This window comes from Mustela lutreola, chromosome 10 (genome assembly GCF_030435805.1).
Source record: "Mustela lutreola isolate mMusLut2 chromosome 10, mMusLut2.pri, whole genome shotgun sequence".
In the NCBI taxonomy this organism is placed as follows: Eukaryota; Metazoa; Chordata; class Mammalia; order Carnivora; family Mustelidae; genus Mustela; species Mustela lutreola.
In genome coordinates this window covers 103972074-104044162 of record NC_081299.1, presented here as the reverse complement: position 1 = coordinate 104044162, position 72089 = coordinate 103972074, and the positions used below count along the sequence as shown (strand labels likewise).

Genomic DNA, 72089 nt, shown 5'->3' with positions numbered 1-72089 from the left:
GTGATGGGCTAAATGGATGATGGGTGTTAAGGAGAGCATTTGTTGTGATGAACACTGGGTGTTATATATAAGTGATGGATCATTAAATTCTACACCTGAAACCAATTTTACCATATGTGTTAACTAACTTGAATTTAAATAAGAACTTGAAAAAATTAAAAAAAAGAACATTTTTAAGATTTGTAAGAAAGGTATAAAAATGGACTCAAATTGGATCATATTCTTAAATGTAAGAGCTAAAACTGTACAACTCTTAGGGGAAAAAAAAAGGAGTATGTCTTTGTAACCCTGGTTTAGGCAATAGTTTTATAGATGTGACATCAAAAGTACATGCAAGAAAAGAACAAATAGATGCATTGAGACATTGGACTTAATTAAATTAAAACTTTGTGCTTCAAAGAACATAATTGAGAATGTGAAAGACAATCCACAGAATGGGGAAATATTTGCAAACATATATCTAATAAGGAAACTGTAGTAGAATATACAAAGAATTTTTACAACTCACTGATAAAAAGTCAAATAACTCTATTAAAAGATGAGCAAAGTTTCTGAATAGACTCCAAAAGAAGATACACGAATGGCCAATAAGCACATGTAAAGATGCTCCTCATCTTTAGCCATCAGAGAAATGCAAAACAAAACTACAATGAGATACCACTTTTACTCACTAGAATAGTTACAATCAAAAAGAGTGATATGGGGATGCATGGGTGGCTCAGTTGGTTGGACGACTGCTTTCGGCTCAGGTCATGATTCCGGAGTTCTGGGATTGAGTCCCACATCGGGCTCCCAGCTCCACGGGGAGTCTGCTTCTCCCTTGGACCTTCTCCTCGCTCATACTCTCTCTCACTGCCTCTCTCTCAAATAAATATAAAAAATCTTAAAAAAAAAAAGAGTGATATGATTATATGTTAATAATAAAAAAAGAGTGACATGTGTTAATGATGATGTGCAGAAATTTGAACCCTCATGCATTGCTGGTGGAAATGTAAAATGGTATAGCTGCTTTGTTACCTATATTTAAATGATTTTATTTATTTGATAGAGTACAAGTTGGGGGAGTAGCAGAGAGATAAGCAGACTCCCTACTGAGTCAGGGTTCAGTCGCAGGAGCCTGAGATCTTGACCTGAGCTAAAGTCAGATGCTTAACTGACTAAGCCATCGAGGTGCTCCATGGTATAGTTGCTTTAGACAACAGCCTGGGAGTTCTTCAAAAGGACCCAGATATCTCACTCCTAGATAAGTGTCCCAAAGAAATGAAACCATGTCCAAGAAAAAGTTTGTACATGAATGTTAATAGAGGTATTATTCATACTATTCTCCAAGTAGAAGCAGTCCAAACATTCAAATGCTGAATGGATAAATAAAATGTGGTATATCCTTACAATGGAATATTATTCAGCATTAAGAAGGAATAAAGTACTGTTATATGCTACAGCATGTATGAACCCTGCAAACATTATGCTCAATGAAAGAAGCCAGACACAAGAGACCATATAGTATGATTCTGTTTATGTGAAATATCCAGAATAGACAAATCCATATATACAGAGGGTGGATTAATGGTTGCTTGCGGCTGAATATGAGAAAAGGAACTGACTGCAAATGATGGATAATTTAGGAGTGAATAAAGTGTTGGTAAAATGAGATTTTGTTGATGGTTTCCTAAAAAATGTGTTTGTGCCTAAAATCATAGTTTCAGACTATGTGAAGCAAAATTAGAACTATGGGGAGTGAATGAAGAGGGTGAATGGGGTCAAATGTATACCAACAAATGGCAACTAGACTTATTATGGTGATCACATTGTAGTGTATACAAATATACAATTATTATTTGTTTTTAGAGAGACAGAATGCATGTTGGGGGGAGTGGGGAGGTAGAGGGAGAGGGAGAGAGAATCATTTTTTCTATTTTTTAATTAATTTTTTATTAACATTTAATGTATTATTTGCCCCAAGGGTGCAGGTCTGTGAATCGTTAGGCTTACACACTTCACAGCACTCACCATAGCACATACTTTCCCCAATGTTCATAACCCAACCACCCTCTCCATACCCCTTCCTTCCAAAAACCCTCAGATTGTTTTGTGAGATTAAGAGTCTCTTATGGTTTGTCTGAGAGAGAGAGAGTCTTAAGCGGGCTCAGGGCTCAATCTCATGCCCTGAGATCATGACCTGAGTTAAATCAACAGCCAGATGCTCAACTGACTGAGCTACCCAGGCATCCCAAATATCAAATTATTGTTGTACACCTGAAACCAATATAATGCTATATACCAATTTTACTTCAATTAAGAAATATAGCAAAAAAAATCTTAATGTGAGTGCTATGAAGTGTGTAAACCTGGCAATTCACAGACCTGTACCCCTGGGGCTAATAATACATTATATGTTAATAAAAACAAACTAAAAAAAAATTAAAAGAAACTCAGCAGGAAAAAATATCTACTTTGGAAACAAAACTACCAGTATGAAAAAGAGAATAGACAAGTTAATAATTTAGTTAAAGATTTGAACAATGCAATTAATTAACTTCATCTCATTGATATTTATAGAACACTACACCCAACAACTGCAGAAAGAACATTCTTTTTTTTTTTTTTTTAAATTTTTTATCTATAAAGAACTTAGCAAACTCAACACCCAAAGAACAAATAATCCAATCAAGAAATGGGCAGAAGACATGAACAGACATTTCTGCAAAGAAGACATCCAGATGGCGAACAGACACATGAAAAAGTGCTCCATATCACTCGGCATCAGGGAAATACAAATCAAAACCACAATGAGATATCACCTCACACCAGTCAGAATGGCTAAAAGAACATTCTTTTTGAGTGTACATAAAATCCTAGGATACTTCCATTGGATCTAAAAAATTCAAAGAAAATCACAAAAAAACATTGAATACAAAACATTTTCAAAGAACAAACTTCTGGCTTTTTTGGTCTGGTTTCTATTTCATTGATTTCTGCCAAAATAAACCATATAATTGGGATTTAAAATAAGTCTTAATAATTTTCAAATTTTTGTTTAAATTCTAGTTAGCTAACGTATAGTGTAATATTGGTTTCAGGAGAAGAGTTTACTGATTCATCACAAGTGCCTCCTTAATACCCATCATCTATTGAGCCCATCGCCCACCCACCTCCTTCCATCAACCCTCAGTATGCTCTCTATCATTAAGAGTCTCTTATGGTTTCCTTCCTTCTCTCTCTCTTTTTTTAAGTTATTGGAATTATATAAAATATATATGATCAAGATGAAAGTAAACTAGTACTCAATAACAAGAAAGGTAAATGGAAAATCACAAAATATTAGGAAATTAAACAACATATTTCTAAAAACCCAAGGATCAATAAAAAATCACAGTAGTGGTTCATATATACCATGGAATATTATGCCTCCATCAGAAAGGATGAATACCCAACTTTTGTATCAACATGGATGGGTCTGGAGGAGATTATGCTGAGTGAAATAAGTCAAGCAGAGAGAGTCAATTATCATATGGTTTCACTTACTTGTGGAGCATAAGGAATGGCATGGAGGACATTAGGGGAAGGAAAGGAAAAGTGACTTGGGAAATTGGAGGGGGAGATGAACCATGAGAGACTGTGGACTCTGGGAAACAAACTGAGGGTTTTGGAAGGGAGGGGGTGTGGGGGTCTGGGTGTGGGGGAGGTTGGGCATTAAGTACGGCACTTATTGCATGGAGCACTGGGGGTGGTGCATAAACAATGAATCTTGGAACACTGAAAAAATAAAATAATTTAAAAATAAATTGCATCATTAAAATGTTAAAGAAATTACAATAGAAATTTGTGATATTATAAACAGAATTTTCATGACTTCTCATAAATAATGGAGGCCAGAAGATGGTAAAACTACATTTTTATTTTATTTTTTCTTCTTTCTTCTGTATTTATTTATTATTGAATTATAATTGACATACACTATACTTTTAGTTTCAGGTGTATATCATAGTGTTTCAATATTTTTATACATTACAAAATGATTTCCACAATAATTCTAGTTACCATCTGTCACCTACAAAATTATTAGAATATTGATGACTATGTTCCCTATGCTGTACATTATATCCTTGTGACTCTTATTTTATAACTGGAAGTTTGTATCTCTTAATTCCCTTCACCTATTTTGCCACCCCCATCTTCTCCCTCATTTGGTAAACAAGAGTTTGTTATCTGTATCTATAGGTTTGTTTCTGTTGTGTTTTTCCTGTTCATTTGTTTTGCTCTTTATATTCCACATATAAATAAAATCATGATATTTGTCTTTCCTGTATGATTTATTTAACTTGACATATACCCTCTATTTCTATCCATGTTGTTGCAAATGGTAAGATTTCATTCTTTTTATGGCTAGGTAATATTCCAGTGTGTGTGTGTGTGTGTGTGTATCTCACATCTTCTTTTTCCATTTATCTATTGATGGACACTTAGACTGCTTACATATCATTGTCTATTATAAATAATGCTGCAATGCACATAGGGGCATATGTATCTCTTCAGACTGGTGTTTTGTTTTCTTTGGATAAACACCCAGAAGTGAAATTGCTATATTGTATGGTAGCTCTTTTTTTTTTTTTTTTTTTTTTAGGAACTTCCATATTTTTTTCTATAGTGGCTGCGCCAATTTACATTCCCACCAGCAGTGTACAAGTGTGCCTTTTCCTCCACATTATTACCAATACTTGTTATTTTTGTCTTTATGTAATAATCAATTTAACGTTGTGAAGTGATATATCTCATTGTGGTTTTGATCTGCAGTTCCCTGATGATTGGTGATGTTGAGCCTCTTTTCAGACACTTATCAGTCATCTGTATGTCTTTTTTAAAAATGTCTATTTAAGTTCTCAGCCCATTTTTTAAAAGCAGGCTCCATGTGCACTGTGGAGCCCAACATGGGCTTGCACTCATGACCCTGAAATCAAGACCTGATCTGAGATCAAGAGTCAGATATTTAACTGACTGAGCCACCCAGATATCCCTTGCCTGTTTTTAAATCAGGTTATTTTTTATATTAATTTGTGTAAATTCTTCATATGTTTTGGATATTAACTCTTTATTGAATGTATTATTTGCAGATATCTTCTTCATTTCAGTAGGTTTTCTTTTTGTTTTGTTGATAGTTTCCTTCACTGTGCAAAAAGTTGTTCAGCTTTATGTAATCCTATTTGTTTATTTTAGCTTTTGTTACTGTTTCCTGAGTAGACTGGTCCAAAAAACTATTGCTAAGACCAACGTCAAAAGCTTATTGTCTATATTTTCTTGTAGGAGTTTGATAGTAACAGGTCTAACATTCAAGCATTTAATCCATTTTGAATTTATTTTTGTATCTGGTGTAGGATAGTGGTCCAGGTTCATTCTTCTCCATGTAACTGTCCAGTTTTCCCAACACCATTTATTGAAGGGACTGTTTTTCCTCATTGTATAATCTTGCCTTCTTTGTCATAGATTAATTGGCTATCTATGAGTGGGCTTCTCCTGGGTTCTCTTTTCTATATCATTGATTATGTGTTTATTTTTGTGTCAATACTGTACTGCTTTGATTACTATAACTTTATAGCATAGTTTGGAATTTTGGATTGTGATACTTCCAGCTTTGTTCTTCTTTCTCAAGATTGCTTTGGCTATTTAGTGTCTTTTGTGGGTCTATACAAATTTTAGAATTCTTTGTTCTAGTTCCACAAAAAGTGTCATTGGTATTTTGATAAGGGTTGCGTAGAATCTGTAGATTGCTTTGGGTCATATGGGTATCTTAACAATATTAATTCTTCCAATCCACGGCCATGAAACATGTTTCAGTTTGTTTCATCAGTGCCTTATAATTTTCAGGGTAGGGGCCTTGGTTAAAGTGTACTAGATGAGCTCAACAGCAGAATGGAGCAGACACAGAAGAATTAATGAGCTTGAAGATAGACCAACAGAAGCAATTAAACCTCTAGATCCAACTGTCAACCTACAGGAAATACAGAAGACAGAGAAAAATGCTAAATTACACCTCAGAGATGCAACTGGTAAAATTCAGGCTGTAAGAAACTTTGCAAGACCATTCCATTTCCTCATTGAATAAATACCAGTGAAAAAAATCACACATGAGGGAAATTTAGAGACTTAGAAGACTATGGACTGGCAGAATGTGTGGATTATTAGCTCTGTTCTGATTGTAACAAATGTACAATAAGTAAAACACATGACATTTATTAGGAAAAACACTCTTACTGTTAGATTTTTTTGATGCATTTGTAAATGGAATTGTTTTCTTAATTTCTCTGATAGCTTATTAGTCTGTATAAAAATGCCAAAATTTCTGTATTTTAATTTTGTATCCTACAACTTTACTGAATTCATTTATTAGTTCTAACAGGTTTTTTTTTTTTTTTTTGCATAATCTGGTTTTCTATACATAACATTATGTTGTTTGCAAATAGTGACAGTTTTTAACTCCTTTTTTCCAATTTGAGTGTTTATTTATCTTTCTTGCCTAATTGCTGTGGCTAGAACATCCAATACTATGTTGAATAAAAATGGTGTGAGTGGACATACTTGTCCTGTTCCTGATCTTGAGGAAATGCTTTCAGCTTTAAAAAAATTTTTTAAAAAAGATTTTATTTATTTATTTGACAGAGACCACAAGTAGGCAGAGAGGCAGGCAGAGAGAGGGGGAAGCAGGCTCCCCGCTGAGCAGAGAGCCTGATGCGGGGCTCAATCCCAGCACCCTGGGATCATGACCTGAGCCAAAAGCAGAGGATTTAACCCACTGAGCCACCCAGGCATCCTGCTTTCAGCTTTTAAATCACGGAATTGGATGTTAGCTGTAGGTTTGTTTAGTTGGCAGAATGGCTAGAGCTATAATAGGTTTAGCTGTGAGGTACTGGGGCATTCTATACTGGGACCACCAGAGAGGGATGGCTGGAGATGGTGTGGGAAAGGGCATGAGCCAAGGTATCCTCAGGCACGCTGTACTGGGACTGCCTTGGCAAGATCAATGGAACTGGAAGTGGTCATGGGCTGGGGTTGCTAGAGAGCACTGCACCAGGCCACCTAGGTGTGATGGTTGGACCTGGGGTGGGTATAGATGGGGAGCCACCTTGGCTTGATGGCTACAGCTGGTGTAGGCTAGGGGTCTGGATCTTGCTGGGAAGCCCTTGCATGCTAGCTAGTGTCCTGGACCCTTCTCCCATTTATGCTATTGTGGTGGAGAAAGAATGTAAAGAATGGCATTTGCCAGCACCTCCAGTCTGAGAGAGAGTTCCAGCAGTTCCCTCCAAAGGTTGGTGAATTCTCTGAGGTTGGTAAATGAATTTCCTTCATTTATAGACTAGTTTCCCTTCAAATTGCTGGAGTTTGGGGAGGGGGCGTTGATCTGTTTGTTTGTTTGTTTTTGCTGTGCCCAGGGTGGGTGAACCTGCATAAGGGCCTCTCAGTGATATCCCTCCCTACTGCAGGTCATTACATTAGGAATAGGATTCCTATAAATAACATGTCTCTGTCCCTCCAACTCTTCTCTGTGTGGTTCCTGTAGACTTTGCTGTGCTGTCTTATTATCATTCAATTCTTCTTTGTGTGGAATTTCTCTATATGAAGATATAGCTTCTGTGTGTCTATGGAAGGAAGTGAGTTCAAGGTCTTCCTATGCTGCCATCCTGGATCACCTCCTGGAATTATATTTTTAAAGGTTTGAAAGAAAAAAACTGCCAACCCAGAATTCTGTATCGAGTGAAAACATTCTTCTAGAATCAAAGTGAAATAATGGCAATTTCAGGTAAAAGAAAACTGAGACTGTATTGCTAGAAGAGATGCATTATTGTAAATGTTAAGTAAGGTTCTTCATACTGAAGGGAAATGATATAGATGGAATCTTGATTCTTCAAGAAATAATGAAGAGTATCAGAAATAAATAAGTTTCTGAGTAAATATAAAAAGTGATCTATCAGCTAATTACTTTATTTGGTCCCCCTTTAACTTGATAAAAAACAACTAGGAGCTACTTAATATCAAGAAGAACACCATTCACCAGTTATCTATCCCAGGGAGCAGAACACCACATACAGGTTATCAATCCCAGCGAAAGACTCTAAACACTTCTTCCCATTGCATCTTGGTATTGCAGTTGCTAAGGACAACAAAAGGCAGCCAAGCACTGAAAGGAGCAACACTTACACAGAGAAGAAACAGAGTGAGATTAACATCAGAAGGGGGCATTAATCCTTCATAGTCAGTGGATCTTTCCCCACAACTGACACAGGGTAATTTACCTATACGTAACCCTTTCAATGCTTCAGGAAGGACCTCTTTCTCTCCTCCACTGGAATCCGAAATACTGAAAGCTGGGGGTATGTCTGAGAGCCATTAAGATACACATTTAAGCTTAACAAAAGAGCACACACTGAGTTTGAAATAGGGAAAAGTATTCACATATAGGGTGGTAAGCCCAGCTTAGGCTGAATGGGCTCAAGACCAGGCCCAAGACCCATTCTTAAGTGGCTGAACGAGAACAAAAGACTGCATGCATGAAGACGTCTCTCTCAATAATTAACTTCCTAAAAATTTAATTTAATTTTTTATTCAGTTATTTAATTTTTTAAATTATTGTTACCAAAGAGTCTAATTATTACACTTATTAGTATTCAGATATTATCACAGGAGCACCTGGGTGGCTCAGTCAGTAGAGCACATGACTCAACCTCAGGGTTGTATGTTTGAAACCCATGTTGGGTTTAGAAATTACTGAAAAATAAAATCTTAAGAAAAAAAAGAGGTTACTTTATCTTCTAGGTTGGATAAGCTGGTTTTAAATGACAAATACACTCTAATGTCCCAATCTCTATAAACCCTTGAATCTCTTTCTCTACATTAAACCAAGGCAGGTCTTGCATTTCTAACTTGTACAGTAGGTCACTTTTGGTTATGTTTTCAACAAGTAGTCAAACAGGGCCCTCTCTAATTCCTAAAGCTGCAACATTAAGCACAGAGTCTTTGCATATTGAACTCATATCAATAAATTTGGCCTGATCCAATTTTATATTCTTGCCACCATTATTCCACACACTTAGATTCTGTTCCCATACATATTCCTCAGATTTCTGTCTGTATAGGGTAGAAATCTAAAGTAGTTATTTTAGAATGTAGCACATGTCCACATGAGTCTCAGGATCCAAGCTATTATGGATCTTTGGGGGTTCTGTAAAAATTTTAGGATTGCTTGTTCTACCTCAGTGAAAAATGCTGTGGGTATTTGATAGGGATTGCATTTAATGTCTAGATTTCTTTGGGTACTATAGACATCGTAGCAACATTTCTTCTTCCAATGAGCATGGAATGTTTTTCCATTTCCTTGTGCCCTCTTCAATTTTTCTTGTAAGTGTCCTATAGTTCTCAGAGTACAGATCTTTTACCTCTTTGGTTAGATTATTCCTAGGTATTGTATTTTTTTTGCTGCAGTTGTGAATGGGATCTATTCTTCGATTAATTTCTCTTTCTGCTGCTTCATTATCAATGTATAGAGGTACAACAGATTTCGGCACGTTGATTTTATATCCTGTGACTTTAAGGGGGAGTCTTTCAGGTTTTCTCCATAGAGTATCATGCCATCTGCAAATAGTGAAAGTTTGACTTCTTTCTTGCTGATTTGGATTCCTCTTATTTCTTTTTGTTTTCTGATTGCTGAGGCTAAGGCTTCCAGGACTATGACAAATGGTATTGGGAAAACAGGACAACAACTTTCTTACTTACACCATACAAAAAAATAAATTCAAAATGGATGAAAGATCTAAAAGCAACAATCAAAATCCTAGAGCAAAACACAGGTGGCAACCTCTTTGACCTCGACCACAGCAACTTCTTACTAGACATCTTTCTGGAGGAAAGGAGAAAAAAAGTAAAAATGACTATTGGGACTTCATCAAGATAAAAAGCTTCTGTGCAGCAAAGGAAACAATCAACAAAACTAAAAGGAAAGCTATGGAATATGAAAGGACATTTGCAAATGACATATCTGATAAAGGGCTAATATCCAAAATCTATAAGGAACTCAATACCCCCAAAATAAACAATCTAGTCCAGAAATGGGAAGAAGACATGAACAGACATTTCTCCAAAGAAGACATACAAATGGCAAACAGACACATGAAAAAGTGCTCAACATCACTTGACATCAGGGAAATACAAATCAAAACCACAATGAGATACCATCTCACCTCTCTCAGAATGGCTAAAATTAACAACAAAGGAAACCACAGATGTTGGTGAGGATGTGAAGAAAAGGGAACCCTCTTACACTGTTGATGGGAATGCAAATTGGTGCGGCCACTTTTTGCGTTCCCCAAAAAGTTAAAAATAGAAATATGTTGTGACTCAGAAATTGCATTAGTAGGCATTTACACAATATAAACATATTGTGTAAAATATATTTTACACAATTGGATCAGGCCAAATTTATTTATATATAAAAATACAGATTCAAAGGGGCAATTTCATCCAATGTTTATAGCTGCATTATCAACCATAGCCATATTATGGAAAGAGCCCAAATGTCCATCAACTGAAAAATTGATAAAGAAGATGTGGTACAGATATATACAATGGAATAACACTCAGCCATCAAAAAGAATGAAATCTTTCCATCTGCAATGATGTGGATGGATCTGGGGTGTATTATGGTAAGCAAAATGTCAGTCAGAGAAAGACAGAGACCATATAATATCAATCATATGTGGAATTTAAGAAACAAAACCGATGAACATAGGGGAAAGAAAAGAAAGTCTCTTAACTATGGAGAACAGACAGAAGATTGATGGAGGGCAGGTAGGCAGGGATGGCTTAAATGGGTGATGAGTATTAAGGAGGGCAATTGTGTTGAGCACTGGGTGTTATATATAAGTGATGAATCATTAATTTCTACTCCTGAAACTAATATTACACTATATATTAACTAGAATTTAAATAAAAACTTGAAACATGAGTGAAAAAAATCTCTGCTCTCCATGTTGAAAATGGTTTAATATAGTTAATCTTTCACTATTGGGAATAGTGCTATATAGGGGCTCTGGGTTGATTTCAATTGTTGGCAAATTGAGCACTCAACATGGTAGTAGTCAGATAAGCCTTGATGAAGGGAAAGCCCATGTTCTTGAGCTAATGACATTATATCTGTCCTTGCTAATATGACTACTTTGTACATGAGTCTACTGAGCAAGCATGTAGGTGGGTTGGGAAAAAGATGACTCACCTCTACTGAGAATGTTATCCTCTCCATGTGATTAACAAGAGAAACAGTCTTTATATTAAGTGTCATTTCATGAGTATTCCCATAAAATGTATATGTCTTCACAGTTTACCTCATTCTGAGGGATTTGTTCATATGCTTCTTCCTCAGATCCTCTTTTTTTTTTTTTCATTCATACACCTCAGTTTTATTTGTAAAGACTTTTTGTCATTGAATGTTCCAAATATATACAGAAGTAGAGAGAATAAAAACAAAATAAAATACTTGTACTATGCCCCAGGTTCAACAATTACCAACTCATGGCCCATACTGTTTCATTTTATCCTACTATCCCAGCCCTTTTCTCAATTTTCCAGATTATTTTGAAACAACTTCAAGACATAGCATTCACTAGTAACATGTCAATTGAAAAAAGGAAAAAAAGAAACATGTTTTGATATAAAATAAAAAGGAGAAATTAATATGAAATATATAATAGTTCAAATACAGCTGGATTTTCCATTGTCTAGTGAATTTTTTTTAAAAGCAGTAATTGTCATACTTGGCTGATCACTGGAATTTTCTGGGAAACTTTTTTTTTCTCTCTCTTTTTTTTTTTTTAAATTTTAATAGGCTCTTTGCCAACATGAAGCTTGAACTCACAACCATGAGATCATGACTCACGTGTTCTACCTACTGAGCCAGCCAGGCACCCTACATGCCCTTGTTAGCAATATTCCAGCTTCATTTCCTCTAAGTTCCTTGACCATCAATTTAAATCATTGGCCACTGTGAAGTGGTATCACTTCATATTTCTGGTCATCTCTCTTTCTAGACAGAAGAGACAACCAGATTTGTGGCTCAGAATCCTGCCCACTAGGATTAATTTTCCTCAGTGTCCTTCAAGGCCAATCCTGAGTGGGGCTATAATGTAGTATCAATTTACCCTGGCTAGTGCCAGAGTTTCTTGTGGAACTATCTGTAAAGTAGTTTCTAATTTTTTCTTCTTCAGCAAATTGGCCTTGAAGAACATCATGTAAGGCCATTCATTTGTGTTGAGGAAGTAGTGTAGTAAAATAAGGTGTTTGAAAGTCTGAATCACTTGCTGATGTCACTAATTTGGGCCTTCAGGAGTATTTGGAGCCTGATATTGTATATATCACTTCCACTTGATTATCACTTCCACTTGATTATGAGGTGCTATTTCACCTACATTTGTAGCATGGTAGATCAGAGAACACATAGTTCATATAAATAGCTAAAATCATATTGTTTGTATCCCATTCTAATGATCAGTCTTATGGCAACCCAGAAATCGCCAGAAGCTATTTCTCAAAGGGATAAGAGTTATTATCTTCAGAAGAGAGCATGGCTTTGCTCTAAATTCTAGGGGATTGGCACTGTGATTCTCCTACTGGAGCCTCAAGGGTTTTATATGGCAGCCCATACATCACAGATCCTTCAAACCACATTAAATTGTTTTTTTTCAGAAGGTCTGAGAACTGACTGGGTGAGGCTAACTCTCCATTATAATGATGCTATTAACGATTTTAGTTACTGGACTTTGGATTTTTCATTATATTGAACAGTAAGATGCCCATTTCAGATCTAGAGACAATGTGATCATTTAATCATTGCCAAAGATCTCTATAGATTAAAATATTCTGATTTCTGTGAAACCACATGACCTCTACCACTTTAGAATCCCACTATCCCCACTGAAATAAGGGAGCCCATTTCAGTGATGCCCTTTCCTGGTGTCATTCCCAGGCTGCAGAGGACAGCCACTACAAGCTTTTATAAAGATGGTGGTGCTCTCTTTATCAATGCATTTTGCAGGAAATTTTGGTAAAGGGATTGTACTCTGCTGTCTCCTTGAGTACTTTGTGGGTCTAGGTTAAGATGGTCATATAAAATAAATCCATCCAACATTTTTATTTCCCTGAAGCTTTGAATCCCACCTTTTACATTTTGTCAGGAATATCTTGGCATCAGAATTTTATTGCATGTAGTCCATCAATGAGTGTAGGTTTCAGTCAACCAACCAAATAACCTGTTGAAGCCCCTCCCAGCTGCTCAAGATAATACACTGAATCCAAAATTTCTAGGAAATTGCACCCATGTAAATATATTCAAAATGATCCAGCAATATGTTCTATCCTTTTTGATCTAGCACCTTATGAATCCATAGTCATACATATTCTCAAGGCTTTTACCAATGAAAAAATGATAAAATCTTAACAGTTTATTTTGTGTGAGCATTATAACCTCCTGGGTTATATTTTGTGCTATTAACCTGGGGTATTCTAGAATTGGGCCTCAATTAAGAGTCTGTAGATAATGAAGGATGGTAGGTGAACACCTTAAAAGAGAATTGGCATTACTTGTAAGACAATCATCTTAGGTGAGATCATTATAGGGTTTCAACTAAGGGAAAGTTAGTCTCCTCAGATAGGGGAGGAGGGACTACTTCTGATGGCAGAGAAATTTAATAAAGATTTAGGTGTTCAAGTTCTAAGATTTGCCCAAATCCACTATATTTTTCCCATTCTAGTGATCAGAGTCCAAATCATTCCCAAGTCAGTGTCCTAACTGCTACGTGAGAGAAGTGGTGGATTTACAAATTACTTTGTAATTATGCAACCCACAAAATCAGATTTTTGTTCTGAATTAAGCCTCATCAGTTTTGAGAGATAAAAGATTTCCTGGTTGTTTGACCTTGCCTTGAGTGAGGAATTTAAATACTTGAGCCTGTCATTTTCTTCCTATAAACCTCCCATTGCAATCAGTAATGCAGTCAGTAAACAATTTTGTAGTCTTCATTCCCACCACAAAGGTCAATTGTAGTATTGTATCAGTAATTTGGTATTTCAATGTCTGGTTTCCAATAGACATTTTATTTCAGACAATGTTGATAATTTTAAGGAGTCATTTTGTCATTACACACTATGAATGATTGGATTTCCCATTTTCCCTTGGCTATGATGTCATCAAAATATTTAAACTCATCAGATCAGATATACAATCCAGACTTCCGCCTTTTTTTAATTTTAAGAAAGGGAGGTGGGGCAGACAGAATCATAAGCAGGTTCTATGGCTAGTACAGAGCCCAACACGGGGCTCAATCACACAACCCTGAGATCATGACCTGAGCCAAAATTTAGAGTCAGATGCTTAACCAACTGAGCCACACAGGCACCCCTTGACTTCCATCTCTGAGGGTCAGTTTCTTTGAATGACTTTGATGTAAAATGCTGTAGCTAACAGAGGAAATAAGGTTTTCACAGAAGAAATAAAAAACTAATGTAAATATTTTAACCTAGAGGGATTTAACACAAGAAATAGGTGATAAAAGTGTTGGAAAAGTTGGGAGAACAGAAAAGGGGAAGGAAGGTTGCACTACCCTTTTTATGAAAGTCTCTACCCTCCCTATAGAGAGACACTCATTTCATACCTGTGTGACCTTATGTTTCAAGAACAGCTGTTACAGGAGACTGTAAACACAAGCTAATGTCACCCAGAAATCTGTTTCTGCCAGTTCAGTACTAGTCTGCCACTGCTACCAGATCCAGAAGAAGAAAATTTCTTCTATATTCTCTTCCTAATCTCTTGTGTATAATTCTTATACTGGCAAAATTTGTAATGGAACCTGTGTTATCAAGGGAGCCCAGGAAATAACCTTTCCAGGATTTCAGCCCCTATGATGTGGAGAGAACGTAGAAGGACTGAGATGGTGCTGAGAACTAACACAAAATATCTGACCCAACATGACTTTGCAAAGTGGAAATAGAGTACTTGTGGAAAGAGAGGAGAGAAAGATGAATTTTAGGAGCTGGTATATAGGAATTGAGGATCTGGATATGAACTCTAAAACTATGATTTATAAATACCTTAGATGTCTATAACACCAAGTACTATATGCTGGCTAACTGAAGAGGAGGAGGAGGAGGAGGAGAGAAAGAAAGGAAGGAAGGAAGGAAAGAAGGAAGGAAGGAAGGAAGGAAGGAAGGAAGGAAGGAAGGAAGGAAAAGTAAAGAAGGAAAGGCAGAAGTTAAAAGGAAATCTTAGAAATTTTTCATACCTGTTTGGAAGACAGCTGATTTAGACACCAATATTGCCAGGAATCACATACCCTCCAGCCAGCTTCCTCAGGGCACTCTTGACCTCCTTGTTTCTCAGGCTATATATGATGGGGTTCAACATAGGGGTTATAACACAGAAAAGCACAGAGATGAGAATATCCATGTCTAGTGAGTAACCTTCTCTGGGTCTGTCATAGTTGAAGTTGGCCATTCCATAAAAGACCACAACCACGGTAAGGTGGGATGCACAGGTAGAGAAGGCCTTGCTCCTACCCTGAGCAGAGGGAATCCTAAGAATGGCAGAGATGATGAGTATGTAGGACACTCCAGTAAACAGGCAGGGACTCAGGCCAATGGTGGCACTGGCCACATGGAGCACAGATTCATTCAGAGAGGTGTCTGAGCAGGAGAGCTTCAGGAGCAGTGGAATGTCACAGAGAAAGTGGCTGATTTGGTTGGGTCCACAGAGTGTGAGTGTGGCTGCCAGTACTGTGTGTGTCACAGAATTCGCCAGTCCACACAGCCAGGACCCAGTCACCAAAAAAACACAGACCTTCACACTCATGAGTACTGGATATTGAAGAGGGTGGCAAATGGCTACATAGCGGTCATATGCCATAGCAGCCAATAAGACACATTCAGTGCCAGCACATGTCACGAGGAAGAAAATCTGGGAAAGGCAGCCCTCATATGAAATGGTCTTCTTCTCCCGGAAGAAGTTCACCAGCATGACTGGAATGGTGGTGGATGTATAGCAGATGTCTAAGAAACTCAGGTTGCTGAGGAAATAATACATTGGAGTGTGGAGAGCAAGACTGATTCTAGTGGCTGTTATTATGAGCATGTTCCCTGCAAGTGTTGTCAGGTAAATGACTGAGAAAACCAGGAAAAACAAACCCTGTAGTTTGGGGTGGTTGGAAAATCCCAAGAAGATGAATTCCGTCACGTCTGTTTGATTGTTCATTTCAAATGGTGTCATAGCTACAAAACAATGAGGAAAAAAAGAAAAGCCATAATGAGAATGTACAAAGAGTGCCCTAAATTGGCACGTTAACCTATAAGGTTACATCAAATAATGTTGGATATAGAATGGTCTGGACTGTGGATGGAGGTGTGTAGGAAAGTCTTCAGAGAAATGACAACTTCTCACTCAACAAATCCAGCCAATTCAGGCCCAGGGACTGCCCATGGATTTACATCACTGCTGGTGGGTGAAAAAAATAATGGAGATTTGGTCAAAACCTTCAATAAACTGATAATCCTTATCTTAAAGCTCATCTAGTTCTATATCTACTAAATCTGCCTCCTAACATTGCATGCTTCACTGCATTAAATTCTTTTTTTGTAAATACTTTATTTTTTAAGTAAGAAAATTTAATTGTGAGAAATTAAAAAAATGTAGAAAGAAATAAAGAATAGAACAACTCACAGAATCAATTTTTCAGTGTATTCCATTCTAGTCTCTTTTTCTATATATGAATCTTGATCTCTACTTATGGGCTTAAAATATTGGGAGCACAAACTCCTACAAATGCATTTTATTCTATCACACAAAATAAATTTAATATTTTCCTTATAATTAAATATTAGATTGCTTCCATTCCCTTTGCTAGTATAAACTCTAGAATGAAATTTTTCATACAGAATTATTTGTGAACATCTCTGATTTCTTCAGAATAAAATTATATTCATTTTGGGCGCCTGGGTGGCTCAGTGGGTTAAGCCGCTGCCTTCGGCTCAGGTCATGATCTCAGGGTCCTGGGATCGAGTCCCGCATCGGGCACTCTGCTCAGCAGGGAGCCTGCTTCCTCCTCTCTCTCTCTGCCTGCCTCTCTGCCTGCTTGTGATCTCTCTCTGTCAAGTAAATAAATAAAATCTTTAAAAAAAAAATTATATTCATTTGTTTTATGTAAATTGATCTCATTTTTCTCAATGAGAACATTTGCCTTTTAGGATTTATAAGACATAAGAAATTTTAAACAGTCATATATACTTAGGTAATTTTCCTCATTAAAGTAAACTTTAGTAATCCAAAATTTATCCTCAGTCAAATTTTACATATATTCTGAAAATATAATTAATATAAGTACCAATTTTCTGTTAAATTATCCATTCCAATGCAAGGCTAGTTCAATATTCAAGAGGCCAATCAATATAATTTACCACATTAACAGACTAAATAAGAAAGTACATTATTATCTTAATAAAGGCAGAAAAATCATTTGATAAAATTCAGTTTCCATTCATGATAGAAACTATCAGTAGAGTAGGGATAGACATGGACTTTCTAAACTGGTAAAGGGCATTGAGCACATATTATGTGCCTGGCACATGATTTGATTTATATTACTTTTTCCAACAACCATAACATGGGCACCATTAATATCAGACTACAATGAGGAAACTAAGGAACTGAACTCAGCTAATTTAACCATTGTCTCCATCTAGTAAGCAGCAGACATAACATACATCTAATTTGTTTGCTTTGAGTTTAACATACTCTTTTTTCCTACTTTCTCAAGGTGGAAGATTGGGTTAGGATTTTAGACATAAGCTTTTCTTTTCCTTCCTTTCTTTCTTTCTTTCTTTCTTTCTTTCTTTCTTTCTTTCTTTCTTTCTTTCTTTATATTTAAACTTTATTTTTTCAGTGTTCCAAGACTCATTGTTTATGCATCACACCCAGTGCTCCATGCAATGCATGCCCTCCATAATACCCACCACCAGGCTCACCCAACCTCCCTTCCAAAACCCTCAGTTTGTGTCTAGAGTCTCTCATGGTTCATCTCCCCCTTCAATTTCCCCCAGCTCCCTTCTCCTCTCCTTCACCCAAAGTCTTATGTGTTATTCCTTATGCTCCACAGTAAGTGAAACCATATGATAATTGACTCTCTCTGCTTGACTTATTTCACTCAGCATAATCTAAGTATTAAATGGTATAAGTTTCCCTCTAAACCGTATTTCAGTTGTATCCCACAAATTTTGATATACTGTGTTTTAATTTTTATTCAGTTCAAATACTTTTTCACTTAAGACTTTGTTTTTGTTCTATGAGTTATTTGAAAGTATATTGATAAAGGCTACATGTTATTTAATTCCACCAGTATGAAATGTCCAGAATAGGCAAATCTATAGGACAAAAAGATTACTAGCTTCTCAGGGCTGGGGGCAGGGAGTAGGGGGAGTGGCTGCTAACAGGTATAATTTTTAGGTGATGAAAATGTTCTGGAATTATGTAGTGGTTATGGGGAGAGTTGTACAACTGTGAATAGACTAAAAATCAATGGATCATACACTTTAAATTGGTGATTTCATGGTTTGTGAATTGTATTTCGATAAAGTTGTTATAAAAATTTTAAAAAGGTGAGCACCTGGGTGGCTCAGTCATTAAGCATCAGGCTCCCTGCTCAGCTGGTGGCTGGCTTCCCCCCTTCTCACTCCCCCTGTTGTGTTCCTTCTCTTGCTGTCTCTCTCTCTCTGTCAAATAAATAAATAAAATCTTTTAAAAAAAGAAAAAAAAGAATGTATATTGGTTAATATTTAAATATTTTGGGATTTTTCAAATTATCTGTTAGTGTTATTTCATTATGTTCAAAGAATATGTCTTGTATGACATTTATTATTATTTTTAAAAAATTTTTATTTATTTGACAGAGAGACAGAGAGAGTGCACACAAGCAGAGGGAGTGGCAGGGAAAGGGAGAAGCAGGCTCCCTACTGAGCAGGAGCCTGATCCATGGATCATAACCTGAGCTGAAGGCAGATGTTTAACCAACTGAGCAACCAGGTACCCCATTTATTATTTTAAATTTAAATTTTTTATAGTTTAGAATATTATCTATCTTAGTAAATGTTCCATGTACACTTGAGTAGAGTATATATTCTGGTTTTGTGAGGTGGTTATTATATAAATGTTAATTAAATTAAGTTAGTTGACTGTTTTCAGGTCATCTATATCCTTACTAATATTCTGCTTACTTGTTCTCTTAGTTAATGAGAAAGGAGAGTTGACGTCTCCAACTATAATTGTGCATTTATCTATTTATTTCTCCTTTCACATCTATCAGTTTTTGCCTCATGTAATTTGAAGCTCTTTTTCAGAAATAAACACATTACGGATTATTATATCTTCTTGGAGATTTGATTTCTATTTTTTCAAAGATCTTATTTATTTGAGAGAGAGAGAGAGCATGTGCATATGCAGGGGGCAGGGGCAGAAGAAGGGTCAGAGAGGGAGAATGTTATCTATTTGTTCCACTTACTCCTTGTTTCTTGTTCTCTCTCTTTCTGTCTCTGTATGCTTAAGTGAGCATTTTTTATGATTTTTTTAAAATCACATTTATATATTTCTTGTTTTACCATTCGGTAAACTTTTCTGAATGTCACCCTAGGAATGACAAAATACATAGCAAATAATATGAGTCTACCTTCATATTATATACCACTTCAGTGTGGTTGTAAGACCTTATATTTCTAATTTCTCCCTTGCTCCATTTTTTGCTATCATAGTCACATATTTTACTTTTACATATGTTATCAACATACACTACATTGTTGCAATTTTTCATTTAAAATGTCAACTTTGAGAATTAAAAATAAAAGTGAGTTTTTCTATTTTTCTATGGTTGTCATAAGTTACCACAAACCTGATGACTTGAAACAAACGAACCAAAATATTCACTCACAATTCTGGAGGCTTACAAGTCTGAAGTCAAGGGATCAGCAGGGTCATCCTCCCTCTGAAGGCTCTAGGGAAGAATCATTTTTTTCCCTTTCATAGTTTCCAGTGTCTACTGGAAATTCTTGGTGTTCCTTGGCTTGTAGCTACATGGCTTCAGTCTTCGCCTCTTATCACAGGGTTTTTCCCCTATGTGTATCTCTGTGTGTCCTTTCTTTTTCTTATAAGGACACCAGTCTTGGAATTTAGGGCCCACACTAAATCAGTATTACATTAATTTAAACAATTACATCTTCAAAGACTCTATTTCCAAATAAGGTCAAATTCTGATGTTCTCAACAGACATGAATTTTGGGGAGATTATACTCAACCTATTACATTTACCTTCACTTAATGCATTTTTAATTCTTAACTCCTTTTATAAAGATCCAGGTTTCTGACTGGATCATAATCCTTTTCTCTGAAGAGTTTTCATTAACATTTCTATTACAATATGTCTGCTGGCAAAGCACCCCTTCAGTTTTTGCTTGTCTGAAAAAAATGTATATTTCTTTTAATATTTGAAGGCTATCTTTTGAGTTGACAGGTTTTTCAAAGCACTTTAAAAATGCCACACTACTGTCTTCTTACTTGCATACTTTCTGATGAGAAGTCTGCTGTAATTCTTATTCATGGGTCTTTGTCAGGTTGGGTTTTTCCCCTCTAAGCTGCCTGCAAAATTTCCTTTCTGTATTGACTTATAGCAGTTTGGATATAATATGCCTAGGGTTTTGCTTTGTATTAATCCTGCTTAGTGTTCTTGAACTTCTAAATCTGTCATAAAATTTTGGAAAATTCACAACCATTGCTTCTTCAATACACACACACACACACACACACACACTCTCACACACTTATATATTCTGTTTATTCTCTCTCTTCCTTCCAGGATTCTAATAATGTATATGTTAAACAGTTTGATACTATGCCATAACTCTTGGATGCTTCATTCTTTTTCCCTTTTTTACCTTTTTTTTCCCCTTGTGTTTTTATGTGGGTATTTTCTATAGACCTCTCTTTAAGGTAATCAATTCTTTCTTCAGCTGTGTCAAGTCTACTGATAAAATTGTTAAAGGCAATTTTCATCTTTATTGTCATGTTTTTTATTTCTCACATTTCCACTTGATCATTACTTACAGATTCCTTCTCTTTTCTGAAATTAACTGTCTGTTCTTATATTTTGTTTACTTTTTCTATTAAAATGTCTACCCATTAATCATTATCTTAAATTCTTTGGTAGTTTTAATCTCTCTCTCATATCTGGATCTTGTTCTGATATAAACATTAGTATAAACACTGTCTTTTCAGAGTGTATTTTTTTCTTTTCTTTTCTTTTTCTTTTTTTTTTTTTTTTTTTTTTTTTTTTTTTGGTAAGCATTATACCTTTTTGTTGAAAGCTAGGCCCATAGAATAGTAAATACTGAAATATAAATTTATTGGCTTGGAAATGAACATATCTTTCCTTATACTAAACCTTTAGTGTGAGGGTTAATATAGTAACCAGCTGGATTGAGTTTGACTCTGTTTTTCCTACAGTCACCCTGAGTGCACTAAAGGCTTCAAATTACTCTGATGATACTTTGTCTTTAGGGTATGGACTAGTGTGCCCACATTTCTGCTCTCTCTTAGCTTTGTGTTTTCCATTTTCCCTATTCTCTAGAGATAATCTATTTCTTCTAGATCTCCTAGTTGTAATCCACTGTTATTTTTACTTGATGGTTATTAGTAGTCGTCTGGTGGGGAACAAGGATGAGGTATTCTTTGATGTTCTGGTTAACCCTTAATCATAGGTACTGTGAATATGGGTCTTGGTAGTATGGTATTCTCTTCAATAAATGGTGCTGGGAAAATTGGACAGCTATGTGTAGAGGAATGAAAGTCGACCATTCTCTTATACCATACACAAAGATAAACTCTAAACGGATAAAAGACCTCAACGTGAGGCAGGAATCCATCAGAATCCTAGAGGAGAACATAGGCAGTAGCTTCTTTGACATTGGCTACAGCAACTTCTTTCAAGATATGTCTCCAAAGGCAAAAATGAACTTTTGGGACTTCAAGATCAAAAGCTTCTGCACAGCAAAGGAAACAGGGAGATTCAAATCAAAACATTGAGATACCACTTAAACCAGTTAGAATGGCCAAAATTAACAAGACAGTAAACAACAAGTGGAGAGGATGTAGAGAAAGGGGAACCCTCTTAAACTTTTTATGGGAATGCAAGTTGGTGCAGCCATTTTGGAAAACAGTGTGGAGATTCCTTAAGAAATTAAAAATAGAACTTCCCTATGACCCTGCAATTGCATTACTGGGTATTTACCCGAAGATATAGATGTTGTGAAAAGAAGGGCCATCTGTACCCCAATGTTCATAGCAGCAATGGCTACAGTCACCAAACTGTGGAAAGAATCAAGACACCCTTCAATGGATGAATGGATAAAAAAGATATGGTCCATATATACAGTGGATTATTATGCCTCTATCAGAAAGGATGAATACCCAACTTTTCTATCAACATGGATGGGACTGGAAGAGATTATGCTGAATGAAATAAGTCAAGCAGAGAGAGTCAATTATCATATGGTTTTACTTACTGTGGAGCATAAGGAATAACACGGAAGACACTGGGAGATGGAGAGGAGAAGTGAGTTGCAGGGAAATCAGAGTGGGAGATTAGTCATGAGAGACTGTGGACTCTGAGAAACAAACTGAGGGTTTTGGAGGGGAGGAGAGTGGGAGTTGGATGAGCCTGGTGGTGGGTATTATGGAAGGCATGTATTGCATGGAGCACTGGGTGTGGTGCATATACAATGAATTTTGGAACACTGAAAAAAAAATTAAATTAAAAAATACTGATTCAGGGCGCCTGGGTGGCTCAGTGGGTTAAGCCGCTGCCTTCGGCTCAGGTCATGATCTCAGGGTCCTGGGATCGAGTCCCGCATCGGGCTCTCTGCTCGGCAGGGAGCCTGCTTCCTCCTCTCTCTCTCTGCCTGCCTCTCTGCCTACTTGTGATCTCTCTGTGTCAAATAAATAAATAAATAAATCTTTAAAAAAAAAAAAAATACTGATTCAAAGGAATACATGTACCCTAATATTTACAACAGCATTATCAACAATAGCCAAATTATGGAAGGAGCCCAAATGTCCATTAACTGATGAATAGATAAAGATGTGGTATATAGGTAGATATAGTTATAGATATAGATAGATATAGATATAGATAGATAGGTATAGATAGATATAGATAGATATAGTTGACTCATTCATTCTTTAGTAGGATGCTTTTTAACCTTCATGAATTTGTGTTCCTTCCAAATTTCCTCTTGTGATTGAGTTCAAGTTTAAAGCATTGTAGTCTGAAAATATGCATGGTATAGTCTCAATCTTTTTGTACTGGTTGATACCTGATTTGACCAGTATGTGATTTATTCTGGAGAATGATCTATGTGCATTCAAGAAGAATTTGTATTATATTGCTTTAGGATGGAGTCCTCTGAATAGATCTGTGAAGTCCATCTGGTCCAGTGTGTCATTCAAAGCCCTTGTTTCCTTTTTGATCTACTACTTAGATGATCTGTCCATTTCTGTGATTGGGGTGTTAAATTCTCATATTATTGTATTATTATCAATGTGACTTTTAAATTTTGTTATTAATTGGATTATTGGAATTTAACAATAAAATGTATGCTCCCTTCCCTTGCTCTTCAGATTCTGGGACTCCTGTTATCTGGATATTATTTTGCTCTATGGTATCACTGATTTTTGAAGTCTCCCTTCATGATCTAGGAGTTGTTTTTCTCTCTTTTTCTCAGCTTCCTTATTTTCCATCATTTTGTCTTCTATGTCACTATGACTCTCTCTTCTGCCTCATTTATCCTTGCTGGTGGAGCCATCATTTTTTATAGCATCTCAGTAATAGCATTTTTAATTCTGGCTTGATGAGATTTTATTTCTTCTATTTCTATAGTAAGGGATTCTCTAGTGTTTTCTGTTTTTTAAAGCCCAGCTAGTGTCTTTATAGTCATTGTTTTGAATTCTAGCCCCGACATCTTACTTATCTCCTTATTGATTGGATCCCTGGCAGTGAGTACTTCCTCCTGTTCTTTCTTTAGGGGTGAGTTTCTCCATGTCATCATTATGTCCACAAAAGAATAAAAGAAAGAAAGAGAAAAGATAAAAATAACAACAAAAACACCATAAAAGAAAAAAGACAGAACAAACCAGAAGAATACAGAAAAGAAGATGAAGAAGGAAGAAAAAGAAGAAGGAGGAGGAAGATGAGGAGGGATCAAACAAGAAGTAAAACAGAACAAAACAATAAACCAGATCCTGGGTCTATTTTGGTCTGTTTGTTAAAAGAAAGTATATCCCAAATTAGAAAGGAAGAAAGATATATATATATATATATATATATATATATATATATCACAATAAAATACAATGAAAGGAAGCCCAAACCAAAAAGTAACATAAATATAGAAATAAAAATTTAAAAAGAATTGAAAAAATAAGAAAATAGCTGAAAAAAATAAACTGAAATACTAAAGAATAATAATAAGTAATAATAATTTTAACAACCCACAAATGTTATATACCCCAAGATCTGAAGTTCTGCAGTTCTCTATGATCAGTAAACTTGGTGTTATTCCATTATTCATGCTGGCCTTCTGGAGGTGGGGCCTGTTATGCTGATTTTCATGTGTCCTTGCTCTGGTGGAATTGTGCCTCACTTGCCAGGGGCTGGGTTCTCTGTAAGTGGCTTCAGATTGCACTATGTGGTGCTCTTTTCCTCCCTGAAAGCTTTCAGCACTGATGAGGGAGATGAAAATGGCAGCACCCCAATCTCTAACTCCAGATCTAAAAGCTCACATCTACTCTTCAGTGAGCTCTCACAGAAAAACAGTCAATCATTCTTGTGTCCCTGATTTCCAGCCAACTCTGTGTTCACGCAGCTAGTGACTGAGTGTTTTTATCTCAGGCATATGACCCAGTTTTGAGTCTCCAAACTTTATGGACTCCTGCAACACAGACTGGTGTCCTTTCTCCCAGGGAAGAAACGGGGTCTCACTGTACTTTTGCTTTTTGCTGGGTCCCTGCCTGGAGAGTGGTCACATGACCATCACCATGTAGCATTTTGCAGTTTATGGTGACATCAAGCAGAAAGCTGGCACCTAGACTCACTGTTTTCAGCCAGGTTCTCTGTTCAGATGCCTGGGAACTCTGCCACACTCAGGCACCCCCATTCTTTGTGTGACCCCAGGGATCCTGAGACCACACTGTCCCACCTGGGATTCTGCCCTGCTTCACCATCCAAGCAGGTCCCTTTAAACCAGGGACATCCCCCACCATAGAAGACTTCTAAAAGTTCTGATTTTGTGTTCTGCTCCTTATAATATTTTTCAGTAGCCTCCTTAAGCTGGCTCCCTTTCCTTGCTGTATCTTCCGATATATTACCCTTGATTCACATCTCCACACCACCTACCTTCCAAAGAGTGGTTGCTTTTCTATTTGTAGAATTTCAGCATTTCTTTTCTCAGACCTCCAACTGATTTCACAGGTGTTCAAAATGACTTGATAACTATCTAGCTAAATTCCAGGGATCAGATGAACTTAGGGTCCCCTACTCTTCCACCACCTTAACTCTTTTTCCTACTCATAATTATTTTTTAAAATGATACTTTGTTATCTGATAATGATATATTTATAAAGTGCTTTATAATCTTTAAAGCTCATGCATTCTTATATTTTATTCTAATAATTCAAGGCACATGAATAAAAAGTAAACACAACATTCATTAAAAATTCCAAATCTTAGGGTCCTTGAGGAAATTAAAGTTTTTAAATTTCAATAGAAAGTTGGTGCTGAAGCTAAATATAATTTTAAAAATCTAAGTGTAAACTGTGGAAAATAAGCCTACAAGTCTTAAAAGAGGAAAAAAAAATTTTTTTGCCTTGGCAATAAGTGAAGTGTTTTGTTGACTAACCTTAAGGAATGTATTTCCCCAAAGGAAACAAAATGGGGAAAAACTAAATCAGGGTAAGTGGTGTGTTTATGAAAACCCTTACAACACATAAAGGAAATATCTATTCATGATTTATTTCAATAACATAGAGCAATGATGAAAATTTTTAAATCTAATTTTCATGTAAATTGCTGACTACTTAAAATGCACACACACACACATAATATCAGCACATGGAAACTTTATCTAAAAGAAAATCCAAATGTTTTCACATGCTTGTGGCCAAGTTAATTCACTGCTATGGATTATATGAGCTATTTTTACCTGGTCCAGATTCCTATTGTACAGTTTCCTGTAATACAGGTGCCTGGGAACAGATGAAATAATCAGAACTCATTCTATAGTCCAGGGCTTCCCCAACTTTAATTTGAATGTAAATCACCTGCATTTCCAACAAGGTCCTAGGTGATGCCCAGGCCACTGATCAAAGGACCAAGCTTTAGTGCCAAGAGTCTAGGCTGTTCCCACCTAATAATCAGAGCTGTCCTAACTTCTAACCAGTATTTTAAAAGTCCTTTCTTAACAAATTTACCAAGAAAAATTCTACATCTTGTCTGAAAATTTTATTCCAGCATTAACATTTCTTTTGCCCCTTTATATCTCACCTGTGCTTCTCCTAAAGCAAAGGGGGAGGGAAAGCAAATTACTACCTTTTTTGGTATGCAAGAGCCTTCCAGCTATAAAATTCTTCAAGCTGTGAAATTCTCATTTTCTTTCAATATCTTCCAACCATCTTGGAAGTGGGTAGTTTTCAAGTGGTAGTGGGTAGTGGGTAGTTTTCAATTCAAACCAATTTAGGTCTTCAATAAGGTCTATTATAGCCCTAGGCTAGGTATTAAGAAATCCAAAGGAGATAAAATTCTTGTTCTCCCCAAACTTATAAGCTAATGAGAAGATAAACTGTAGTAAGAAGCAGAGAGCTCTGTAACATTTTGTTTATTTTAAAAATGGTTATTATTTTTTTAAACTCATCTTTGGTCATACAACCTCTGCTTGAACAGCTCTAGGAATAGGACACTCATTACTGGATCCAATTCCTTCATTTCATTTTTTAAAAGATTTTATTTATTCATTAGAGAGAGAGAGAGAAAGCAAGCAAAAGCAAGGGAGGAGGAGAGGGAAAAGAAGAGGGAGAAGCAGACTCCCCGCTAAGCAGGAAGCCCAATGCTTGGGACCCCCAAGATCTTGATATGAGTCACAGCAGACTCTTAACCAACTAAGCTACCCAGGCACCCTTCCTCATTCCATTTAGATTATGAGCTCCCTGAGGTCATGGTCTGGGTTTTTTCAATTCTGTGCTAAAAATGAGTCTGGGGCTGGCACATAGTGTATAAATGTTTGATAAATGAGGAGAGGCCATAAGGAACATCTCTGGAAGTAGAGATAAAAAGTTTCCTTAAAGACTGAAACTAATACAACACTGTATGCTAACTAACTGGAATTAAAATAAAAACTTAAGAAGCTAAAAAAAACCTTCTCTGGCAACTATGTATTTTAATATTTTAAAAATTTATCCAATTATTGATTTTATATGCCCAAAGTATAAAACTGATGCACAAATAAAATCTAAATTTCAAAGGAAAAAAAGAATAAAGACATGGCATTTCCGTGGACCCTAAATGAATGGGCATTTGAGGTAGTAAGAACAGAGAAGCAAAGGTGTGGAGGTTGGATGCCCAGAGTTGGTTCTGATTTACAACAAATTTTCTCCCTCTCATATTTGTCCCAAACCACACATCCCTTTAAAAATAGGAAGAGTAAAACAAACAAACAAACAAACAGGAAGAGTAAACCTATAGATTTGTTTCATTAGAGCATGGTTTAGGATTTCATGTCATATTTCCATAATAAAGACACAGACTAATTCACCTGTGAGGGCTCTTCCATCTCAAACAGGATTTGGTGATGATGGAAAGATGTCTTTGTTCTTGTCACCAGTTCAATTTTGGAAAACTTCCTACCATATTTGTGATTAGCCAGTCAAAGTCACTTCCAAGTGGGGTACTGTGTTTCTCTATCCTTTTGTATATATTATAAATTCCACTATTATTCTTCTTATTTAATTCTATTGAGTATATGCTATGTGTCAGGAGGTGAATCACCTCCATAAGTTCTCAAAGCAACTTTAAAGTATAAATATTATGAATCCCATTTTAGAGATGACAGACCTGATGCTTCAAAATGTCCCAAAGTCTCATTTGTGACCACTGAATAACCCTCCCTCCCACACTAATGTATGATTCAGGTAGCTCTTCACAATTCTGCTTACTTGATTCATTCCAAGCTTTTCTTGGTAATCTACTTAGCATTTTGAATTGAAATCTCTTCATCTTTCTGCTCAATTGAGATGTATAAACATAAGTATAAAGGTCTTACATATATTATTTCTTTGTTTCTTAACCTCCAACTTCCTGTTTCACAAACTGAACTTAGACTAGATAAGCAAGCATTTTATAATAAAGATAGTAATGAGATTTCATTACTGGAAATTTTCAAGCAAAGGCTACATCTCCTGCAGAGAGGATTGATTCAAGTCTTAAAGATCATTCAAGTTGTTCCAATAGTTCCTTTCAGCCCTGAGATTTTATTATTCTACCAATGTCATTATACATCTGAAAATATGGCATTTGTAAGACCATGAATATTTCATATTTTATATGGCTGGATCAAACCCTGTTGGGTCCCCCAATAATGGGTCCGTGATTAAAGGAGCAAGAATGATACAAAGCGAAGGTCAAGCAAAGCTTTATTTCGAGATATAAAGCATCGAGAATCAAACCAACTGGCTGGGGCCACGCCTCCTACAGAGAGCGCGACCCCTCCCTGCCTCACAGACTAACTTTTATAGAGCAAAGGCCATGTGGTTGGGCCTGACCACACGCAGGTGGTGAATGAGATTGTAACTCACAGAGAAAGCTGCACAGTCGTGCTAGGTCACACATAAGTGACCAATTGAATTACAGTTTACCCTATAGTAGACATTTGAACTAGCCTATCACCTTGGTCAGAATTGGCACCCAAAAGGCGAGGCCCACACTCCTTGTTAGCTAGGAAGACAGTGTGAGTGCTTTGTGTCTCCACCTGACCCGACTCATCCCTGCATTCGGGCTGTTATCTCTACCTGACTTGACCCACCCTTGTATTTGGGCTTTGTTACCTGGGACTGGTTTCCCGGACTTGCTTTTAAATAAGTTCCCCTGGGGGGTGGGGGGAGGGTCAATTTAAGTTTTACTGCATAAACAACAAAATGGCTGTTCAACAGAGGTGGAGCCGCTCTGGCTAAATAGGCCTTCACAACCCAGCATATCAGTGTATGCCTTAGTATTAACCTATCCTAAGGACATCCCCTTCTAGGGGGATGGACATCTTCTAGGATGGTTAACATTTTACATGACTGAAAGCCTCCTTGCCTCCAATATTTATATACACACATAATATATAAATTCCCTTATTTTAGGTTATGTATTTTATTTAATGATTTCAAATTTTTATTTTGAAACAATTATAGATATGTAATAAATTGCAAGGAAATGTACAGTATTGTCATTACGTTTTTAATGAAAATATATGGGATTTTTAATGTTAAAAGTAGTATGTGTTCTCTGAAAAATTTCACGTAAGTCAAAAGTACATAAAAAGTAAATGAAGTATCTTCACCTTCATAAAGCACTCTGCTCAACACCACTGTAAACAGTTTGGTGTGTGTTCTTCCAGTCCTTTGTTAAATTGCATACATGATGGCCAAATAAAAGAAGCCAGCTTAACAAACAATCCCAGACTCCCTTCCATCCTTGCATAGCCTTGTCTAAAAGCCCTATGATTGTAAAAACAGCCCCAAATATAATAGTAGCTCCTGTTTATGAGTGTACCAGGATGTACTGGGCTGGGTATTTGTACACATGATCACAACAATCCTATACAGAAAATATTTAGTAGGATTTGCAGGTGAGGAAACTAATACTTAAGTTTGTGCAGCTACTTAAGCCTGGAATTTAACCCAGGTCTAATTCTGAAGGCCATTACTAATGAGGGAGCAGGAGGCTGGCTGAGGACAAAGCAAAAGCTGGCACCTTGCACCCCATCTCCATCCGCTCCCCCTCAGTAATATGTATAGCATTCCTCAGGCATCCCTGACCGCCATAAGAAACAAATAGTTAATTTGCAGAAATCACAATCCTACAATACAGGAGTCTCCCTTGGTTTACAAATGTCCTAGAGATCTACAAACAAAGAAGTTACCTTATCAATAGCACAATTTCCAGAAGCAAATAACTCAGTTCCTCAAGCCCTAAATAAAGTTAAATTTCTTCTAAACCCAAATCTCACTAACAAAGACACTTGATAGCAGGAATGTGAATGGCTTGGCAAGAGACAACATTGATCAAGACACAAGGCCTCCGGTATCAGGGCACCTTATAGGCCCTCTTTAGCATATGAAAGCACCATTGAAACCTTCCCCCAACTGCAGGGTACATAACCCGCCATCTCTCACAACCTCTCTCACAGCTCTTTCTGCCCACGGGTCCTGTCCTTGTGCTTTAATAAACCACCATTTTGCACCAAAGATGTCTCAAGAATTCTTTCTTGGTCATCAGCTCCGGACCTCAGCCCACTGAACCTCACCTAGGTTCTAGAACTTCATCAATTACCTTTTCAACTCATGGTCTATAGAGAATGTTCGATGGAATGAAGAGAGAGAGAAAACCAAATAGGGAAAAATATCTATATATTTTTAATTCCCTGAGAATTCAGCCAAATTAACATTAAAGAAACCAAAAAACCAAAAGTTAATGTTAACACCATTCAAACCAATTTCCTGGAATTCTGCATATAAAAAGAGTCAAATTACTGACTACTTTTCCACCAGTTGTCCCTCTCCTTGGGTGGTCCCAGCATGAGAGCCCTGTGGTGTTCAACGGCTAAGATTTCTCAGCATCAGTTCTGCCTCAAAGATGGTATAGATCAGCATCTCTAAACCACTGTATTTAGTCTTAGGTTTGAGAAGAAGGTGGCTTTATAGGGGCCTCCTAAGAAATCACATCCTTTCCCTAGCCTGTCCCATGGACAATATAAAGCCATTGGTAAAATTTGAGTTTCTTTCTATGAATATGATTGTCAGAATGGAAAAGGGATGACCTTCACCAATCACCTCTCCAGGAGGGGCACATGAGGTCTTTGACCCCGCCATCACGAAGCTTGATACCCCAATGGCATCTGATCCCCCTGCCTACTAAAGCTGAATGGGGAACCAAACCTTGAGACATAAAGTCCACTCACTAACAACGCAGACTGAAGTCAGTAGAACAGGAAAAAAAAAAAATCTATCACTTTGTCCCACAGAGAAAAAAGAGAATGAGAAGGGACATTTCTGCTGAAATTGGGAGGACATTTAGATCCAGTTATTTGGGTACAAACATCTTCCTGACCTGAGAAAAATAATGGCCTGTGGGGACATAAATGTGGCACCATGACCGCTCGGCCTGTGCTGATCTTGACATTCTCCTCTACCATAAGAACAGAGGTCCCATGGAAACCTGTGGCAGCATTGGCTGTTTCCAATCAAACAGCAACAATTCTGCTTCTTCCCTTTCTCAGTCAATAAATCCTCCCAAAAGCAAATGAATAAGAATGAAAACATATAGGAATAACCCTGATTCTATGAGGACTATGGGGAAAGGAAATCATCCACAAACTTTAGGCTCTATTACAGTTAATAAATTGCTTGCAGTATACCTCCCAAACATCAGTCAGTTGCAACATAAAGATAAGAATGTCCAGCTAGTGGGGGCACCTGGATGGCTCAGTGGGTTAAGTGATTGACTCTTGGTTTTGGCTCAGGTCATGATCTCAGGATCCTGGAACTGAGCCCCACATCAGGCTCTGAGCTCACCAGGGAGTCTGCTTGAGATTCTTCCTCTCCATCCCCCTCTGCTTCTTCCCCTGTTCATGCTCTCTCTCAAATATATAAATAAAAACCTTAAAAAAATGTCCAGCTAGTGAATAAATGTTTCCAAATAGAAGTGTTATGCAAATTTAATTACATTAATTTAAACAAATATTTTGTGTGTGCCTATTATCACATTATAATGCATCATATAAAAATGTCCCTATGCTTTCTCCCTGAAAATTAGTCCTTTATGTCCTGTTTGTGAAAAATAAAGGACTAACACATTGTATTCCATATTATTTACTATAAACAAAATTTTAAATCATATTATTTCATGAAAGAATTCAGGCACCCCTCAGGTTTAGAGTAGATAATGGCTAAAGTAATTCTACTCTGGTACTGTAGAATTCTACTCTGCTATTGTGGAAATTGATATATGAATGGAAAAATATTTAAAATATGTCATTACATAAATGCCATCAAAATGATAATGAAAATATGCACAATATTTTGAAATATGCTCTTAAGAAGTAGATATATCCTGACACGGCACAATTTTCTCATTTGTGATGGTAAATAAACTACTTACCATTCACTCTCACAGAGAGCCTTTCTGGGGGAACTTTGGTGGCTCAATCAGCTGAATATCCTACTCTTGGCTTCACCTGGGTCGTGATCTCAGGGTCGTAAGATTGAGCCCTGAGTCAAGCTCTATCTTCAGCATGGAGTCTGCTTCCCCTCTCCCTCTCCTTCTGCCCCTCTTCCCACTTGCTCTCCCTTTCACTCTCATATAAATCAATCAATCAATCAATCTTAAAGAGAAAGCCTTTCTTGCTTTGTAAGCAGGGCTTGCTGCTCTTTACTCTAGTACCTGGAATGAAAAGGATACTCTCTGGAAAAACAGACTGCCGACTGCTGTGTCTCATGTGAAGGGTGTGCCATTCCAGGAGATGCCTTGAGCATATTCATTGCCTAATGCAGGAGTCAAAAGTTCTTTGATATCTCAATGAATTCATTTTTCTAGAATGGACTTATATAAATGCCTGGGGACCAATCTTTTGAGAATACACATGTCACCTCTAAGCAGCTGTTCTGGAATTCCCAGAGTGCAAACACAACTCAAGGACAACAGCCTGAATAGAAAGTACAGAAGTGATGAACAATTAATTCTCTCTTGGATTCATTAAAGTTGTGGCAACGATCTTTTCCCAGCATGCAATGAGGAGTTCAACTTCCTTTCTCTTTAGGGACATTGATGAGTAAATTTCAGTACTAGATTTCTATTAGGAAGTTGGAGGTGATGGAAGCTTATGAGATTGGCTTCTCCTTATTACCATCAGGAAGAAGAGAGGGAAGTTGTGGGTGTGAGCTTATCTGGTTGGATTCCATGAAGCATGGAGAGTTTTCCCCTCAGACTTGGACTTCTCCATACTCTATGCTCTGCCAGTGCATGTATATTGGAGCTATGGTACTAACAACCTACTGTTTTGACACTAAGCACCTCCTAGTTAGGGCTGCTCACCTGGATATGGTGCTTCCTTTCTTCTCCACCAACATCCTTACATCTTCATGTCCTCAAATTTCTGGCAGTACTCTGATCTGATGATGACATTATTAATATGGAGTTCTAAAGGAGAAAAAAGCAGAGCCATCAAATAGCTCTGTAGGTTATAGTTGGGAAAAAGGTTGTAAGTTTGAAAATCTTGTATTTTACTTCACCAAAATTAAGATTAAAAACATTAGATAGGGTACAGCAATTTTGGAAGAAGTTTGGCAGTATCTTAAAATGTGAACATGTATTTTCCATATGATGCTGCAATTCCCCTAGGTATCTACCCAAGAAAAATGAAAAGACTTATACGTGAATGTTAATAGCAGAATTGTTTATAACAGTTAAAAACTAGAAACAATCCAAATGCCCTTCACCTGCAGAACGAATGAACAGATTGTGGCATAGTCATACAATGCAATTTTATTCAGAAATAAAAAGGAACAAAAGACTGATAGATGCTACAACGTTGATGAACCTCAAAAACACTTTGCAAAGGGAAAGAAGCCAGACAGAGAAGACTACACATTGTCCAAGAAAATTGGCAAATCTGTAGAGACCTAGGAGTAGGGATGGAGATTGACTAAAAGTGAGATTACCTGAAAGGAGCTGTCACTTTGGGGTGGTGGGAACTTCCTAAAGTTGGATTTTGTTGATGGTTACACACTGTACGTTTACTAAAAAACATTTAATTGCATACCTAAAAGAAGTGAATTTATGATATAAAATCATCTCTCAATGAAGCTGTTAAAAATGTTTTAGAAATTTAGGTTATAGGTGTTCTTTCTGATATTTTATCCTGAACTTTCTTCTTCCTCAATTTTCAAATTAAATTTGAGTGTGTGTTTGCGTTAAAAAAAAAAAAAAAAACATTAGATAGTGTCAAGAGTTAAGTGTTTAAAGTTTAAACACTCCCTTAGCAGCATGAATTTTTCTATACAAGGAGAAGTACAGAAGTAGTGCTTATTAAAGTCCTTAAAATCATTATCCACCAGGGAAATGCAAACCAAAATTGCATTGATATAGTACTTCACACATACTAGGATGGGTGTGCCAAAAAGAACATATAATAATAATGTGTTGGTGAGGAGGTAGAGAAATTAGAATCCTCATATACTGCTCACTTTAGTAAGGTAAAATAGTGCACTGTTCTGAAAACAACTTGGCTCTTCTTCAGAATGGTAAACATAAGGTTATCATTTGATCCAGCCATTCCACTCATAGGTATAAATTCCATAACGATAAAAATATATGTTCACTTAAAAGTGGTACATAAATGTTTATAGCAATATTACTCATAATAGTCAAAATGTGGAAACAAAAAAAATGTGTATTAAGTGATGAATGAATAAGTAAAATGTGCATATCCATAAAATGGAAATCATTCAGCAATAAGAATAGATGAAATACCAATACATATTACAAAATGGATGGGATTTGAAAACACCCCAAGTGAAAAAAGCCAGATACACAAGGCATACACTATATGATTTTATTTATATGAAACATGTAGAATAGGGATATCCATAGACACGGAGAGCAGATTAGTAGTTTTCTAGTGCTACTAAAATGGGCAAATACATGGGGGTGATTTTTTTTTTAAATATGTGGGTACTGGATTTTTTTTTTTTTTTTTTGGAGCAGTGATGGATTATGAAAATGTTCTCATATCATATTGGAGAACACAGGGAATTTTAGATCACAATGTGTGAAATGCTTGATACAGGTGTAGCTTGTTGTCCTGGTGGAATGGAGCATTACAGTTGTCAGAAGATCCTATATAGACACCACTGTTATAATTCAGCTAAAAGGCCCATGTTTTTATTATGTAAGGAATTTTTCAGAATGAAAACTTCATCTAATTGTTGATCTCATTAGAGAGTCCACATTCCCTAGTTAACTTCCTCAGGGCACCCTTGACCTCTTTGTTTCTCAGGCTGTATATGATGGGGTTCAACATAGGGGTTATAACACAGAAGAACACAGAAATAAGGATATCCATGTCCAGGTTGTAGCCTATGTTGGTTCTGTCATAATTGAAATTGGCCGCTCCAAAGAAGACCACAACCACGGTAAGGTGGGATGCACAGGTAGAGAAGGCCTTGCTCCTACCCTGAGCAGAGGGAATCCTAAGAATGGCAGAGATGATGAATATGTAGGACACTCCAGTAAACAGGCAGGGACTCAGGCCAATGGTGGCACTGGCCACATGGAGCACAGATTCATTCAGAGAGGTGTCTGAGCAGGAGAGCTTCAGGAGCAGTGGAATGTCACAGAGAAAGTGGCTGATTTGGTTGGGTCCACAGAGTGTGAGTGTGGCTGCCAGTACTGTGTGTGTCACAGAATTCACCAGCCCACACAGCCAGGACCCAGTCACCAAAAAAACACAGACCTTCACACTCATGAGGACTGGATATTGAAGAGGGTGGCAAATGGCTACATAGCGGTCATATGCCATAGCAGCCAATAAGACACCCTCAGTGCCAGCACATGTCACGAGGAAGAAAATCTGGGAAAGGCAGCCCTCATATGAAATGGTCTTCTTCTCCCGGAAGAAGTTCACCAGCATGACTGGAATGGTGGTGGATGTATAGCAGATGTCTAAGAAACTCAGGTTGCTGAGGAAATAATACATTGGAGTGTGGAGAGCAAGACTGATTCTAGTGGCTGTTATTATGAGCATGTTCCCTGCAACTGTTGTCAGGTAAACGATCAAGAAAACCAGGAAAAACAAACCCTGTAGTTTGGGGTGGTTGGAAAATCCCAAGAAGATGAATTCCGTCACGTCTGTTTGATTGTTCATTTCAAATGGTGTCAGAGCTACAAAACAATGAGGTTTGTAGGAAAGTCTTCAGAGATATCACAACTTCTCACTCAACAAATCCAGCCGGTTCAGGCCTTGGGACTGCCCATGGATTTATATCACTGTTGGTGGGTGAAAATAAATGGTCAAACCAACATTAAAATGTTGGTCAAATCCAGCAATAAGCCATTAACCTCTTCATTAGAGCAAACTCATGTAGCTTGATCTCATTGTCTTAGTAATATCTGCGATTGTTGCCCTTTCTGGTAAGCATCTCATTTTTCTTTCATTTTTTTCCCCAAGAAATAACATTCCATTGCAAAATTCTTTTAAATGTAGAAAGACAGGGGAACCTGGAATGGCTTAGTCATTAAGCACCTGCCCCCAAGGGTCCTGGAATTGAGCTCTGCATTGTGCTCCTTGCTCAGTGGGAAGCCTGTTTCTCCCTCTCTCTCTGGCTGCTGCTCCCCATGCTCGTGCTCTCTCTCTGTGTCAAATAAATAAATAAAATCTTTAAAAAAAAATAAATGTATAAAGACATAAGTGAAAATCCAGTCACCTGTAGAATCAAAGCCAGTGGTACCTTTTGGTATTCACAATCATAGTAGTGGTTTTTTGTTTTTTGTTTATTTTTTTGCAGTTATGTAAATCTTGATCTCTATTTGTTGCTTTAAAATATTAAGAGCACTTGTTATGATAAGCCCTGGATGATGTATGGAATTTTTGAACCACTATGAAAGTGATAACACTATGTTAATGATACTGGAATTAAAATAAAATATTAGAAGCAAAATTTCCAAAATTAGAAAGGAAGAAGTAAACTATCTCTATTCACAGATGACATGATCCTATGTATACAGAAAATACCCAAGAATCCACAAGAACATTATTAGAGCTCATAAACAAAGTCAGCAAAGTCGCACACACAAATATCAGTTATGTTTCCATATATTAACAATAAACAATCCAAAAAGGAAGTTAGGAAATCCATTTCATTTACAGTAATATCTAGAAGAATTAGGTGCTTACAGTAAAATTAGGTGCTTACAGTAAATCTTACTGAGGAAGTGAAAGGTCTATATACTAAAAACTACAAAACATTGCTGAAAGAAATTAAAGAAGACAACTAAATAAAAAAGCACCTATATTAATGGATGAAAGGACTTAATATTGGTAAGATGTTAGTACTATCCAAACTAATGTATAGGTTCAATGCCATCCATATCAAAATTTTAATATCCTTTTCCCACAAAAATGGAAAAATCAGTCTTCAAATTCATATTCAGGCAAGGAGCCCTGAATAGAACACCAGGATACAAACACCTGTACAAACACATACAAAACAAAAACCTTCCTTTTATGAAAAAGGAAGAATGACTCACATTTCCTGACTCCAAAACTTACTACAATTCTACAGTAATTAAAACAGTATGGTATTTGCATAAGGATGGACATACAAACCAATGAAATAGAATGGAGAGCCCAGAAATAAATTCTCACATAAATTCTTACATATATAAAATGATAATCTCACATGTTCAACTTTTGTTGAAAATGACCATTCAATGAGGGAAAAGACAGTCTTTTCAACAAATGGTTCTGAGAAAAGTGGATATCCACATACAAAAGAATAAAGTGCACAAAATTAACTCAAGATGGATCAAAGACCTAAACTTAAGAGCAAAAACTATAAAATTCTCAGGAGAAAACATTGAAGAAAATCTTTATGCTATTAGTTTTGGCAACTATTTTATGGATATGACACCAAAAATACAGGCAACGAAAGAAAAAATATAGATAAATTGTACTTCATCAAGATTAAGAAAGTGTCATCAAAATACACTATCAAGAAAGCAAACAAACAACCTATAAAACAGAAAATAGTTGCAAATCATATATCTTATAAGGGACTCATATCCAGAATATATAAAAAAAACTCCTAGAATTTAACAATAATCAAAAAAGAACTCAATTCAAAAATAAGCAAAGGACTTTAATAGACATTTCTCCAAAGATAATATACAAATGGCCAATAAGAACATGAAGAGATGCTTAATATCATTAGTCTTAGAGAAATGCAAATCAAAAGCATGAGCTACCACATTTCACCTATCAGGATAATTATAATGAAGAAAATGGAAAACAAAATATGTTAATGAGGATATAAAGAATTTGGAACCCTTCAGGAATTGTTGACAGGAATGTAAAATGGCACATCTACTATGGGAAACAGTTGCCAGTTCCTCAAAAAGTTAAACATAGAACTACCATATGACCCAGAAATTCTATTCCTTGGTACATATCCAAAAGAATTGAAAGCAGGGACTTGAACAGGTGTTTGTATCCTGGTGTTCATAGCATTATTATTCACAATAGCCAAAAACAACTTAAGTATTCATTGAAGAATGTTAGGATAACATTTTGTGATATATGCTTATAATGGGCTGTTATTCAGCCATAAAAAAGAACAAAGTTGGGGCACCTGTGTGGTTTAGTGGGTTAAGCCTCTGCCTTCAGCTCAGGTCATGAGCCCAGGGTCCTGGAAATAAGCCCCGCATCAGGCTCTCTGCTCAGCGGGGAGCCTGCTTCCCCCTCTCTCTCTGCCTGCCTCTCTGCCTACTTGTGATCTCTGTCTGTCAAATAAATAAATAAAATCTTAAATAAAATTTAAGATCTTAAATTTAAAATCTTAAATAAAATCTTAAATAAAATGTAATCTCTGTCAAATAAATAAATAAAATCTTAAATAAAATTTTATTTATTTATTTGACAGAGATCACAAGTAGGCAGAGAGGCAGGCAGAGAGAGAGGGGGAAGCAGGCTCCCCGCTGAGCAGAGAGCCTGATGTGGGGCTTGATCCCAGGACTCCGGGATCATGGCCTGAGCCGAAGGCAGAGGCCCTAACCCACTGAGCCACCCAGGTGCCCCAATAAATAAAATCTTTAAAAAAAAATAAAGGAACAAAATTTTGATATATACTACAACATGAATGGATCTTGAAAATATTATGCTGACATTATGCTAAGCCAGACACAGAAAAGGCAAATATATGATTTCACTTATATTATGTGCCAAGATTTAACCTCAATCAAACATTGCATGTTTCTTGAAAAAATAATTAATAAATTACTAGCTTTCTGTTAAGTTATCCATTCTGATAGGTTCACAGCCGTTCAAGTATGATTTCTGTACCTTTTTCAATCTTGGATGTGAGGCATCTTGAGCCAGATATCCTACTTTCACTTATTAGATGTAGATGGTGGCTAAGTCAGCTGGACTCCTCTGTTTCCCAGTTTGATGACTGCATTCTCAAGAAGTAGCATGACATGATATAAGCAATGTGCCCTGTATGTAATAGATGTTCAATCAACTGTAGTTATCATGGCTATTATTTGTAATCCATACAAAAATATTTTAATATATTTTCTTTGACTCTGCTTTCAAAATTGTATAAATATGATCACTTTTCAATATAGTCACTACTGATAACCCAGTCCAAGCCACCAATTTCTCTTGCATCAACAACTACAGCAGACTTCCACTTCCTTCCCCTCCCCGTTCCCATTTAATTTGTCTCCGACACAGCAGCAGCAGCCAGAGTGAATTTTTATAATCTAAGCTAAATTATGCCACTCCTAAACTCAAAACCTTCCAAAGTTTTTCCATTTCACTTATTTGAAATCTAAAGATCACACCTTGGCCTACGAAATCTATGGGATGTGGCCTCTGACTGCCTTTCTGATATTACTTCCCACTGTTCTTCCCTTTTGCTCACTTAGCTTGAGCTACACAGAGTTGCTTTCTGTTTTTAACAACACCAAACACCTTCCCATTTCGAGGGCTTGTACTTGCTATTTCCTTTGCCAGAAACATTTTCCCTCCAGATATTTGCTTGTTCTATCTCCTATTTTCACTGAGGTTTTTCCTGAACTGTTACAGTCTCGGGGATACTTTTTCTAACAATTCTATTTAAAATAGAAGTCACATCACTTTTTATCCCCTTACTTTGCTTTACCTCTTTTTGTGGTACTTATGCTACACTTGGCATGAAATTATTGATATATTCACTTCTGTTTGTAGTATAAGTTCTATGAGGCCAGAGGCTCAGTTTTGGTCATTTTCTATCCCTAATACCTAAGAGAGAGCCTAGCATACAGCTTATGCTCAATAAATATTTGTTGAATGAATAAATATATCTATGTTTTAGGTGACTATGGAATTTATTATATTTCCTGTGAGAAAATCTAGTCTAATTCTTTTCCATTTTGCCTACTTATGCTTAATTATTGTTCCATATATCTCTCTCCTGACCTGTGAATATCAACCCATCATGCCAATCAATCTACTTTAATCTTTAGAGTACAAAACTTTACACATTGGGAATAATTAACATCTTACTCTATATTGGCTTTTTTTTTTTTTTTACAATTTTATTTATTTATTTGACAGACAGAGATCACAAGCAGGCAGAGAGGCAGATAGAAAGAGAGGAAGGGAAGCAGGCTCCCTGCTGAGCAGAGATTCCCAATGCAGGTCTCAATCCCATGACCCTGGGATCATGACCTGAGCCGAAGGCAGAGGCGTTAACCCACTGAGCCACCCAGGCACCCCTCTATATTGGCTTTTATATAATAAATTATCCTCATTAGTAAGAAAGCAAACATAAAACCTAGCTTATTTTTATTTTTCTCATATAAGTTATCAATTACAGCAAAAGCTATCTTGTTAGAACCCCAATTGATATGTTACTTGATTAACTTTTAAATGTGCCCCAAATTTGTCTCTCCAAATTACTGAAGAGACAGAGGATTTACCAAATTATTTAATCAGCAACCTTGATCTCTTAACCTGAAGGGCAGCCTCCCTACAAACATGTTCAATCACATTAAACTGGAAATCATATTCTCAGATGCTGTCTTGTTGAAAGCAGTGATCTCTCTAAACCCTAAAATATCTCTAGCCCTCTCTACCTTAAAATCCTGCACTGGCCTACATTCTGTATCAAATGAAGTTCAAATTATTTTACATGGGTTCAGAAAGAAATCCAGATTTGCCAAGTTTTGAAATGTACCATTTTGGGGGCTTTCTTTTTTTATGTAAAAATATTTTATTTTGGTAAATTTTCTAGCAACATGATTATGTGAATAGATTTCTAAGGCTACAGCCCAAGGCTGTAGAAAAGGCTTTTGTAAACCACAGCTTTGAAGCTTGTTCCAAATGCAGTAATGATGGAGATAGCATACTACACTGGTCAAGTTGTGAGCTCTAGAGTTAGATTTCTTAGGATCAAAACTCACTTTTGTCATCCTTTAGTTATGAGATTTTGGGCAAGTTACTTAGTCTCTGCTTAATATTTTCATGACTAAAATAAGGATTGAAATAAAAGGGCTCATGTCTGAAATAGAATAATAAAAAATTCAAAATATAAGTGGGCAAATATAGCATCTAAAAAATAATTTTAAAAGACTCTAACCATTTAGAAAAAAATAATAGCATGCATTAGAGAGCTTATAACATAGATAGAAATGAAATATATAACAGTAGCAACACAAAGCTTGGATGAGAACATGATAAAATTTTGTATTTTTCTTGCAACATATATTGTCATAAAATATTAATTCAAGGTAGACTATATTAAGTAAATAATGTATAATAAAATACATAGACTAAGCACTAAAAACTAATACAAAGTATATCCAAAAACTGACAGATGAAATGAAATAAAACAAAAATAAAAATTCAATCCAAAAGAAGGCACCAGGGGGTAGATGGGACAAATGGAAAACAAATAGTAAAATATTAGACTTAATTCAACCATATTAGTAATACCAGGAAATAGAAATAAACTAAATATTCCAATAAAAAGAGATTGTTAGACTGGATTTAAAAATAAACCAACCTTACGCCTTTTCAAGAACTGTACTTTACATGTAAGATCTTGGATATGTTAAATAAAAGGATGGGAACAAATACATAATTTAAAAGAAAACATCAAATAAGTTGATGTGTATGCTTTAAGATAGATTGCCAAAAGTAAAAAGGAATGTTTATAATAATAAAAGGGTCCATTTATCAAGAAGAGATAAACAATCTGAGGGTTTTGGAGGGGCAGAGGGTGGAAAGTTGGGTGAGCCTGGGAATTTGGGTGAACCTGATGGAGGGCACGTATTGCATGGAGCTCTGGATGTGGTGCATAAACAATGAATTCTGGTACACTGAAAATAAATTAAAAAAATAAAAAATAATTAAAAATTAAGAAAATATAACAATTATAAAAGCATCTAATAACAAGGGCATGTGGGTGGCTCTTTCATTAAGCATCTGCCTTTGACTCAGGTCATGATCTCAGGGTCCTGGGATCAAGCTCCGCATTGGGCTCCCTGCTCAACAGAAAGCCTGCTTCTCCCTCTCCCACGTCCCCTGCTTATGTTCCCTCTCTGGCTGTGACTCTCTCTCTCAAATAAATAATAAAATCTTTTTTTTTAAAGCATCTAATAACATAACCAAAATATTGACAACAGAGTTGGGCAAGTTCACAGTCACAATTGAAGATTTTAATACTCTTCTCTCATTACAAATGATAGAATAAGTAAACAAAAAATTCAGTAGTATAAAATGTATTATGATAATAGCATAATCCTGACACCAAAATGTGATATGGTCCTTATAAGAAAATTACAAGCTAATATCTTTCACAAATATAGACACAAAAATTCTGAACAAAATATTATCAAATCACATCCGATAGTAACTTAAAAAGGATAATGCACCATTAACAATTATGGTTTATCCCAGGAATATAGCTTGTTTTCCAGTTAAAAATCATTGGCATCCTCATACAAATAGAATAAAGGAGAAAAACTGAACATCTCCATGTTCACATTTGACAAAATGCATTTGAAAAAGTCGTCACCCATTTGTAATAAAAAAATCAAACAAACTGGCAATAAATTAGGACTTCTGCAATCTGGTTAAGTATCTACAAAAACCTTACACATACTGTCATACTTGGTTGTGACATATTCTGCGTAATATGTAAAACAAAACAAGGATGTTTACTCTTATCTGTACTTGAAATTATACTTGAGGTTCTAACCAGGGCAATAAGGGAAAAACAGTAAGACAAAACTATTCGAAAGAAAGATGTCAGCCTGTTTTAATTTACAGATGTCATAATTTTGTCTGTATGAAATCAAAAGGAATTAACAAAATAATATTTAAAAATCAGAGGAAGCAAGGTCAGTATACAAAGATCAATTGCATTTCTATAACCAACAAACACTGGAAATGTAATTTAAAATAATACCATTTACAATAACTTTAATTATCAACAAGTATATAGGAATAAATTTGACAGAAGATTTACAGGATTTCTCTATTGTAAAGTACAAAATACTGCTGAGAGAAATTATAGACAAAAATTATCTTATAGACTAAATGCAATCCCAATAAAAACTTCAGTAATTTTTTTGAGAAAACTCCAAGCAGAGTCTAAAATTTATATGGAAAGTTAAAGGATCTAGAATAATCAGGAGAACAAAAATAAAGTTGGAGAACTTATACTTCCATATTTCAAGAGTTAGTATAACTTTTAAGAGATTAAAATAGTATGGCATTATTGAAGAAAAAACAAATATATCAATGGAACAGAACAGAGAGTTTAGAAATGGACCGACAAGATTAATTGATTTTCAGCTACTAAAGCCATTCAATACAGTAAAGAAATATTTTTTAGAAAAGGAACTGGAGCAACTATATGTTGCCACTATGCACGTATATATACACACACATATACATATATCAGACATACATATTTGAATATGTGCGTAAAAAATAAAGAATTTTGGGGCGCCTGGGTGGCTCAGTGGTTAAGCCGCTGCCTTCGGCTCAGGTCATGATCTCAGGGTCCTGGGATCGAGTCCCACATCGGGCTCTCTGCTCAGCAAGGAGCCTGCTTCCTCCTCTCTCTCTCTCTCTGCCGGCCTCTCTGCCTACTTGTGATTTCTCTCTGTCAAATAAATAAATAAAATCTAAAAAAAAAAAAAAAAAAAAAAAAAAAAAAAGAATTTTGACTCCCAAGTTAAAGGAAAAATTGATAATCCTACTTCATGAGAATTAAGAATTTTGCTCTTCAAAAAACACTATTAAAGATAAATAGCAGTCTAGAGACAGGGAAAATATTTATCTCACAAAGGCATCATATTCAAAATATATTTTAAATAATTATAAGTCAATAACAGAAACACCAAAGACAAATGAACAAACCAATTGAAAAATGGAGACATGAACAAATACTTTACAAAACAAGACAATTAAATGGCCAGTAAATTAGGAAAAGATACGTCAACATTAGGTAAATGTAAATTAAAACAAAATGAAATAGGTTAAAGAGGATATTCTTTCCTGTTCCTGATTTTAGGGAGAAAGCATTGAGTATTTTACCATTAAATATGATGTTAGGTATAGATTTTTTTAAGAGATGTCTTTAACAGTTATGGAAGTTGTCAGCTATTCTTTAATGAAAGTTTTATCATGAATGGATATTAAATTCTCTTGAATGATTTTTCTACATCTATTGAGATGTATTTTCTTATGGTCCTACTTCCGGGATTCCAATTATATGTATACTTGGTGTTGTACAATAGTGCTCAGATATTCTGGAGTTTTTGTTTTTTGTTTTTTTACTCTTATTTCTCTTTGTGTTTTGGCTTGGGTAATTTCTTTGACATACTGTCAAGCTCCCTGATTTTTTTTTCAGCCGATGAGCCCATAGGAAGCATCCTTTATCTCTGTCAGTGTTTTTTCCCGTCTTGCATTTCCATTTGATCTTTTATTATTCTTTCCATCTGTCTGCTGAAATTACTTGTCTAATCTTGCACATTGTCCACCTTTTCCATTGAATCTTCTAGTCTATTAATGACAGTAATTTAAAATTCCTTCTCTGATAACTTTTTACATCTCTGTCATATTTGAGTCTAGTTCTGATGTTTGCTTTGTCTTTTTAGACTGTGTTTCTCTTACCTTTTTGTATACCTCATAATTTTTATTTTGAAACCGGAAATGTATAGAAGATTAGAGACTGAAGTAAATTTGTGTGTGTATGTGGGGGGTCGGTGCTTGGAGATGAGCATATCTTTCCTCCTGCTAAGCCTTTACTGTAGGAGTTTGAATTAATGGAGTGAGGAGCTGGGCTGAATTGGGTTTGTCATTTCTATGGTCACCTGTGCACCACAGGTTTCAAATGATATCTTGAGCTTACAGCTAGGCAAGTTTGCCAGAATTTCTATTTTTCTCGATTTTATTCCCTGCTTGGTTTTGGATTTTTCTTTTATACTGCTAACCCTAGAGATAATCTGTTTAATGAATATTTTCCATCTGTACTCAACAGTTAGTTTTATTTATTATTTGTTAGTGGGCTGGTGGGGAATAGGAAAGAAGTGTTGCCTAATGTTCTGGTCAACCGTTAGTCTTGAGTTCTGTGAACCTGCGTCTTGGGGTATGGCCTTGCCTCTTCCCCAGCTGCCAGTGCTGGGCCTAACATATATTCCTTCTCTTCCCTGAGGGAGAGATGTTTTGTCTCTGTCCCTTCCCCAGCTGCAATGTTTTTCCACAGTGTCCCAAGGTGACAGGTATTTTCTGCTGCCTTTGCCCTTCAGATTACAGTTTTATTTCTGTAAGAAAAATGTAGTAAATGGGAAGAAGTTTTGGGAACAACTGTTACTTCTCCCACCGTCCTCTCCCAGATAGTCTCTTTATTTTTGAAATTTTCTGTTGAATATTTCCTGGTCTTCACTGTGAGTATGTGGTGGAGTTCGTGGAGGAAAAGAAAGATGGTGAAAACCTTCTTGTCTATGCTTGCCTATGGCCCCCAGGGTCTTCACATTCTCATACTAGCTCACTCTTAGTGTTTAACAGTTCATTAAATTCACAAAGAAACTGAATCTTATCAGTTTATATGGTATCTGATGACTTCTGTTCTAGGTTAAATAAAAAATTCTTGTATCCTGTTTTCTCTGTCAGAGGCTGTATCTCCCCAGTTTTCTGTTTACTATTTGCCCTGAAACCTCAATTCCCTAATAGGTTCAAGAAAAGTCATTTGTTTGCATTATGTCCAGCTTTACAGTTATTGTTATAATACTGGAAACCAGACTTCTTCTAGCTCTCTAAATCTCAAAGTTGAAACTGGAAGTCTATACAGCCACTTTTTAAAATAATTTGGAAGTTTTTAATAAAGTCAAACACACAATTATTCTATGAACCAGAAATTCCATCCCTAGGTATATAGCCAAGAAAAGTGAGTGTATATGATCACAAAATGATTTACATGATAATGTTCCAAGCCAATTTTTTTAGTAATAATACAAGCTGTAAATGGTTTGCCTATCAACAGGAGAATGGATGTAAAAGTGTGGTATATTTATGCAATGGAATAGCACACAGTTATTTAAAATACTGATACATGTATAAATACTGATGAATCTAAAACACTTTTCTTTAATGAAGGAAGACAGACATAAAAAATTTGTACTGTATTTTCTTAAAAGAAGTTCAAAAATGGGCAAAACTTATCTATGGTAATAAAGTGAACATATTCATTACACACATATTGTGAACATATAATTACTAAAACATAATAATTACTTCTGGATGACATTGTTGGGAAAGGCACATTAAGGAATTTTCTAAAGTGAGGGAAATGTTCTATATTTTTATTTGGATAGTGATTCCATGAGTTCATATTTACATAAAAATTCATCAACCTGTACACTTAAATTGGAAGAGAGAGAAAAAGTACAGAGGGGAAAAAAAAAGAGCAAAAACACACTCAAGGGACTGCACAAGAAAACTATTGCTCAAAACCATTGACAGGGGAAAAGGAGAGGGCTACAATACTGTCATTTTTCTATAAACAGAAGTTTATGTCATAGCCAGGTTCGCCCCTGCGGAGCTGGGTGGTGCTCTGGTGCAGGAGTAGAGCTGAGCCCCAGCAGTGGGCAGCCTGAGGATCCCCAGGGTCACACAGGGAGAACTGATTCTGCTGCTTAGAGTGCATTTAGAAGAGGTTATACAGCAGGCAAAGGACACTGTGGGCGCCATTGAGCTATACCAGCCACCAATATAGGAACAAACACACCAGTGAGGGCTACAACTCCCCTACAACTCTCAATTTGTTTCCTACAGTTAAATCTCTTACAGTTTGTCTCCCTCTCTGTTTTTTTAAATCTTATTTTATTTTCCTTCCCTTCCCTTATGTTCATCAGTTTTGTTTCTTAAATCCCCAAAATGAGTGAAATCATATGGTATAACATTTTAATTTTTAATTTTCTTCTTTTCTTTCTCTTTTCTTTCTTTCTTTTTTCTAACAAGCATCTCATAACAAGAAGACTAAAAGACACCTAGGATCTAGCTTCCTTTATGTATTTTATGTTACCTTATTTTATTTTTAATTTTTTCAATTTTTATTATTTATTTATTTAATTCTTTTTCCTTTTTTTCCCTCTGAAAAAAAAAAACATGCGGAAAGACTGTGTCAGACCTGTCCTCTCAGCAGACTTAACAAACAAACAAACAAGTAAAAAACCAAAACTGAGCAGCCCTCCAACAGAGATCTCAAAAAATATCTTCTCTTCCCTTATGGGGTAGCAGGGATTCTAGATATCTGGACTGTTTGGAAGCCAGGCTTTGGTGTGAGAATGGGCAAGAATGACTGCAGAGTATCCACAATGGCCCATAAATCACATTCTAGGTGAGGGTAGACTGGAAACAGGCAGCACCTGGAGGGTAACGGCCTGTGTTTTAGAAAATTTTGAGCTTTGAGAAACTGGTTAAATATCTATAGATCTAGAAGAAATATATATATACCCATTCACAGTATCTTCTATGTCATTTCAATGGAGTCATATAATTGTGAAACCCACCTCTAGAGTCCTTTATAAATAATGTGCCTTTAGTTAAAACACCTTTGTTCAATCCAAGAAAGTAGTCTGAGAACTAAGACCAGATCAAAATAAAATGGTCTGTAGCTGAAGCTGTGGGATTTTGAAGGTTGGAGAAGATCCATGGAGCAATAGTACACAGAGAAGGAGCTTGTTCTGAAGCTCCTTTGAATATGATGGGTGGTGATGCCATGGTGAGGGCACTGAGTGAGTTTAGGTGGGCAGGGATCATTAATTAAAACCTGAAATAAATGAGGCACAGCAAGTATGGGGAGGGAAGATAGTGGATTAAGATAATGTTGAGTGTTAGGTACCTGTGAGATATCCACATGGAAATGCCCAATAGGCAGCTGGAAAAAAAGATTTATCTTTTTTTTTTTTTTAATCTTTTTTCAGGAGACAGGGTAGACCTGTCTAGAAATGAATTTGAGAGCAATGGTATTGAAGGTGGCTGTTGAATTCATAGGCATACATGAAATCAACCAAAGAGAATACATGGGTGAGAAGTCTAAGGTGGGGCTCTCGTAATCCCCACAGTTCATAGGAAGTATGGTGGACGATGTGTCCAAGAAGGAGGTTTGCCTATATTCATCACCCTCTATAGGTTAGCTGTGGGCATCACTTCACAGTAAAGCAAGATTAGGGTTGGCTTCATCATCTGTATGTCCTCTTAGAAAACCTTTATGTGATACTTGTGTATTATTCTTTATTTTTCTTTATCAACAGCATAGATAGATTTCACTTCATTAAAATTCAGTGATACGCACTTTCTCTCAGCTCACAATATTGAAAATGTAGAGGTAAAATACTTTTTTACAGGTAAATACTTAGGTTTATTAACAGAAAGAAATGAAATCCTTCACTGAAGGTGGTCCCACAAAGAGAAATTGATGTATGACCTATGTATAACAAAACTGTAAAAGTGAATTCGAAATGTTTAAGGATTTTAAAAAATATGGTCCTTGACATTGGGGAGGGTATGTGCTTTGGTGAGTACTGTGAAGTGTGTAAACCTGGCGATTCACAGACCTGTACCCCTGGGGATAAAAATAAATGGTTATAAAAAATAAAAAATTAAAAAAAATTCAATAAAAAAATATGGTCCTTGAGGTTGTATACACTGCTTATTTTAGTTGTTTTAAACCACGATTTGAAGTCCATTCCTGAGGAACATATTGATGGAGCATTATATACACACACACATGCGTGCACACATGTAGGAGAATCAGAACCATACTAAATTCTTTTTTTTATCTGACTACTTTAATATTTTTGTGAGCCCAGAAGATGGAGTGAGGAATGACATGTGTTTTGTTTTTTATATTCTTTATGCTTATGCTGTTTTGTATATAGTAACAATGCTGTATCAGCACCATCATCATCAAAACTCACCGTTAATAAGCATCCCTGATACACTACAGTTTATGTGATACTCTGGAACACTTGCCTTTTGGAATTTACACAGTACTGCATGTGAATAGGCAATCTCAGTCTCAACCCCTCTGCTTTATGAGAATGACCTTTCTCTCCATTTTTAAGTGAGGCTGTGTTTTGTCAGAAAAAGAGGTTAGAGGGTAAACCTTTACAGGCTGGCTCTATTCACAAAAATGTCTAGCTTGAAAGAAATCTTGTTGAATGTAGTTTAAAAGAGGTATGTTTTTCTTTAAAGATTAAAATAAGTTCAGTATAACCCACCTAAACAAAAAATAAAACAAAGCTCTGATAGGGTAACTAGGTGATGGGCATTAAGGAGGGCACTGATGTGATGAGCACTGCGTATTATATGCAAATGATGCATAACTGAATTCTACATCTGAAACTAATGGTTGGATTTAAATAAAATTTAAAAACTAAAAGATAAATATAACTCAATGAGTTACTTTGGAAAGAAGGAACATTTTATACATAACTGAATTCAACCAGAATCTTTCAAACCAAATAGTGAGAAGAGACACACAAAGTAATAATAACTAGCACTTACAAAATGTTTTGCTGACTAATCTTAGGGGTTTATTTCCTTCAAGGAAACAAAATAAGTATAATATAAACCAGGATAGTTGGTGTGATTGTGAAAACCTTAGAACACACAAGGAAAACATCTATTCATATTTCTAGTGATGCAAAGAAATGATTAAAATTTAAATATAATTTTCATGTTGCCAAGTAAATTGCTTATCTACTTAGAACATAATCACACAGATACACACACACAATGATTAGTAAGAGTAGTCAAGATAATTCTTCTAAAAGAACATCCAGAATATTTGAGGTGTTTGTGGCAAAGTTAATTTATTGCTATAAGAGATAAGCTATTTTTGCTTTGCCCAGATTTCTGTTTGTACCCTTCCCCATCATATGGGCATGTAAGACCAGATAAAATATTCAGAGGTCATTAAATAGGCAATGCTTCTCAAAATTTAATGTGCATGTACATCATATGTATTTACATCAGGCAAATTGGATGGAAATCCCTTTTATCTCAAACTATGATGAAAATGAAAAGATGACCCTGTTCTTACCTACTCCACTTTGGAAAACTTCCTACCAATTTTGTGATTATCTAGTCAAGGCCACCTCAAAGTGGGACACTGTGTTTTCTTGTCCTCTTGTACACACCATTAACACCATCACTATAACTCCCACTTAATGCTAGTTGAACATGTCCTATAAGCCAGGTACTTTCATGATTGCTCCATGAATTCTCAAACAACTTGAAAGTGTAAGTACTATTATTAGCTCTGTTTGCAGTGAGAGAACAGAAGCTCAAATCTTCAAAAGATCATCCTCGTAGTCTGTTTTGACTTCTCCCCATACTACTCTATGAATGATGTGGAATTTGGTTACAATTCCCTTTGGTTGCTTCACTTCAAGTATTTCTTGGTAATCCACTTGGCCAAATTGCCAAATTCATATTGAATTGTAATCCTCTCACCCTTGTGCTTAATTGGTCTGGTAACTATTCTTCCTTTATCTTATTTAGACTTGCAACTTTTTGTTTTAGTAACTGTATTTCTACTACATATGCAAGAATTTTAAAATACATAGAGAATAATGAGACCCTATCATGGGAGATATTAAAGCAGTCTAGATTGCTACATGCCTTGCAGAGAATTGATTCAGGTTTCAAATGTAGATCATTTGAATTGTTTGTACAGTTCCTTTCAGAACTGGCATTACACTGTTCTGCCAATGTTGTTACACACCTGAAAACATGGCATTGTTAAGACCTTAAAATGTTCATATTCAGAAGAACATTTTCAGACCTAATATATCAATATATCCATAGTTCTCACCTACCTTGGGAAAATCCCTATTTAACATTCATGAACATACTTTGGAATGATAACATTCCACATGACTGAAACATTCCTGGTCTAATGCTATGTGGAGACAAATACATAGATAGATGGATAGGTAGATAGATAGGTCCCAATTTTTACTTAATAATTAACTGTTTACATCTTAGAAGACTTATTATTTTAAAATATTTATAGATTGACAGGGAATTACAAAGAAATGTACAAGGAGGTTTTACTAAATTTTTAAAATTAAAAATTTTATGGGATTTTAAATTTCAAAAAGAGCGGGACACCTGGGTGACTCAGTCAGTTAAGCATCTGCCTTTAGCTCAGGTCGTGATCCCAAGTCCTGGAATTGAGTCCCACATTGGGCTCTTGCTCAGCAGGGAGCTATTTCTCCTCTTCCTGCTGCTCCCCCTGCTTGTATGCTTTTGCTCTTTCTCTCTGACAAATAAAATCTTTAAAAAAATAAATTTCAAAAAAAGCATATACTTACTGATAAATATACCAGAGTCATAGGCATATCAAATGAAAGTGAAATATCTTCACCTTCATGTCACATTCTGCCTGGCATCACTACGAACAGTTTGGTGTGTGTCCTAGTTTTTTGTTTATATCATATAAGATCGACCATACAAAGAAAGTCAGTTTACAAACCATCCCATCTTCCCTTCCATCTCTGCATAGCTTTGTCTGTAATTCTTATGATTGTTAGTAACAAGATACAGGTTCCCCCAAAAAGGTTACTCTTTTATAGGAAGACATATGTAACAGGAAAAATGAAAGAAAACCACCATTTATGGTAGGAAAAGTTCTAAGATAACCTTCCAAAATCCTACCCTCTGGTACACAGTTCTACCAAAATCCCCTTTCATTGAGTATGGGCAGGACCAGTCAATATGACTCACAAACTTCAGGGCTTTATGATAATTAATAAATTGCATGTAAGACACCTCCCAAACATCAATGGATTGTAATATAGATATGAGAACCCCTGACATAGTGAACAAAAAAGTTTTCAAATATGAGTTATGCAAATTTAATTATATTTTATTTAAACAAATATTTCGTGTGTCCTTAATGTCATATTATAGGGGACACATAGGAAATACTCTATCTGCTTGAAAATTACTGCTTTCCATCTGGTTTGTCAAAATTAGAGTAGGAGTAATTATATATATATATATAAAATAAATAATAAAAAATAAATAATATATAAGTATATATGTATACTTATATATAATATATAAGTATTATATATATAAAATATATATAAGTATAATACTTATAAGTAATATATGTAAATATTATATATCATGAACAAATTTTCCCCTCATATTATCTTACCTAAGGAATTCAGGTACTTCTTAGGTTTTCAAGCTGATAATCTCTCAGGTAATTTCAATTCTGGTTTTATTATTATTATTGTAGACATTGATAACATGAAAATGATATTTAATAGATGTCATTACATAAATATCATAAAAATGGTTAAGAAAATATGCACTGTATCTTATAACATGCCCTGTAGAAGTAGGTATATCCTGATACTGGGCAGTTTTTCTCAATTGTCATGGTAAATGAACTACTTACCACTAAGTTTTGCTGAAAGCTTTGGATTTCTGATTTCATGGCAGGGCTTCCTGCTTTCTACTCTAGTTTTTTCCAGACTGGAAAGGATACTCCCTGGTAAAACAGGCTATCAATTCCATGCATCATGACATCCATGCATCATGACAGAGATCTGCCATTCCTGGACCTGCCTTGAGTATACTCATTGCCTAATAGAGGAGTCAAAAATCTTTCTTTTATCTCTCTAAGTATTCATTTTTCTAGAAAGGACATTTATAAATGATTGTGGACTGGCCATTTGGGAGTAACCATGTATCCTCTCTCTAAGCAGCTGTTTTGAGATTCCTCAGAGTACAAACACAACTCAAGGGCAATAGCTTGAATAGAAATTGCTATAAATGAAAAACAATTAATTCTCTCATGTATTCATTAAAGTCATGGCAATCATCTTTGCCCAGCATACAATGAGGAGATTAGCTTCTTTTCTCTTTTGGGACATATGCAAGTGAATTTCAGTACCAGATTTTTTGTTAGGAATTGTGGGTATTGAATACTGGAAATCTGCTAAGAGAATAAAGAGGTCTTACCACATACACATAAAAGTTGGTAACTACATGAGAAGATGATATGTTAATTAGCTTGACTAGCCATTCACTATGTATATGTATATCAACTTATCATCTTGTATACCTTAAATACACACAGTTTTTATTTTTTATTTTTTTCATTCTATTTATTTATTTATTTATTTATTTATTTTTAAATTTTTTATTTTTTATAAACATATATTTTTATCCCCAGGGGTACAGGTCTGTGAATCACCAGGTTTACACACTTCACAGCACTCACCAAAGCACATACCCTCCCCAATGTCCATAATCCCACCCCCTTCTCCCCAACCCCCTCCCCCCGGCAACCCTCAGTTTGTTTTGTGAGATTAAGAGTCACTTATGGTTTGTCTCCCTCCCAATCCCATCTTGTTTCATTTATTCTTCTTCTACCCACTTAAGCCTCCATGTTGTATCACCACTTCCTCATATCAGGGAGATCATATGATAGTTGTCTTTCTCTGCTTGACTTATTTCACTAAGCATGATACACTCTAGTTCCATCCATGTTGTCGCAAATGGCAAGATTTCATTTCTTTTGATGGCTGCATAGTATTCCATTGTGTATATATACCACATCTTCTGGATCCATTCATCTGTTGATGGACATCTAGGTTCTTTCCATAGTTTGGCTATTGTGGACATTGCTGCTATAAACATTCGGGTGCATGTGCCCCTTTGGATCACTACATTTGTATCTTTAGGGTAAATACCCAATAGTGCAATTGCTGGGTCATAGGGCAGTTCTATTTTCAACATTTTGAGGAACCTCCATGCTGTTTTCCAGAGTGGCTGCACCAGCTTGCATTCCCACCAACAGTGTAGGAGGGTTCCCCTTTCTCCGCATCCTCGCCAGCATCTGTCATTTCCTGACTTGTTGATTTTAGCCATTCTGACTGGTGTGAGGTGATATCTCATTGTGGTTTTGATTTGTATTTCCCTGATGCCGAGTGATATGGAGCACTTTTTCATGTGTCTGTTCGCCATCTGGATGTCTTCTTTGCAGAAATGTCTGTTCATGTCCTCTGCCCATTTCTTGATTGGATTATTTGTTCTTTGGGTGTTGAGTTTGCTAAGTTCTTTATAGATTCTGGACACTAGTGCTTTATCTGATATGTCGTTTGCAAATATCTTCTCCCATTCTGTCAGTTGTCTTTTGATTTTGTTAACTGTTTCCTTTGCTGTGCAAAAGCTTTTGATCTTGATGAAATCCCAGTAGTTCATTTTTTCCCTTGCTTCCCTTGCCTTTTGCGTTGTTCCTAGGAAGATGTAGCTGCGGCAGAGGTCGAAGAGGTTGCTGCCCGTGTTCTCCTCAAGGATTTTGATGGATTCCTTTCGTACATTGAGGTCCTTCATCCATTTTGAGTCTATTTTTGTGTGTGGTGTAAGGAAATGGTCCAATTTCATTTGTCTGCATGTGGCTGTCCAATTTTCCCAGCACCATTTATTGAAAAGGCTGTCTTTTTTCCATTGGACATTCTTTCCTGCTTTGTCGAAGATTAGTTGACCATAGATTTGAGGGTCTATTTCTGGGCTCTCTATTCTGTTCCATTGATCTATGTGTCTGTTTTTGTGCCAGTACCATGCTGTCTTGATGATGACAGCTTTGTAATAGAGCCTGAAGTCCGGAATTGTGATGCCACCAACGTTGGCTTTCTTTTTCAATATCCCTTTGGCTATTCGAGGTCTTTTCTGGTTCCATATAAATTTTAGCATTATTTGTTCCATTTCTTTGAAAAAGATGGATGGTACTTTGATAGGAATTGCATTAAATGTGTAGATTGCTTTAGGTAGCATAGACATTTTCACAATATTTATTCTTCCAATCCAGGAGCATGGAACATTTTTCCATTTCTTTGTGTCTTCCTCAATTTCTTTCATGAGTACTTTATAGTTTTCTGAGTATAGATTCTGTGTCTCTTTGGTTAGGTTTATTCCTAGGTATCTTATGGTTTTGGATGCAATTGTAAATGAGATTGACTCCTTAATATCTCTTTCTTCTGTCTTGCTGTTGGTGTAGAGAAATGCAACTGATTTCTGTGCATTGATTTTATATCCTGACACTTTACTGAATTCCTGTATAAGTTCTAGCAGTTTTGGAGTGGAGTCGTTTGGGTTTTCCACATATAGTATCATATCATCTGCGAAGAGTGATAATTTGACTTCTTCTTTGCCGATTTGGATGCCTTTAATTTCCTTTTGTTGTCTGATTGCTGAGGCTAGGACCTCTAGTACGATGTTGAATAGCAGTGGTGATAATGGACATCCCTGCCGTGTTCCTGACCTTAGCGGAAAAGCTTTCAGTTTTTCTCCATTCAGAATGATATTTGCGGTGGGTTTTTCATAGATGGGTTTGATGATATTGAGGTATGTGCCCTCTATCCCTACACTTTGAAGAGTTTTGATCAGGAAGGGATGTTGTACTTTGTCAAATGCTTTTTCAGCATCTATTGAGAGTATCATATGGTTCTTGTTCTTTCTTTTATTGATGTGTTAATACACACAGTTTTTAAATGGTCTAAAAATCAATAAACATGGTACTTTTATAAAATAACTAAAGGATTATATAAATAAAAGTGATCAACTGGAAAGGAAGAAAGAAAGGAAAAAAAGAAAGAAGGAAAGAAAGAAAGAAAGAAAGAAAGAAAGAAAGAAAGAAAGAAAGAAAGAAAAGATTCATACTGGGTGTACCTGTGTGGCTCAGTTGGTTAAGCACCTGACTTTTTTAAAAAAGATTTTCTTAAAATTTGTTTTTGAGAGAGAGAGTACTCAAGCAGAGAGAGGGGCAGAGGGGGATGGAGAGGGACAAGCAGACTGCCCACTGAGCATAGAGCCCAATGCCAGGCTTGATCGCAGAACCTTGAGACCTGAGCTGAAACCAAGAGTCAGTTTCCCCACCCACTGAGCCATCCAGGGACCCCAGGTATCTGACTCTTGATTTCAGCTCAAGTTATGATCCCAGGTCTTGGGATTGAGCCCCACATTGGGCTCCACACTCAGTGGGGAGTCTGCTTGAGGATTCTCTCCCTGTCCCACTGTCCTTTCCCCTTCTCTCTCTAAAATAAATAAATAAATCCTTTTTTTTAAAAGTAAGAAAGAAAAACTCTGCAGAATGAAAAATGTTTATCTACTCACTGATATTACTACAGAATCCACCTTCTTTAGCTGGCTTACTCAGGGCGTTCTTGATTTCCTTGTTTTACAGGCTGTAGATGATGGAGTTCAACAAAGGGGTCACAACACAGAAAAGTACAGAAACAAGGATATCCACATCTGAGTTGTAGCCTGCTTTGGGTTGTCATTGTTGAAGTCAGCTGTCCCAAATAAGGTCACCACTACAGTGAAGTAGATGCCCAGATAAAGACCTTGTTTCTGCCCTGAGGAAATCCTAAGGATGGCAGAGATGATGAGTAGGTAAGACATTGCAATAAATAGGCAAGGCTTCAGGCTGGTGGTGGTGCTGGCGACATGGAACACAGACTCATTGAGAAAGATGTCTGAGTAGGAGAGCTCCAGGAACAGTGGGATATCACAGAGAAAGTGCCTGATCTGGTTGAGCCCACACAAAGTGAACATGACTGCCAGCCCCGAGTGTGTCACAGAATTCTCTAGGCCATGCAGGCAAGTTCCAGTCAACCAATACACACAGACCTTTGGAATCATGAGAAGCAGGCAGTTAAAGAGGTGGCAAATGGCTACATAGCATTCATAAGTTAAAACAGCCAACAAGATTTCCTCAGCACAGGTCACAGGAACATCTGAGAAAGGCAGCCTTCATATGACATGATCTTCTTCTGGAATAAGTTCACCAGCATGACCAGAATGGTAGTGGACAAGTAGCAGAAGTTCAAAAAGCTCAAGTTGCTAATGATATAATAGAGTGTGGAGGACAGGACTGACTCTGATTACTGTTAATGTGAAAGCACTTCCCAGAAGAGTTATCAGATAAATGATCAAGAAAACCAAGAAGAATACCTTTGTAATTCAGGATGGTTGGGAAATCCTGGAAAGATAAATGAAGTGACCACAGTTCAATTTTCCATTTCTTTGAGCTCTTCTTAACTGAAATGAAAATTAGGAAAGAAAACAAAAAGACAATGACAAACACAGTGACAAACACTGGAAGAGCTAACTAACTCTTACTCATCCTTTGGTGGATGAGATGGCACCTCTTCTAAATAGTGTAACACGACACTCTGAGACGAAAATATGCACTCCCCCTCACTGCTGTGCTCCTTTGCCTTGTGTTTACTTGTCATGCCTATCACTGTTAGTTATTAGCCTGTGAGGCTCCCCACTGGTCTCTAAGTTCTTTTATCTCTCTTTAATTTATATGTGCCCTGTAAAACTTTTGTTAAAAGGAATAAAAGAAGGAACTTCAGTCTTCAGCACTAACACTGAAAAGCAACAGCTGATGAGTTAAATTAGAACCCAGTACTTTCCCTCCCAACCTTCCTCTTCCCTGGGAAGAAGTTGCAATAACAAATTCTAACTTAGTGTGAGATAGCCTCCATGACCGTTGCCTCCTGGTGTTACTCACATGAATTTACTATATTATATGGCAGAAAGGGTTTGTAGGAGTAATTAAGATTATTAATTGCATGACTTTAAGGTATGGAAATTATGCAGGTGGACTGATCTAATCACACAAATCCTTAAAAGCAGAGCAGAAGACAAAGTCAGAAATTTGAATCACAAATAGGATTCCAGGTGTCAGTTTGGCTTGAAGATGAAGGGGGCAACATGTTTAGGAAAGGGTAACTTTGGTTCTCAATTCACAAGAAGCTAAGTTTTGCCAACAACTTGAATAAATATGGAAGGGTAATCTTACCCAAAATCTCTAAATAAGAGCCCAGCTTGGCTGATGCCTTTCTTTTACTCTGAGTCATGTTCTTCTTGTGCCTGTACTTCTGTGAGATAGAAGACCCAGTTAAGCCATGCTGTGCCTAGACTTCTGACCCACAAAACTGTGAGGTAATAAATGAGTGTTCAAACCACTAAGTTTGTGGTAAATTTTATGGCATTAATAGAAAATGAATATACTGATCATCTCACTTGCTATGGAAAATTTAGGATTATCAGGGGCTAATTATGAGAGACCCCCAATCTAGAAGCCTCAGAAGTTATGCCATCCATTATACTATAAATCTGTGACCACCCCTCCCTCTGCCTGTTCTTTTTTCCTCCATTATGTCTGCAGCTAATACTACCTCTCAAAAAAACTGATAGAGGGAATATAAAGGAAAAAGTCAAATGCACACTGCTCATTTTCCTAGTCAATAGCTCCAATAAAAGGCTGGGAGAAAGACAAATTTGGAACTGTTTAGTAAGATGATATTTCTAGATTATTTTAGAATTTTAATTAGTGTCTTGCCATTCTGCTTTACCATGAACAGTGAATGTAAGCTAGGCTGTGACATAACCATTGCAAATTCTAAGAAACATTGCAGTTCATTAACTTGCATCTGAAATAATTTTCTTAGTGGATTGTCTTTAAATGAGGCTTTGTGTCTTGGCAACACCATTTTTCATAGAAACTGTTAAGCTGTCTCCTTTCTTTAGTGTAAGCCAGTGGTCAGTAGTCAAATTTAGCATATCAACTTACTTTTATAAATAAAGTTTTATTGACTTAAAGCCACACCCACTCATTTATGTATCATCTATAGCTGCTTTTGTGGTACAATGGCAGAACTGAGTAGTTGAGAAGGAGACAATATGGCCCACAAAACCTAAACTGATTTCAGACCCTTTACAAAAATGTTTGCCAGCCTCTGGTGTAAGCCATTGGGTTTAGGAGTTTGGCAGACTTGGGGTTTTTGTTTGTTTGTTGTTTTTTTATTATGCTTAATTATCTGACATATAGCACATCATTAGTTTTTGATGTAGTGTTCAATGATTCATTAGTTGCATATAACACCCAGTGCTTATACAGCCGCTCTGGAAAACATTATGGAAGTTAAGGTTATGACATTAAAAATAGAGCTACCCTATGACCCAGCAATTGCACGACTTGATATTTACCCCAGAGATACAGACTTGGGATTAAATCATAGCCTTGTCACTTTTTAACATCGACCATTAATAATATACTTAGCTATTCTAAGCCTGAGTTTGTTCATGTTTAAGATGAGATAATGTCTGGATTACAGAATTTTTGTTAAGATTAAATTAAGCATTGAATAAAAGAACAGTGAACATCGTTAACTTTCAACGTATAAGTCCCTCCATTACACCACTGCAGCCATTTCAAGTTCCCCTTTAAAAATGTTATTTCCCTTCCAACCAGATTGACTCAAACGACACACTGTTTGTGTTAAGAATAAAATATTATTTTCTATTTATTGATTTACCTTCTCTGATCTTTTAATTTCAACAGCTATATCAGCTCCACTTTTAAACAACTATTTTATAATTACATACACTTATTTCTCTCTCATAAAACAAATACAATTGTATTTTCTTTATTTTTAAACTACATTTTCTGAACATATTTTCACAAGAATCTAGGGAGGTAGGTAGATTTGATTATAACAATTTTTAATGTAAGATTTCCTCTGAAATGGGAAATTAAAAAGCCAACTATCATATGAAACTACATGCAACATGACAAGTAATTGATAAAATTAGACCTAATGCCTCTAAACTTCCTTCTGACAATATTCCTTAACTCCTTGTCAGAAACCTGGGAGTCGTCTTTAGGCCATCCCTCCCCTTATCACCTGCTCATATCTAACTCTTCAGCAAAACCTCCTTCTCATCCCCTCTCTGCTTACCTCTTTTATCTCTTTAACATAAAGGTTTAGTTTGGGTAGTACGGATTTTCTTACCCATCTAAATTTTCAAGTCAATCAACCAGAGAAAAGGGATCACATTGAAAAGGCAATGATATAATATAGAAGTCTCACATTCACAATTGCTTCAACTAAATTATTCAGTTATCAAAGCAAGAAAAGATCAGTCAAGAGAAGGTGCCTATGGGACACCTGGGTGACTCAGTTGGTTAAGCCACTGCCTTCAGCTCAGGTCATGATCCCAGGGTCCTGGGAATAATCCCACGTGGGATTCCTTGCCCAGCAGGGAGCCTGCTTCTCCAACTACCCGCTCTGCCTGCCACTCCCCCTGCTTGTGCTGGTGCACGCACATTCTCTCTCTCTCTCTCTGACAAATAAATAAATTAAATCTTTAAGAAAAAAAGAGAGAGAAGGTGCCTATATGTTGTTGCAGACTTGATTCATAAAATAATAATATAATAGTAACAACAACAACAATAATGATAGCTCACATTTCCTTGCTTACTAAATGTCAGGTATAGTTACTGTACCATGTACTTTACATATTTAAATTTTAATTCTTGCAACATCTTTGAGAAGGAAAGATCATTACTATTCTCATTTTTTTCCTTGCTTCTAAGTTCTTAATAATTTTTTAAAAATTTTTTTAAAATTTATTTTTTATTTATTTTCAGCATAACAGTATTCATTATTTTTGCACCACACCCAGTGCTCGATGCAATCCATGCCCTCTATAATACCCACCACCTGGTACCCCAACCTCCCACCCCCCACCACTTCAAAACCCTCAGATTGTTTTTCAGAGTCCATAGTCTCTCATGGTTCACCTCCCCTTACAATTTCCCCCAGCTCCTTTCTCCTCTCTAACTCCCCATGTCCTCCCTGCTATTTGTTACGCTCCTCAAATAAGTGAAACCATATGATAATTGATTCTCACTGCTTGACTTATTTCACTCAGCATAATCTCTTCCAGTCCCGTCCATGCTGCGACAAAAGTTGGGTATTCGTCCTTTCTGATGGAGGCATAATACTCCATAGTGTATATGGACCACATCTTCTTTATCCATTCGTCTGTTGAAGGGCATCTTGGTTCTTTCCACAGTTTGGTGACCGTGGCCATTGCTGCCATAAACATTGGGGTACAGATGGCCCTTCTTTTCACTACATCTGTATCTTTGGGGTAAATACCCAGAAGTGCAATTGCAGGGTCATAGGAATCTTGAGGAATTTTAATTTCTTGAGGAATCTCCACACTGTTCTCCAATGAGGCTTGCATTCCCACCAACAGTGTAAGAGGGTCCCCCTTTCTCCACATCCCCTCCAACACATGTTGTTTCTATCTTGCTCATTTTGGCCATTCTAACTGGTGTAAGGTGATATCTCAATGTGGTTTTAATTTGAATCTCCCTGAGGGCTAGTGATGATGAACATTTTTTCATGTGTCTGATAGCCATTTGTATGTCTTCATGGGAGAAGTGTCTGTTCAAATCTTCTACCCATTTTTTGATATGATTATCTGTTTTGTGTGTGTTGAGTTTGAGGAGTTCTTTATAGATCCTGGATATCAACCTTTTGTCTGTACTGTCATTTGCAAATATCTTCTCTCATTCCGTGGGTTGCCTCTTTGTTTTCTTGACTGTTTCCTTCCCATTTTTCAGAAGAACAAATTGAAGTTAAGAAAGGATAGATAAATGCCTAGTCAGGTAATTAATGAAACCACATATTGGCAAGGATCTGCAGATTCAGAATTCAATTCTACCATTAATTACCATTAACTACCATTAACTAGTCAAAGCATCTTCTTGTCTCTGAACGTTACTCTTCTCATCTGTAAAATAAGAAGTCTGGACTAGGTGACTAAAAATATTCCTTCCAGATTTGATACTTTGTGATGATATTTTGTACCTGTTTATTTCTGTCTCCAAGATGAAACTGAATAACAGCAAGGGTGAGAAAGTCAAAGGTCTCCCAAGGATAGAATTGTTCATTCCTCTGTCTTCTGGGAGTATAAAGGTAAAGGATAGGATGAAGATTTTAGCCAATACACAGAAATGGTAAACTAAATAATGGCCCCCCCTAAGATGTCTATTCCCTAATTGCTGGATCCTGTGATTATGTGGTATTACTTGATGAAATGGATTTTGCAAATGTGTTTAAGATTATGGGCCTTAATACATGGAGATTACCCTGGATTATCTGGGTCATCCAAATCTAATTGTCTAAGCCCTTAAAAACAAATTTTTCCGGGGCACCTGGGTGGCTCAGTGGGTTAAGCCTCTGCCTTTGGCTCAGGTCATGATCCCAGAGTCCTGGGATCGAGCCCCACATCGGGCTCTCTGCTCAGCAGAAAGCCTGCTTCCCCCTCTCTCTCTGTCTGCCTCTCTGCCTACTTGTGATCTCTGTCTGCCAAATAAATAAATAAAATCTTTAAAAAAAAACCAAATTTTTCCAACTAGAGTGAAAAAATACGTAGCAGGAGAGATGAGGCAAAGGGAAGAGTCAGAGAGATTCAAACATGAAGGACCCAATCTACCTATGGAAGGGGCCACTAACTAGGGGATACAGGCAGCCTCTAGAAAATGAGAATGACTTCTGGATGGCACACAGCTAGGAAATGGGGATTACAGCCACATTGAATTCTGCCAATGATCAGAATAAGCCTAGAAGGGTGTTCTCCTGTATAATCCTGAGAAAGAAATATAGCCCTCCGGACATCTTGATTTCAGTCTTTTGAGACACCAAGTCAAGGAACCAGCCATGCCATGTGGTACCCAGATTTCTGACCTACAGAACTGTAAAATAATAAATTTGCATGTTTTAAGGGCTAAACTTGTGGTAATTTGTTATGGTTTCTCAGTTGGAGTGCTCAAGACCTATTTAGTCTTTATAATATACCTCTGTTCACACACCAGAATTTGAGTTCTAACTACACTTCTTACTGTTTTAGCTTCTGAACATTATATTAGGACTGAAGGTTAATACTTAAATTCTAATTTTATATTAAGATATAATTGATATATAGTGTTATATTAGTTTCAGGTATACAACATAATGATTTAGTATTTGTATATATTGCCAAGTAATCACCTCAATAAGTCTATTCAACATCTGTCACCATACATAATTATAATTTTTTCTTGTGATGTGAACTTTTGAGACATATGCTGTTAGCAACTTTGAAATATACAATATAATATTACTAGCTGTAGTCATCATGATGTACATTATACCCAGGATTTATCCATTTTATAACTGAAAGTTTATGCCTTTTGACTCCCTTCACTCATTTCACCCACCCATCCCACTTGCCATCTCTGGCAACGAACAATGAATTGCTACTTAGATTAAACATGAATTTGAAGAAGACATTGCAGGGCACCTGGGTGGCTCAACTGGCTGAGCTTCTGCCTTCTGTGAATTCAGCTTTGTTTTTGTTTTATTTTAGATTCCACAAATAAGTGAGGTCCTTCAGTACTTGTTTTTCTCTGCCTGACTTATTTCACTTAGCATAATGCCCTCAATAAGTATCCATGTGGTTGCAAGTGGCAATATTTCCTGCCTTTTTATGTCTGAGTATTATTCCATTGTGTGCATATGTATATATTTTAGTGAAAAATGCATTGGATTTTGATAGGGATTGCATTGGCTCTGTAGGTTGATGTGGGTAGTATAGACACTGTAAATTATTCATTCTTCCAATTAATGAGCGTGGAATATCTTTCCATTTGCCTGTGTCTATTTCAACTTATTTAATCAAGGTCTTATAGTTTTCAGAGTACAGGTCTTTCACCTTGGTTAAATTAATCCCTGGTATTTCATTCTTTTTGATGCAACTAAAAGTGGGATAGTTTTCTTAGTTTCTCTTTCTGCTAGTTAATTATTAGTGTATAGAAATGCAACAGATTTTTGTATACTAATTTTAAAAATCTAAATTCAATTAGCCAACATATAGTACATCATTAATTTTTGATATAATATTCAATGATTCATTAGTTTCATATCACATCCAGGGCTCATCACATCACATGTATATTGATTTTTATCCTTTAACTTTACAGAATTTGTTTACTAGTTCTTGGTTGAGTTCTTAGATTTTTTTACACATACTATCATGTCATTTGCAGAGTCATAGTTTTGCTTCTTCGTTGCCAATTTGGGATGACTTTTATTTCTTTTCCTTGTCTAATTACTCTGTCCAGGACTTACAAAACTTAAAGAAAAAGATTTTATTTATCCATTTGAGAGAGAGAGACAGACAGAGCACAAGCAGGAGATGAGTCAGAGGGAGAAGAGAGGGAGAAGCGGACTCCCAGCTGAGCTGGGAGCCTGACCTGGGGCTCAATTCCAGGACCTAGAGATCATGTCTTGAGCCGAAGACAGGTACTTAACCTCTGAACTACCCAGGTGCCTTTTTATTACTGTGACATTAATTGTATTGTCTTATTCTTTATTTATTCATTTGAGACAAAGAGATGCAGAGAAAGAGAAAGCACAAGTGGGAGGAGGGGCAGAGGGAGAGGGAGAAGCAGTCTCCCCCCTGAACAAGGACCCTGATTCAGGGTTCAATCCCAGGACCCCAGGACCATGACCTGAGCTGAAGGCAGAAGCTCAACCAACTGACCCACCCAGGTGGCCTGCAATGTCTTTTGTTGCTAAGTAGCAACAAAATAAGTTTATAGCCTTTTAATACTTGCCTGTCATTGAGTATTAGCCCAGATGTCAACTCTGCATTTTAAGAATCAGGTTTTTGGACTTCTTCCCCCAGCCATGATGTAAAACAGTAACCAGATTTGTCCATCTGCCTTAACAATTGGGCAAAATTCCAGGAAAAAGCATTTCAGATATTAAACAATAAGTAGCACGAGATAGAGAACATTGAGAGAAAGTAAATAAATGAGGAAAACCCTGTGAATGCCCTGGTTCACTTCATTGTGAAAGTTTCTAGGCCACAGCACAAGGAAAGAATATGAAAACAGAGTTCAGTGATCTCCATTCAGTAATGAAACAAAATTCAGAGTTCAAGAAGATCAAGGTACCTAGAAATTATGTGGCAAAGTCTTGGAGAGGAGAGAGAGGCACACATATAGAGAGATCTAGAGATCCACAGAGGATTCCGCTAAACTCTTTAGCAGAATGTTAATTAGCACATGACAAGCAAAGGAAAGATCATTAGAGAGAATGGAATTAGACAGAATGGAATAATGGAATGTGGAATAAGATCCAGAGCTTACACAGGGGTAGGCATAATCTGTGTTCCCACCAATCAGAATTTAAATGATTTTTTACCGTACATAAAGTTATCAGATGGGTCTTGCTTTAGTAAAGAGGCAAAACTAGCACTGGACTAAGGCTATTCTGATTCCACCCAACAAAAATTAATAGCTAGTCTTAAAGGAATCAAATTATTTCTAAGTAACTATGTCCAAAAGTAAATTTCAAAAACACTTAAAGAAATACAATTGAACCTTGTACAACATGGGGGTTCAAGGTGCAAACCTCCCATTCAGTTGAAAATCTACAGATAACATTTGGCTCCCCAGAACTTAAATACTAACAGCTACTGTTGACTAGAAACCTTCTTGATAATATAATATCACACATTTTTTTGATTCTTATAATGTAATCTAGATAAAGGAATGTTATTAAAATCATAAGAAAGAGAAAATACATTTACAGTACTGTACTGTATCAAAAAAAATCCTCGGTGGACCCACAGAGTTCAAACCCATGTTGTTCAAATCTCAACTGTACTAAAAAAATTCATCAATCACCTATGTAAAATTTTCAATGTCTGGCATCAATCCAAAATTATCAGGCCTACAAAAGAGCAAGAAACTCAACTTATAGTAAGAAGGAAAAAAATTCAATAATTGAAAATAGACTTGGAGGTTATACAGTAATAGACTTATTAGAGAAGAACATTAAAACAGCTATTGTAAGTGCATTTATATGTTCAAGAAGGTAGGGGGGGGCACCTGGGTGGCTCAGTGGGTTAAAACCTCTGCCTTCAGCTCAGGTCATGATCTCAGGGTCCTGGGATCCAGCCCCACATCGGGCTCTCTGCTCAGCAGGGAGCCTGCTTCCTCCTCTCTCTCTGCCTGCCTCTCTGCCTACTTGTGATCTCTGTTTGTCAAATAAATAAATAAAATCTTTTAAAAAAAAAAGAAGGTAGGGGAAATCATGTACATCATAAGGAGAGACAAGAAAAAGTATATGTATTTGATATATATTTAAATTATAATTTCACAATAAAATTTAAAAATTAAAATTTACAGCTTTTGGTTTTTTGCTTAGAGCAGGTGAAAGTGCAACTGTCTTTGATTTTCCTGAATCCAGATTTATCTGACACCCACTGCCTCCACCATGCTGCCTAAGTTCCACCCCAATGAGATCAAAGTCATATACCTGAGACACACCAATGGGGATGTTGGTGTCACACCTGCCTTGAACCCAAAGATTGGACCCTGGATCTGTCTCCAAAAAAGGCTGGTGATGACATCATCAAGGCAACTGGTGAATGGAAGGATATAAGGATTACATGTTCTGAACTAACCATTCAGAACAGACAGGACCAGATTGAAAGTGGTACATTCTGCTTCTTCCCTGATTATCAAAGCCCTCAAGGAACCACCAAAAGACAGAAAGAAACCAATTTTAAGAACAGCAGAAACATTATTTTTGATGAGACTATCAAAATTGCCTGATAGTCATGGGGCTAATCTTTAGCCAGAGAACTCTCTGGAACCATTAAAAAGATCCTGGGGGCTGCCTAAATTGTGGACTGCAATGTTGATGGCTGCCACCCTCATTACATCATAGATGACATCAATAGTGGTACAGTGAAATGCCCAACTAGTTAAGAACAAGAAAGGAAAATATTTTTTTTAAGATTTAATTTATTTATTTGACACAGAGAGAGAGATCACAAGTAGGCAGAGAGGCAGGCAGAGAGGGGGGAAGCAGGCTCCCTGCTGAGCAGAGAGCCCGATGCAGGGCTCGATCCCAGGACCCTGAGATCATGACCTGAGCTGAAGGCAGAGGCTTAACCCACTGAGCCACCCAGGCACCCCAAAGGAAAATATTTTAATAAAGGATCATTTGACAACCAAAAAATTAAAATTTATATATACATACTTATATCTGTATATGTATATATATATACATATCATTGAACTTCTAAAGCAAACAAACATACAGCATATGAGATGAAGTATAGACTGAATGGGATTGATAGCGGATTACACACAGAAAAAGATCAGTAAACTTGAAGGCATACCAGTAGAAACTACCCACATTACACAAAGGGGGAAAGACTGAAAAAACTAAACAGAACATCCAGAACTTTGGGACAACACCAGGTGTTTTACTATGATTATAATCAGAGCCCAGAAAAAGAAGAAGACAAAAAACATGTGGAAAATACTGCCCAGTATTTCCCCAAATTTGATAAAATGTATAATCCAAAGATTCAAGTAACTCAACAAACCCCAAACAGCACAGAAAGAAAACTACACTAAGAAAATCATAATCAAATTGCTTAAAACTAGTGGTAAAGAGAAAACCTTAAAAGCAACTAGTAGGGGTGCCTGGGTGGCTCAGTCCATAAGCAGTTGCCTTTGGCTCAGGTTATGATCCCAGGATCTTGGGATTGAGCCCCGCATTGGGCTCCTGGCTTGGCAGAAAGCATGTTTCTCCCTCTCCCTCTTCCCCTGCTGTGTCTCTTGCTGTGTCTCTCCCTGTCAAATAAATAAATAAAATTTTTTTAAAAAAGCAACTAGTAAAAAAAGACACTACAGGCAGAAAACCAGATAAAAATGACAGCAGACTTCTCATAAGAGCAGGAGAAACCAAAAGACTGTGAAACAATATCTTGAAATTCCTGAAAGAAGAAAAAGAACTGTAAACCTGGAATTCTATATCCAGCAAAAATACCCTTCAAAAACAAGATGAGGGGCAAAACTTTCAAAGTGGCAGCATTAGGACTTCAGTGAATCCTTTTCCCACAAATGTAACAAAAACACTGACAAAACAGTAGAACTTAACAATTTAGACTTCAGAAATTAACCAAAAGCATGGAATCAACCAGAAAGTATTTATTCAAAGAAAGCCACTGCACTTCATAGGAACAATGAAATCTGTGGTGTTTTAATTGCAACTATTCCCACCCACCCAGCACCATGGTGATAGCTGTCAAGAATCAGCTCCAGTAGAGACAACTGATTTGTTTGGAGTTTTGTGAAATGCCCTATCCCCTTAAACTGTCAATATTTTGACAATATTTCAGAAGTGCTCTGGAAAAAAAAATTCTTGGGGCATTATTAACATTTCACCTAACTTGAAGTTCAGCTCCATGGAAAAGATTCTATTTATAGGAGTTATGTAAAACAATAGCAATCAGCTGGAAATGTTAACATTACAGCTAGTTGAAGCTGTGGATTTAGTTGGGGAAAAAATGAGTTGTATTAGTTTTCTAGGACTACCATAACAAAGTGCCATAGACTCTGTGATGTAAATAAACAAACAAAAATGTATTTTCTCACAACTCTGGAGGTTGGAAGTCTGAAATGAAGGTGTTGGCAGGGTTGGTTTCTTCTAAGGCCTCTCTCTTTGGCTTGTAGGTGGTCATATTTTCTCTGTGTCTCCACATTGTCTTCCTTCAGTGCATGTCTCTGTCCAAACTTTCTTTTATTATAAGGAAACTGGCCATATTGGGTTAGGCTCCATCCTAATGATCTTATTTTAACTGAATTACATCCTTACAGACCTTATCTCCAAGTACAGTTTCATTCTCAAATGGTTAAGATGTCAGCATATGGAATTGTTGACAGAGGTCACAATTCAGCCCATACCAAAAAATCTGGCCCAAAGTTTAAAGGGAAAATTTAGGGGGGAAAAAAAACCGATATGACCACAGGGAACTTTGAAAAGCTCTCACATTCCTGAGAATCTAGAGGAGCTAGAAGACTGCACACAGAGATGTGCAAGGACAGGAAAAACCTGAGAGGGCTTGGTAACTTACATTTGGGTGACCTTGTAGCCCTTTGCTAGCAAAAAGTGAAAACTACAGCTAACTTGCAAACTACTTCAGATTTGAAGATTTGCCTTCACACACAAATCTTTGTGGTAAAAAGTGGAAGACTTCCTAGATCATTTAAAGAAATAGTCTGGCAAGTCATTGACTAATCACCAAACTGAGCTAACAACGGGGCTAATTCATAGAAACCTAGACTTTTAAATTAAAAAAAAAATTTAAAAAGGAATGAGAGAATTCAGTGGCTGTACTCCAAGAAATACAAAATCTACAGAACTAATCCAAGAAAGTTATGAAATAAGAATCAGGAAATAGGAAAAGAAAAGCAATATAGTGAAATTGGGGGACGGAGATAGGATCTGATTCCAAAGTTGTTACAATATCTTCAACCTTAAAATGTCCAGTTTTGAACAAATAAATTAAAACATAAAATTATCTTAAGACTTAGCAAATATGATTTTTTAAAAAGATTTTATATATTTATTTGACAGAGACCACAAGTAGGCAGAGAGGCAGGCACAGAGAGGTGGGGAAGCAGGCTCCCTGCAGAGCAGAGATCCCAATGCAGGGCTGTGGGGATCTACCACCAAACAACACTATTACAGTATCATTGACTGTATTCCTTTTATTGCCATGACTTATTCACTCCATAACTGGAAGCCTGTATCTCCCACTCTTCTTCATTCATTTTGCCCATTACCCACTTCCTACCCTCTGAAAATCATGTTTGTTCTCTGTATTTATAAATCTCATTCTGCTTTTTGTTTTTTTTTTTTACTTGTTTTTTAGATTCCACGTATGAGTGAAATCATATGGTATTGTCTAACTCAGTCTGACTTATTTCAGTTAGCATAATACCCCCTAGGTCTATCCATGTTATCACAAATGGCAAGATTGCATCCTGTTTTATGGCTCCATAGTATTCCATGGTGTGTATGTACATACACACACACACAAACACACACACACACATATTTTTATGCATCACATCTTCCTTGTTCCTTGAGTATCCACTCATCTATCAATGAACAATATCTTGGCTATTGTAAATAATGCTGCAATAAACATAGAGGTGCATATATCTTTTCAAATTAGTCTTTTTGTTTTCCTTGGGTGAATATTCAGTAATGGAATTATTGGATCATATGGTGTTTCTATTATTAATTTTTTGAGGAACATCCATACTGTTTTCCACAGTAGCTATACTAATTTACATTCCCACCAATAGTGTATGAGGGTTCCTTTTTCTCCACATTCCTGCCAATACTTGTTATTTCTTATATTTTTTGATACTGGCCATTCTGAAAGGTGTAAGGTGATATCTCATGTGGTTTGTATTTGCATTAGTGATGTTGAGCATATTTTTATGTATCTATTGGCCATCTATATACTTTCAGCAAAGAGACAATCTTTAAAGTAGCAAGAGAAAATAATTTATCACATACACAGGAGCATAAATAAGATTGACAGCTGACTTTTCACCAGAAACTATAAAGGCACCAAAGCAGTGGGATAACATAGTCAAAGTGCTGAAAGAAAAAAAAATGTTAATGAAGAATTCTATATTCACAAAAAAAGAATATTGCCTTTAGAATAAAATATATAGAAAATTTTGCCTCAAAAGATGAAGTATAAATACTTTCCCACATGCCCTCTATTAAGAAGAACTAAAAGCCATAGACATCTCTCTTCTGTTCCTGTATTTTTTGTTTTATATTTTATTTTATTTTATTTTATTTTACTTTAATTCCAGTGTAGTTAACATAGAGTGTTATATTAGTTTCAGGTGTACAAATAGTAATGCAGCACTTTTATACATCACCCTGTGCTCATCAAGATAAACATACACTACCCCCTTCATCTATTTTACCATTCCCTCAACCCATGCCCTCTAGTAACCATCTAATTGTTCTCTATAGTTGAGTCTGTTTTTTATAGAACTTCCCTATGACCCAGCAATTGTTTACTAGGAATTTACCCCAAAGATACAAGTGTAGTGATCTGAAGGGGCACCTGCACCCCAAGTTTATAACAGCAATGGAATTAGCCCAGATGTCCATCAGCAGATGAATGGATAAAGAAAATGTGGTACATATATACAATGGAATATTACTCAGCCATCAGAAAGGATGAATACTTATAATTTACATTGACATGGATGGAGCTGGAGGGTATTATGCTGAACAAAATCAATTAATCAGAGAAAGATAGTTATCACTCATATGTGGAATATAAGGGATAGTACAGAGGATCATAGGGGAAGAAAGGGAAAACTGAATGGGAAGTCATCAAAGAGGGAGAAAAATCTTAAGAGATTCTTAACTATAGGACACAAGTTGAGGGTTGCTGGAGGAGAGGTGGGAGGGATGGAGTAATTTGGTGATGGGCATTAAGAAGTGCACATGAGGGGCACCTGGATGGCTCAGTGGGTTAAGCCGCTGCCTTCGGCTCAGGTCATGATCTCAGGGTCCTGGGATCGAGTCCCGCATCGGGCTCTCTGCTCAGCAGGGAGCCTGCTTCCTCCTCTCTCTCTCTCTGCCTGCCTCTCTGCCTACTTGTGA

General features: G+C 36.5%; 2 protein-coding genes and 1 pseudogene across 2 annotated transcripts; all 3 read right to left on the bottom strand.

Annotated features, from left to right (window-relative positions):
- Positions 1-15334: 15334 nt before the first annotated feature.
- On the bottom strand, positions 15335-16294 carry LOC131810558 (olfactory receptor 5V1-like). The gene has a single exon (XM_059138538.1). The coding sequence runs from the start codon at positions 16292-16294 to the stop codon at positions 15335-15337; it is 960 nt and encodes a 319-aa protein (XP_058994521.1).
- Positions 16295-35346: 19052 nt separating this feature from the next.
- On the bottom strand, positions 35347-49632 carry LOC131810557 (olfactory receptor 1052-like). The gene is made up of 2 exons (XM_059138537.1): positions 49620-49632; positions 35347-36308 (listed from the first exon to the last, which is right to left on the bottom strand). The coding sequence occupies exons 1-2, from the start codon at positions 49630-49632 to the stop codon at positions 35347-35349; spliced, it is 975 nt and encodes a 324-aa protein (XP_058994520.1).
- A 7201-nt stretch (positions 49633-56833) lies between these two features.
- LOC131810555 (olfactory receptor 1052-like) lies at positions 56834-57749 on the bottom strand (annotated as a pseudogene).
- Between the last annotated feature and the right edge of the window lie 14340 nt (positions 57750-72089).

What these genes read in the sequence shown, in the direction of transcription:
- LOC131810558 (XM_059138538.1), bottom strand. Translation starts at nt 16,294, where the DNA reads ATGACACCATTTGAAATGAACAATCAAACAGACGTGACGGAATTCATC.